Below are 60,948 nucleotides of genomic sequence, written 5' to 3'. Positions count from 1 at the left end.
GATTAAGACTAAGCAACAACATGTGTGAAAAAGACTTGGGTATACCAATAGATCACAGAGAGCACAGGAGTCAACAGTGTGATGAAGCAGCAAAAAAGGCAAACACAATTCTGAGATATATTAACAGAAGCATACATTCTAGATCACGTGAAGTCATTATCCCCTTTTACTCCTCTTTGGTCACACCTCATCTGGAATATTGTGTCCAGTTCTGGGCACCACATTTTTAAACAGACATCAACAAACTGGAGAACTTGTAGAGCTGTAGGGGGAAAAAGCGCAATAGGGTCTTACCCGGTATGAGGGTAGAGAGACAGAAAGAGGTACACTCACCTGGTAGGGGTTGTGCAAGACACAACTCCTTATGATCGCATGTGAGTGCCTTTTTGTGGTTTAGCAGCGGCCCCGGAATGCAGTATATAATATATAGGTCAGGTAAAGAGAAAACCGGTTACCATGGATTTGTACTTGGGGAAAGTGAACATAAATAATATGTGTCCCTTTCACTTGTAAATATGCCGTTTTTATATATTCAAAAGACACATAAGAGAGATTTATTTTTAGCAAATATGCACTTTCTATGTATTTTAATCCCATCACCTTGTGCCTGTTCCACATATTATTTATGTTCACTTTCCCCAAGTACAAATCCATGGTAACCATATTCCTGTTTAGTGTAGAGGTTTGACCCCCGTGCTATCATCTACACTTTCTGGGTTCGCACACCATCTGCTTTTCATTTTCCCTTGTCCCCACTTTTTTCTTTTTTCATATACTCTATTATTAAATAACATGCAATAATTATTATTTTTATGCTTTTTATTGATCCTTCACTGATCCACTAATTTTCTCCTTGAGATGTTCATGTTATTTCACGGTAATTCCTTCAGTTCATTTGTGATGATTCACTATATGCTTTCTTTTTTTTTTTTTTTTTTCCCTCACTTCTTCATGCGGCGCTGAGTCATCGGCTCTGAGTCATATGGGCTGTTCACTTTTCAAATGCATATGTGGCTACTGGTCTTCCTTTATATAGGTTCTGTTGCCCCTTTTTTGTAATATGATTTCTTTTCCTGAGGAAGGAGACGGAGATGTCTCTGAAACGCGTAGAATTATGAAATAAAGGAAATCTTTTTCATCTACAGCATCAGTGGTTTTTAGCGCGGCATTTAAACCGGTTTTCTCTTTACATGACCTATATATTATCAACAAACTGGAGCAAGTTCAAAAAAGTGCAACCAGAATCGTGACTGGTCTGCAAACCATGTCCTATGAGGAACGGTTACACAATTTCGTAATGTTTAGCTCTCAAAAAAGAAGGCTGAGATGCAACTTAATTAGAGATGAGCGAACCCGAGGTTCGGTTTTCAAACCAAACACCAAATTTAAAAATCAAGGTTTGGGTTCGGATGCATTACGCGCGAACAAAACTATCACGAGGGGGTCAGATGTACTCGGTGCTCAGCCGTGTGCGAGCCACTTGCAGTGTTTGTATGGCGCACACTGGGGGTAACAACAGCATGATCACATGTAGTGTGTAACAAAAAAAGATTGAAAATCCCTAAATACCCTTCCCTGGAAGTGATCTGTATGTGGATGAAGACTCAAACTACCTATCAGTGACTTGATCCCAGGGTTCGGGTGAAGCTCGAACCTGTGGAACTAGGCATGTTTGCTGCCAGCGAACTGAACCACCAAAGATTTGCTGATCTCTAGACTTAATACCTGTTTACAAATATCTGAAGATCTGTCACACTGGAGGAACTTCCACATATCATGGAAGGACCTACACAAGTGTGAGGGAGGAAAATGGTGTCATGACACACACCGTGAGAAACTGAAAGGGGGATCTGCAGACACAACAAGGACCGGATGGGTGGTGGTGTAGAGAAGGGACTGAAGAGGTCAGGACTGAAGAGGTCAGCAATGTGGTGAGTATAATGACTGTTTTTCTTTTTTAACATTTTGATGGCCAATTATGGTTCAGGAAAATTGTGGAAATTGGCCTGTTCCTCTATAAAATAATACTCCCTCTGTAGGGATTACAGCTGTTTTCTGTTATAAATCTCTGTCTAATAACAGTAAATGTGATAATATATTATTTTATCATTAAATACAACAAGAACATAAACATTTCTATTGCACTTTTCTCATAATGGACTCAAGAACAGATACTTTCATAAGTCAAGAAAAAGCATTAAAATGATAGGTATAAAATATGTATAAACCAAAACATCCGGATGTTTCAACAACAACTAAGTAAGAAATATAAAAAAATATTTATTCTGCACTTTGCTATTTTTTCCACTTATTGGAAGTGTCTCATGGATTGGGGGAGGAAGAAGTGAATATATCCAGGAGCAATGCTGGTTACAGAAAAAGATCAGATGCTCTCACTGACCAAAGAGAAGGGATCCTGGAGGAGAAGGAAGGAAGGTAATTAAATCTATCTATCTATCTATGTCTATCCATCATCTATCTATCTATCAATCTATCTATCTATCCCTCTATCTATCTATCAATCTATCTATCTATCATCTATCTATCTATCTATCTATCTATCTATCCCTCTATCTCTCTATATATCTATCCCTCTATCTATCTATCTATCTATCTATCCCTCTATCTAGCTAACTAGCTATTTATCTATCTATCTATCCCTCTATGTATCTATCTATTATTATTATTATTATTTATATTTATTACTAGAAGGTGGCCCGATTCTACGCATCGGGTATTCTAGAATTTACGTATTGTGTAGTTCATGTATGATTTTTGTTATATATATAGATGTTGTTGTGTGTAGTTACCAAGTGTTTGTGTAGGGCGCTGTACATGTTCTGAGTGTCGCGGGGGGTGAGAGCGGTGTTGTATGTGTGTTGCGTGTGTTGCGTTGTTTGTGGAGCGCTGTGTGTCTGTAGCGTTGTGTGTGTGTGTGTTGTGCGGTTTGTGTGGGTGTGGTGTGTTTTGGGGGGAGGTATGTTTTGAGCAATGTGTGTGTTGTGCAGTATGTGCGTATATTTGTGTGTGCAGCGTTGTCTGTGTGTGTGGGTGTCTGTGTAGGGCGTTGTTTGTGATTCCTAGTGTGTGTGTGTTGTGCAGTGCGCGTGTGTGTGTGTGTTGGGGGGAGGTGTGCACCTCCCATCGTGCTCCATCCCCCATGCTGCGCACCCCCCATCGTGCTGCATCCCCCATGCTGCGCACTCCCAAACGTGCTCCATCCGCCATGCTGCGCACTCCCAAACGTGGTCCATCCGCCATGCTGCGCACTCCCAAACGTGCTCCATCCGCCATACTGCGCACTCCCCATCGTGCTGCATCCCCCATGCTGCGCACTCCCAAACGTGCTCCATCCGCCATGCTCCGCACTCCTCATCGTGCTCTATCTGCCATGCTGCACACTCCCAAACGTGCTCCATCCGCCATGCTGCGCACTCCCAAACGTGCTCCATCCGCCATGCTGCGCACCCCCTATCATGCTCCATCCGCCATGCTGCGCACTCCCAAACGTGCTCCACCCGCCATGCTGCGCACTCCCAAACGTGCTCCATCCGCCATGCTGCGCACTCCCAAACGTGCTCCATCCGCCATGCTGCGCACTCCCAAACGTGGTCATCCGCCATGCTGCGCACTCCCAAACGTGCTCCATCCGCCATGCTGCGCACTCCCAAACGTGCTCCATCCGCCATACTGCGCACTCCCCATCGTGCACCATCCGGCATGCTGCGCACTCCCAAACGTGCTCCATCCGCCATGCTGCGCACTCCCAAACGTGCTCCATCCGCCATGCTGCGCACTTCCAAACGTGCTCCATCCGCCATGCTGCGCACTCCCAAACGTGCTCCATCCGCCATGCTGCGCGCTCCCAAACGTGGTCCATCCGCCATGCTGCGCACTCCCAAACGTGCTCCATCCGCCATGCTGCGCACTCCGAAACGTGCTCCATCCGCCATACTGCGCACTCCCAAACGTGCTCCATCCACCATACTGTGCACTCCCCATCGTGCTCTATCCGCCATGCTGCACACTCCCAAACGTGCTCCATCCGCCATGCTGCGCACTCCCAAACGTGCTCCATCCGCCATGCTGCGCACCCCCTATCATGCTCCATCCGCCATGCTGCGCACTTCCAAACGTGCTCCATCCGCCATGCTGCGCACTCCCAAACGTGCTCCATCCGCCATGCTGCGCGCTGCCAAACGTGGTCCATCCGCCATGCTGCGCACTCCCGAACGTGCTCCATCCGCCATGCTGCGCACTCCGAAACGTGCTCCAACCGCCATACTGCGCACTCCGAAACGTGCTCCAACCGCCATACTGCGCACTCCCAAACGTGCTCCATCCGCCATACTGCGCACTCCCCATCGTGCACCATCCGGCATGCTGCGCACTCCCAAACATGCTCCATCCGTCATGCTGCGCACTCCCAAACGTGCTCCATCCGTCATGCTGCGCACTCCCAAACGTGCTCCATCCACGTTTGGGAGTGCGCAGCATGGCGGATGGACCACGTTTGGGAGTGCGCAGCATGGCGGATGGACCACGTTTGGGAGTGCGCAGCATGGCGGATGGACCACGTTTGGGAGTGCGCAGCATGGGGGATGCAGCACGATGGGGAGTGCGCAGTATGGCGGATGGAGCACGTTTGCTCAGCCTCTCTCCTTCCAGCCTCCCTCAGCATCAGCCCCCCCCTCCCAGCCTTCCCCAAGATCAGCCTCTCTGCTCCCAGCCTCCTCCAGCACGCCGTGCTCCTCTGCCGACACTCACCCACACCCGATCGCATCCACTCACCCACACAACCGATCGCATCCACTCACCCACACAACCGATCGCATCCACTCACACACACAACCGATCGCATCCACTCACACACACAACCGATCGCATCCACTCACACACACAACCGATCGCATCCACTCACACACACCCGATCGCATACACTCACACACACACCCGATCGCATACACTCACACACACCCGATCGCATACACTCACACACACCCGATCGCATCCACTCACACACACAGACACTGACGATATTGCACATACGCGCTGATACTCACAACATCCGGGGATATCACATGCTTCTGGCCATGTGATCCTCCGTCAGGTCCTGGAAGCTCACAGCACAATATCGCCGCCGAGAAGCAAGCGATATCCCAGGATGTTGTGAGTATGTGGATGCGATGTGATGTGTGTATGTGAGTGAGTGTGATCTGATTTGTGTGTGTGTGTGTGCTGTTATGTTATGTATGTTCTGCAGCTGCAGGACCTTGATGTGTGGATGCGATGTGATGTGTGTGTGAGAGTGAGTGGGAGCCGGTGTACACTGGTAACTATGATACACATCGGGTAACTAAGGGACCTTAGTTACCCGATGTGTATAATGGTTACCAGCTTTCACGGCCTCCGTTAAGATCCCAGCATCGCAAGGTTATGTGTGGCGCTGCTGGGATCCTGACGGAGCCGGTGTAGAAGCAAGCGATATCCCAGCATGTTGTGAGTGTGTGGATGTGATGTGTGAGGTGTGTGTGATCTGATGTGTGTGTACTCACCTGGGAATCGGAGCCCCGTGTCAGTTGGGCCACAGCGAGCGTGCATTGCGTGAGGGGGCGGGGCCTGCAGAGAGCCGGGGCGAGAGGCCAATCCGTGTGGGGGGGCGGGGCCATGGCGAGCCCAGCGGCCAATCAGCTTTGTGTCACCGTAAGGACACAATTTCGGAGCATGACAGACAGACAGACAGATAGACAGACAGACAGACAGACAGACAGACAGACAGACAGAATAAGGCAATTATATATATAGATTATAGCGCCATCAAATCCATGGCGCTTTACATTTGAAAGGGGTATACAGTACATAATAGGGACAATAATCATAAACAATATAAGGCACAGACTGGTACAGGAGGATAGAGGTCCCTGCCCACGAGGGCTCTCAGTCTACAAGGGATAGGTGAGGATACAGTAGGTGAGGGTAGAACTGGTTTTGCGGTGCTATATCAGACTGAGGATTAAAGCAGGTTGTAGGCTTTTCAGAAGAGGTGGGTCTTCAGGTTCCTTTTGAAGCTTGTCAAGGTAGACGAGAGTCTGATGTGTTGTGGCAGAGCATTCCAGAGTATGGGGGAGGAAATCTTGGATGCGGGGGTGGGAAGAGGAGATGATAGGGGAGTAGAGAGTAGAGAAGGAGATCTTGTGAGGATCGAAAGTTACGTGCAGCTAAGTACCGGGAGACTAGCTCACAGATGTAGGGAGGAGACAGGTTGTGGATGGCTTTGTATGTCATGGTTAGTGTTTTGAACTAGAGTCGTTGGGCAATAGGAAACCAGTGAAGGGATTGGCAGAGAAGAGAGGTTGGGGAGTAGCGGGGGGAGAGGTGGATTAGCCGGGCAGTCTAGTTTAGAATAGATTGTAGGGGAGCGAGACTGTTAGAAGGGAGGCCACAGAGCAGGAGGTAGCAATAATCCAGGCGGGAGATAATAAGGGCATGTACTAGGGTTTTTGCAGCTTCTTGGGAAAGGAATGTTCGGATCTGGGAAATATTTTTGAGTTGCAGATGGCAGGAGGTGAAGAGGGCTTAAATGTTTGGCTTGAAAGAGAGATCAGAGTCTAGGATTACTCCCAGGCAGTGAGCGCGTGGCACTGGTGAAAGTGAGCATCCATTGACATTGATGGATATGACAGGTGGGGGTTTGAGTGAGTTGGAGGAAAAACAATGAAATCTGTTTTATCCATGTTCAGTTTTAGGAATCGAGCAGAGAAAAAGGATGAAATAGCAGACAGACAGTGTGGGTTTCTGGTTAGTAGAGAGGTGATGTCAGGTCCAGAGAGGTAGATCTGCGTATCATCAGTGTAGAGATGATACTGAAAGCCGTGGGACTCTATGAGCTGTCCCAGGCTGAAGGTGTAAATGGAGAACAGCAGGGGCCCAAGAACTGAACCTTAGGGGACCCCAACAGATAGGGAGCGAGATGAGGAAGTGGTGTGAGAGTGGGAGACTCTGAAAGTTCGGTTGGTTAAGTATGAAGAGATCCAAGATAGGGCCAAGTCTGTGATGCCCAGAGACGAGAGAATTTGAAGTAGAAAGGAGTGCTCTACTGTGTCAAAGGCAGAGGACAGGTCCAGGAGGAGGAGGACAGAGTAGTGTCGCTTGGCTTTTGCAGTGAGTAGGTCGTTAGTGACTTTGGTCAGGGCAGTTTCAGTGGAGTGATGTGGTCAGAAGCCAGATTGTAACCGGTCAAAGAGAGAGCAGGAAGAGAGGTGTAATGACAGTTCAAGATGGACATGCTGTTCCAGTAGTTTTGAGGCATAGGGGAGAAGTGATATGTGGCGATAGTTTGACACAGAGGAAGGGTCAAGGGAGGGCTTTTTGAGGATGGGTGTGATGGAGGCATGTTTAAAGCATGAAGGGAATACACCAGTTGTTAGTGATAGGTAGAAGAGATGGGTTAGGGTAGGGAGGAAGACTGTGGTGAGATTGGGGATGAGGTGGGATGAGAGTGGACAAACAGGCAGGTTGTAAGATGTGATCTTGAGAGTAGAGTGCAAAAATGATCTTCTGTCATGGTGGAGAAGCTGGATTTGGAGGAAGAAGGCTGAGTAGTTATGAAGAGAAGCTGTGGTGATTGTGGGCCAAAGCTTGCTCTGATGTTGTCAATGTTCTGCTTGAAGAAAGAGGCAAAGTCTTCAGCTTAGATGAGAGGAGAGGGAGGTGGTGCCGGGGGACGGAGGAAAGAGTTGACAGTGTTGAATAGCTGCTTAGGGTTGTTGGATAGAGAGGATATGAGGGATGAGAAGTAGGTTTGTTTTGCAGCAGTGAGTGCAGACTTGAAAGTGGTGAGAGCTTGTTTGTATGTAACGAAGTGCTCAGTGAAATGAGACCTCTTCTATCTGCGCTCAGCAATTTTGGAAGCCCGTCTCAATTCTTTAATCTGACTCGTGTGCCAGGGTTTTGGTGTGTGTGGGGGGGGCACCTGATTCGAGAGAGTTGCAGAGATGGTGGTGTTGTTTTAAGTGGCAGCAGTATCTGCATCGTGTGAAGAAGCAATGTCTGCAAGAGGGAAAAGAGACTGAGAAAGTGAGTGTAAGTCAAGGTGACTGAGATTTCTGCAGGGGTGTGAAAGTTTGTGGAAGAGGGGTGGTGTACTTGGAGAAGAGAGGGAAGAGAATGTGAGTAGGTTGTGGTCAGACAGGGGGAGAGTTTAGATAAGGAACTGAGGCGAGTGAAGATGAGGTCCAGCGTGTTGCCATCTTTGTGAATAGCTGCAGAAGACCATTGGGTGAGGCCAAAGAAGGAAGCGAGTGTTAGAAGTTTAGAGACAGATGAGTGAGAAGTGTCAATAGAGATGTTAAAGTCATCCATGATGATGGTGAGGATGTTGGTGGAAAGGAAATGTAGTAGCCAGGTCTATCTATCCATCCATCCATCCATCCATCTCTCTATTGATCTATCTATCTATCTATCTATCTATCTATCATATATCTATCCCTCTATATATCATCCGGTATCTATCTATCTAGGAAATAAATCGGTCACACTCCAAACATAGCAAAAATATAAAAAATATATTCCATGTCAAAGGTAGATAATGTTTTGGCTCAAGGTGTGAACTTTTCATGAGAGCAACACCTTTAGCCAAAAGGTTTTGTACTTGTGGTACACAATACATCAATATATTTTTCATGTTTTTTTGTGATGTTTGGAGTGCGACTTTGTTTTCTCCAATATACTGTATTATAATAATATGATAATTGTTATCCTGGTGCCAGTGAACTTGAAGGACCACGCCTAAATTTTAGAAGACTAATGTAATATCACTTCTTTCTTTTTCTTTCTTTCTTTCTTTCTTTCTTTCTTTCTTTCTTTCTTTCTTTCTTTCTTTCTTTCTTTCTTTCTTTCTTTCTTTCTTTCTTTCTTTCTTTCTTTCTATTTATATTTCTGTTTCTATGATGTTTCTATTTTTTTTACAGAGCAGCAATATATTTTAACCCTAGAGCGCATACCTGGGGCCTCGCAGGCCTGCTAGGTCACTTGTTTTCTATGGTAGATTTCTATGGTTGTGCGTTCTAGGGTTAAATGGAACCTGTCAGGTTCCTTATGCGTTCTTATTTACAAGCAGGGTCAAGTCTAGCCCAGAAACCCCTTCCTACCCATCCCTGTGTTGTAATATGGTGTAATATGAATTTATAAAAAAAATGTTTATTACTTACATGTAACCTATGTAAACAGGAGAGGGTCTAGTCCCTTGGGCGTTGCTTATCCCGTGGGTGTTTGCATGCTTTACGTGGTATCATGCCCCTGTGGATGATACCATAGATTTACATGAGCGACGTCACCGTCAGCACCTGGAGATGCCGCGAGTGCGTACTTGCTATTCGCGCAGCCTTTATATCCGGGTGTTTGCTTGCCAGCTTCACAAGCACACTTTGCATGATGAGAAGACTCCTGTGGTACCGACCATGCAGAGTGCGTCTAAAGCCGGCAAGTAAACACCCGGATAAGGAGACTGCAAGAATGGCAATCACGCATGCGCGGTATTTCCGTGAGCTGACGGTGACATTGCTCATGTAAACCATGGTATCACACCATGGTATCATTGGGGTGGGATACCACGGAAAGCATGCAAACGCCCATGGGGCAATGCAATGCCCAGGGGACTAGACCCTATCCAATTTACATAGGAAACATGTAAGTTATAAAACTTTTTTTATGAAATCATATTAGACAATATTACAACACAGGAATGGGTAGGAAGGGGTTTCTAGGCCACACATCACCCTGCTTGTAGGTCAGAACGCATATGGGACCTGACAGGTTCCATTTAACAGTAATATGCTAATAATTTGATTTCTTTTCTTATTCTTTTCTTATTGTCTTCATCCTTCCTTCCAGCCCTGCTCCAGTCTACTCCACCATCATGTAGAATAAATTTCACGGCACTTCTAATTACGTATGGGTGCTCAGGTAGGATCCAAAACTGTCATACAATCATTTAGATTCAGGCTCTCCCAAAAAAATTTTTGACGAAAAAATCTTTATTTACAGCATCAATTAAGTTAGTTTAACATTTCATTCACGTCTGGACCTTTGTCGAGAACTGTTAACATAGGGTTTGAGATGATCCTGGTTCTTCTCCGACACTGGCCTTCCCGTCGGGTCTTCCTTTGGCTTTTCTGAATTGTTTCCTGTTGCCTTGGCTTAAAATAGGGACTGATGTTGTGTTGCGTTCTCAAGGGTCGTTATCAAGACTGGAGGATGAATGTTCAGAGGATGAACGTCTAATTTTGCATTTGTCAGTAACCACATGAAAATAGAATTCCTGCTTATCCCTTCTTGTGTATGATCACCAAATTTAGATCAGGGCACGGATTGAATGAAAGGAGTAAAAAAAAAGTAGAAAAGAGGTGGAATTTCACCATCCCTCTCAGGGAGTTGGAAGCAGTTGTGAAACGCGCGTTGGAGTGTGTGGCGGGGAGCAGTGTCATACTCAGTACACCATAGCATCAGGTTTGTTTGCATGATGATACAATGGGGAGGTTTTCACTGATGATGCTATATACAAATTGTTAATTATTATCTGTAAAGTGCCATCATCTGTCAAGTGCCTTAATACTAATATGGATTGAATTTAATATTCATTATCACAAATATAGAAGTGAAAATCTCCTCATTTATGGTTAATTGTTAATTCTATGGTTGCAGAGTATGACCTGCTTTCCATGCCTACAGTGTTTTTAATATTTTAATCTTTGTCTATTGTGGGGGGTTTTTTATCTGTCATCAATAAAAACTCAATTATTTTGATAAGGTTTGTTGTATTTATTGGGATAGCATGTTTGGTTGATTACACAGCACAACAATGTTTTTGCTACTGAGGGTAAAACATGTGTTCTTTACTAATTTGAAGATGCTGATTCCAAATATGAACTCAGAATTTGCACAGCACGTCCAGATTTTGAGTTATACTTAGAAAAGGCCATACGCCTATTCAGGCAAAATGGTGTCTGCTTCTGTACTGATGTGAATGGGCTTATGCTAGAGTTGGGTTGTAGACATTTTCCAGATCAATGGAGACTGTTCATAGACTCTAGTAAAGCAAGCTTGAAAGCTGTTCTGTTGCACAATGGCAATGAAAAGCCATCTGTCCCCATTGCACATGCGGTTGGAATGAAAGAGACCTATGCTTCTATGCAGATCATTCTGAAATTGATTAAATATTCAGAACATCAATGGAACATTTGTGCTGACCTCAAAGTTGTTGCACTAGTCCTTGGTTTGCAGTTAGGTTACACTAAGCATATGTGCTTTCTGTGCCTATGGAACAGTCGAGATGACAACAACCATTATAAAATTAAACGGTGGCCCAATAGAGATGAACATAAGATTGGTAACCACAATGTTCAACACGAATCACTTGTCGATCCACTTAAAGTTTATCTTCCACCTCTTCACATTAAACTAGGACTAATGAAAAATTTTGTAGTAGCAATGGATCGTCAAGGGAATGGATTTAAGTATCTGAAGGAAAAGTTTAGTGCATTGAAAACTGAGGCCAAATTCAAAGCAGGAATCTTTATTGGTCCTGAAATCCACCAACTAATCCATGATGAAATCTTCAAGAAAGAACTCACCCCACTTGAACTAACTGCATGGGATGCATTTATAGTAGTAGTTCAAAACTTCCTTGGAAACGAAAGAGCAGAAAACTATGCTGAACTAATAGACAATATGCTTCAAGCATATGAAATGCATGGTGCCCGAATGTCATTGAAAATGCATTTCCTACATTCACATCTTGACTTCTTTCCTCCAAATATGGGTAATGTCAGTGACGAACATGGTGAGACATTCCACCAGGACATTTCTACTATGGAAAAAAGATACCCAGGTCGCTTTAACCCCAATATGATGGGCGATTACTGCTGGTTTTTGCAACGGGCCACTAGGACCACTCACAAGTGCAAAAGCAAGTGCCTGAAGCACTTTTAAAAGTACTCTGCTGAGTTCAAGGCGATTTCTTAAGCTACTATAAGTGATTTTTAAGTTTTTTGGTTTATTTACCTATACTTCTTTTTCAATAAAAATGATAATACATGTTGTGAAACTGTGGGACATAACGATTCTGTATCTTTATTAATTGCTTATTTTAATTTTCACAAAAATTGGAATAACTTAATATCCTGACGTGCTACAAAAAAACTAACTTCAGATTTGGATTCAGCGCATTCGATTTAGTATGGCGCACATGGTTTTTGCCAAGTAGCAGACAAAAAGTGTTTATTTGTTGTGCTGTGTTATTGAGGTATATCCTCATAGTTTTTTGATTATAAGTGAATTTTGGTATTTTCTTCTAATTTTTGGGTTAATATTATTATTATTTGTAGGTAAGAACTTAAAATGGACCTTGCTGATGTTAATCAGACCACACCTGAAATAACTTGGAGCATCAACTGGTAAGTTTATTTTCCTAATTCTTCATTTCTCTGAGATATCAGTGCAGACTCCATTCACATCTATATCCGAGCCTCCGCCCTGATTACTCAATCAATATTCATAGGGATAAATCAGCTCCACCTGCAGCGCCATTATTCCTACCACAATGGTGGAAACTCTGGGTAACCCATCAACCCCCTCTACACGTCAGTGTCGTCCATCAGGCGTCAGTGGTGTCTGTGATGAAGAGGATTCGGCTCTGCATTGTGGCTCCTGTATAATAACACAGATGTGACCGGAGCCGGACATAGACTTTCTCACTGGGTTCATTTCTTGGAAAGACAGAGAAGAAATATTTTTTTTTAAGCAAAAGCTCCTATAGAAAGCTCAGATTTGCCCAAGTCTGCTAAATCCACAGCAAAACATGTCTGTGAAATCTGACTATGTCCTTACTAAGGTGTCTTAGATTCAGCACCAGATTAGTCTTGAGTCTGTCTATGATCCCTATAGGCACCACCAGTTGTTTACACCTTTATACCAACCATCATTTTCGTCCGATTTTTATGATTAGTTGCTTTCCAACCTAAGAAGACCACCAAAGTGAAATAGGATGTCCTTAACTAGTAGACCAAATTATATACATCCATAAAAATTAACTTTTATTACTGAAGTGATTAAAAAGATGTCCCAATCAGACACTCACAAACAAACAAATACACACAATATGCGTGTTATGTGTGATCAATATGTGTAGGTTTATGGGGTACTCGGTGCCAGGCAGCGTATAACTGGGGAATGTCACTTGGTGGCCATTGCCCGGTTCTATGCCCTGGGTTCTTTTTAAAATGGGGATATTTACAGGGGAGATTGGAATAAAGTTTATACGTGACGCCACCTGTGGTGTACGGCCAGGTAAGGGGCCGCCGTTGCAGGTTTCTTCTCACCGGGGGTGGATGTTGATTGCAGCCAAGATGGAGTCACTCCCCCCACAGGCAGAGTGGGTGCCCCGCGAGGATGGCCTGCTGGCTGGTAGTGGGCCGTGGGCACGGGTCGGCGTCGCCGGTAAATAATGGAGATGAGGCAAGAGCTCTGGTTCAGGTGTTTACTCACTGGTAGGAGATTGCCTGAGAGTGTCCTGGTTCACTGCTGATAAGTCTCTGGTTATCTGGTGCAAGTTCCAGGCGGTTACCGGTGCCAGTGTAAATGTCCTGTTTGCCCTCGCTATGAAGCGACTGGCAGAAGGAACCTGGGCCGAGCTCCAGGTTACAAGCCCCAGGCTCCACAGCAGAAAGATGAGCTGTGTTTCGTCCCTCCAGCACTGGTGCTCTCCGGCACCCAGTCTGGTCTCAGGGGACGTCCCTCAAGAAAGCTCTTTATGTGTAATGGCTACCTCCTCTTATACCCCATGTGGCACCCGCCCCCCAGTGGTTATCCTGGTGACCGGGAAGTCCCATGCTACTGGATGGCTGACTCTCCCTGCCCACCCCAGTTCACTCCCCCCCATGGGGAAAGCACCTAACTGCATGTGAAAAATGTGTGTCTGATGTGAGCACCGGCAAACCACCTGTCACTTACCCCAGATAGATACTGCTCCTTAATTTAGTTGCAGTACACTGTAGCGATCAGAGGTTCAGGGGAGCTACAAATACACACTAGATAGGAAACAGAAAAGAGGGGAGCCAGCACGATCTGAGAATAGCATGCAAACAATTTAAAGTTAAAATTTACATATTATTCCAACTGTACTATAATTCAAAACGAAATTTTTTGCAAATAATTGATAATTTTTTTTAGCCACCCCTGCCACGTCATGGCAAATCTCGATAGTGGGGTCCTACTCTATATTTAATATTTATATTGTGCCATGTGGCCTCCTAAATTCATTAAAAGCAGAACCATATTTAAGCAACACATATACCTGTAACATTTCAGAAACCGCTTCCATGTTCTCAAGGAAAGGCAACTGCGAATGAAGGCAGCCCAGGTCCAGCATGTGCAGCGAATGCCACACACACCAGAACAATGTCAGAAATGACCCTCACAGTGCCAGACAAGGGTCCATGAATGAAGGCGGAGTAGGCCCAAATTTAAGGTGCTTAATTAACAAAGTCTGTGAACAAGGGGGAGGTGTTTGAGTGTGAACAGTCACCAATGTATAATTTTGATAGAAGTAGAAGGAATTTTCAAACCAAATCAGGCGTGCACACAGGGCCGGATTATAGGCGGGGCAGGCGGGGCTCCAGCCCTGGGGCCCCCACCAAAAGAGCTTCTAAGGGGGCCCCCACCACCAGGGCCATACTGCCACTAGGCACCTGTCAGCATTTTTTCTTTTCTTCACACCCTCTCCCCCTCCGTAAAGACAGTCTAATAAATCAGCTGTGTTTTCGGTGGGGAAGGGGGGGGGGTTGGTGCACGGCTATTTATTTGTATCTGCGTCTTTAAGACGTAAAAACAAACTGCAGGCACAGGACGCTAATTGACCCCGGAAGTACCAGCGCTTGCACTTCCGGAGTCAGAGGTGTGCCAATGAGCTTCCTGCTATGTGCTGCGGCCGTACCCAGCGAGGAGCAGTAAGGGGCAGCTGCCCCCCCCCCAGAAGCAGGGACACGGTGTAGTGCGCCGCTGTATCTGCTGTCCCCGCTGCAGTCCTCAGCAGTGTGTACATGCCGGGCACACTAGCAAGCAGGAGCAGGAGGCAGCGCGCTGTGCTGTGCCGGCTCTGCTGTGTGCTGTGTGCCCGGCATGTACACACTGCGCAGCGGAGCCGGTGACCGCACCTTCCTCCTTCTGTTCCTATTCAAATGTATATGCATCTCTCAGACGTAAATACATTTGAACAGCGCGCTGGGACTGGGCCCCGCCCCCAACGTGCAGCAACATGATGAGATCAGCACCTTGCTGATGTCATCACAGTGCTGCAGGCGCCACACAGGGGACATCAGGAAGCGAGAATTCCATGAAGGAGCTGAAGAGACAGGTTTAATTAATGGGGATGAGTGGGGAGGGGCTGAGGACACATAACGGGAAACATTTGTGAAGGAACACAGCTTTGTGAAAGGCAGAGGAGGAGTACTGTATTCCGAGTAAGGGGGGGAGGCAGGAGTGTGTCGGGATGGGGCAGTGTTAATAAATAAATTTGTGTGTGTAGGGGGTGAAGAGGGTTGCATTGTATTGTGTGTGGGGGGAGGGGTAATGTGGGGTGCATTATATTGTGTGTAGGGGGAGGGGTAATGGAGGGTGCATTGTATTGTGTGGGGGGGAGAGGTAATGGGGGGTGCATTGTATTGTGTGGGGGGAGAGGTAATGGTGGGTGCATTGTATTGTGTGTGGGGGGAGGGGTAATGGAAGGTGCATTGTATTGTGTGTGGGGGTGGGGTAATGGGAGGTGCATTGTATTGTGTGTGGGGAAAGGGGTAATAGAGGGGGCATTGTATTGTGTGGGGGGGTAATGGGGGTGCATTGTATTGTGTGTGTGTGGGGGGAGGGGTAATGGGAGGTGCATTATAATGAGTGTGGGGGTAATGGGAGGGGTGCATTGTGTGTGTGTAGGGGGTGATGTGGGGTGCATTGTATGTGTGTGTAGGGGGTTGATGGGGGGTGCATTGTGTGTGTGTGTGTGTGTGTAGAGGGTGATGGGGGGTGCATTGTATTTGTGTGTGTGTGTGTGTGTGTGTAGGGGGTGATGTGGAGTGTGTGTGTGTGTAGGGGTGATGGGTGGGTGCAGTGTGCGTGTGTGTGTAGGGGGTGATGTTGGATGTGTGTAGGGGGTAATGTGGGGTGTGTGTGTGTGTAGGGGGTGATGGGTGGGTGCAGTGTGTGTGTGTGTATAGGGGGTGATGGTTGGGTGCAGTGTGTGTGTGTGTGTGTGTGTGTGTGTGTGTGTGTAGAGGGTGATGGAGGTGCATTGTATTGTGTGTGTGTGAGAAAGCCATGGAACCCATAGGGTGGAGGGGCGACATGACTAGAGGGAAGGAGTGATGGGGTTAATAGGAACAGGAATGGTCATGTATAGGGCAGAGAAAGGGATTGGTGGGTAGGTGGAGTTCTCTGGAGGAAGAGGTGGGACAGATGAGGGGTGTAAGTATAGGAAATCTGGCTTATCCCCTCTCTTGATTTCCGGACATTGAGCGATCCGGACGTCCGACGGGATGGCTGTGATGCAGGACCAGCGGCGAACATCACATGGCAGTGCACGGGCCCCTGGCAGCGCGGTCCCACGTCAGGGCTGCCGGGGGTTAACCCGTCGGCACTTTCCCCTCGCTCCCCGGTCTGCAGCGGGTGGCGGTATCCCCCCCTCCCCTCTCCTTCAGGTACTTGCAGTGTGCTGGGGGAGCGAGGAGGAGATGTGAGAGCCCCTTCGGGGACCCTCCACATCAGCGACGTGGGCAGCGGTGGTACCCAGCAGCCGCTCCGGCCGTGGGAGGAATCTCCGTCCGGGCCGCGGCAGCCGGGAGGGGGGCGTGGCTAGTCTGCGGCCTACTTACGGTTTCGAGCCGAGGCCTGGATTGCTGGATGCGGCAGCTCCTGGACAGTAGAGCGCTCGGCGGTGGACGGAGGCCAGCGCAACCCCCGCCGGACGGTGGGGGGGCCGTGGGGCTGCTGCCAGTGGGGTATCCGGCATCAGGGCAGGCGAGCCTGGTGCGACGGGTGCCCAGGTGGGGGTGACGGCAGGGCCCTGCGGTTTCTGCCCGGTCACCCAGAGCAGGCGTGCAGCTCCCGGCAGCGGCGGTCTCCCCCAGGAGGGGGAGGGCCCAGCGGACAGAGGCTTGCGTGGGCCCAGGAGGGCTGGATGCGGCGGCTCCTGACTGGGAGAGCGCCCGGCGGAGGACGGAGGCCAGCAGTACCCCCCGCAAGCGGTGGGGGGGGGCCGAGGGGCTGCAGCCAGCAGGGGGTACGGCGCCAGGACAGGCGAGCCTGGTGCGACGGGTGCCTGGGAGGCGTTAGTAAGTGGGGGGTGACGGCGGGGGCCCTGCGGTTCCTGCCCGGTCACCCCGATCTGGCGAGCAGCTCCCGGCAGCAGCGGTCTCCCCCAGGAGGGGGAGGGCCCGGCAGTCGGATGCTTTCTGGGCCCAGGAGGGCAGGATGTGACGGCGGCTCTAGATGGGAGTCTGCTGGCAGCGGGTCGGGCCGCAGGTACCCCCCTTCCCTTGCAGGCGGCGGGGGGGGGGGGTCGGGCCAGAAGATGATGAGGCCCGCGGTGGCAGCCCATGGGACGGTGTGGTGTCCAGGGTTGTTGCCGCAGGGCAGAAGACGGAGCCTGGAGGACAGTGCCCACGCGGCGTACCAGGAGGACAGCCGTGGTGGTTGCGGCGCTTCGGCAGCGCCTGCATTACCTGAGCCAGAGGCAGTCGGCTCCAGCGAGGAGGATTGAGCAGTGTCGTTGGAAGATTCAGATGTCCAGATGGCTTGACTTCTACTCCAGTATCCGCCGGGTCGCGGTCGGGTGAGACAGCCGTGAATTCGGCGGGATTTTGGGGAGCACCTGGGGGTGCAAAAAAAGGTAGTGTGGGGGGGCGGCTGCGGATATGGCAGCGCCAAGGGGGTCAGTGATATTGCACCAGGAAGGGGGTCTTCCTGCAAGGGTTTGTTGTATGACACGGTTGCCGGGAGTGCGCGTGCGCCGGCGGCGGCATGGACAGGAGCGGCGGTGGTAGGCGCAGGTACGGCAGGCAGAGTGAGGGCGCATGAGGCGGCGGGGGAGATTGTTCTGGCAGAGTCGATGGGGGCTGTGACAGAGGAAGAGATGTGGAAAGAAAAGGGGGATGAGTTGGTGCGTCTGGATGGCAGAGGCAATTGTGAGAGGTATATATGTGCGTTGAAAGCCCGCTGGGGGCTTACCTATTGGCGGATGTGAGGGATAAGATTTGCAAGGGGTGATGGTTGAAATATTCTCCCTGCTGCCCCTGGAACAGTTTCACTTGGATGAGGCAAGCTAGGTGACTCCAGGAAGGAGGGGGAGGGGATGCACCGTTATAGGTCATCTCTCGGATATTTGCAATTTGGCGGCGGGCATTTTGCGTTCTTTTGGTGAGTGTATTGGGGAGCAGGAATTGGGAAATTGTTTGGTGTTGTTTGGTTATATGGTTGCATTTGGGGGTGCTTGTAGGTCAGTTGGCGGTGTAGCATGGCTTCTGTACGCCAAGCGATTTTGGCAGGGGACGGTGTTGGGTACAAGTATGCGGTAAGATCATAAGGGCATATCATTCTGGATGCGGTGATGGCGGCTCCTGGTCAACCCCCCCACCCCCTTTCCCAGGGTGCAGCCGGGTGCTTGAGACTTGGAACCCCGGCGAACCGGATGACGGGGGGGGGGGTGTGTGGGCAGGATAGTGATGGGCAGTGCAAATTTGGCACCGCCTGTCGTCTGATGCACAAGTGTTCGGGCTGTGGAAGGGGACATAGCACTTCCCACGTTTTTGTATTCTGTCGGTGTTGGGGATCTTTGCTCCTTATTGGAATTGGCGCTTTGCTAAGGGAGGCCCGGATGTGGTCAGTGGGCAGTTGGGTAAGGAAGTGGCTTTGGGCAGGTTTGGGGGGGCTATTCGAGGCCCTCCTTGTCATGATTGGGTTTCTCCGTTGGGGGTGGTGCAAAAAGGTGCCAAAGCTTATTTCGGCTTATTCAATTTTATCTTATACGGAGGGGTCATCTGTGTGTGTCTGCATTGCTCCAGATTTGTCGACGGTTTATTATTGTGTCGTGGGACAGAGTGTGGGATTTGGTAAAGGCGGTGAGCCGTGGAGCATTGATGGCGAAGGCGGCTGTGGAGGCGGCATTTAGGTTGTCATTGGTCCACTCCTGCTAGCCAACATTTCTGGTGTTGCTGTGGGGATGGGAATTATTACGTTGTTCGCTGTTGGGTGGTAACATTTCGTGTTGCTATTTGAGGCGGTTATTTCTTTGTTGAGTGGGTTGTGCATGGTGTGTCCAGGATTACATCGCTCATTCATTATTGGATGATTTGCTTTTGCGTCAGGTCGGCGGGCCCGATGTTTCGTGTGGGGTTTGTTGTCTCATTGCCGAAGGTGGCGGTTACTCTTTTGGCGTCCCGTGGGCGCAGGATAAGACTGAAGGTCCAGCATCGGTGATGCGGTTTATGGGGGATAAAGATTGATGTTCTGGCTATGGAGCGTAGGCTCCGTGGGTAAGAGTGTGGTCCTACGGGCTGTGCTAGAGGCAGTAGATCAGCTAGGGCAGTGCGGTTTAAGGTGGTGCGGTCTTCGCTGGGGCACTGGAACTGCGGGTGCAGAGATACGGCATTGTGGAGTGCGTTTGCTGGATGGCTGTCGTCGGCTACGCCAAGGGTGCAGCCATTGGCTCATTTTGTGGGGGGTCACGAGGGAAATCATGGACAATCTAATGGTAGGATGTTTTCTTGCGGCGATTTCAATAGCTGCGCGTGATGGCTGGGTAAGGTGGTACCTGATGGAATGTTGCAGCGGTCCTCGGATGCGGCAGGACCGGCTGTTTTGGTTTAGCATGGTGGGGTATTGCTTCCAATTTTTGGTTGTGGTCGAATTGTGGGGGGTTAGCAGTTTTTTGCGTGAGGAAGGTGTGCTGTCACGGTGTTTATTAGTCGCTGGAGGATTTGATTATTGGTTTGTTGGCTAATTCTGTGCCAAGGGTGGTCTACTTGCAGCATTTCGTTCTCAAATGTATGTGGTATAATAAAAAAAAAAAAAAATTTTAGGTGTGGCACAACCCGTGCCGGGGTCAAAAAAGGGGTAGCTGCTGCTTTGTTTCGTTTCAGTTCCGCAGGTTTCGGGAGTTGAAGCCGGGGGCGGAAGAGGTTGGAACGGTGTTTCCGGGGGGCTTGTGGAGTCAGGAGAGGCTGTGTTTGGGAGCTGGTCAGGAACTTGGTGACTGTGGTTACTTGTTGCTGATATATAGAACTGTAGGCGGCATGGATAACGTTGTTTGGGGCCAGGTTTAGGGGGGGCCCGGTGGTGTATTTGGTGGTCTTGTTGACAGTGGTGACTAACAGATTTTTCGGGTTGGTAGGTCGGCATCGGCAGTGGTCCATGGGATGGCGGCTGTGGTTTTGAGTTGAAGTTTAGGGGTGAGAGGGATGTTTTCGGAGGATTTTCGGGTGCGGTAAGGCCTTGAAGGGTTTTTCGCAAGGGTGTGAAGGAGCCGGACGCAAGGGTCCGATCTCCTTTGTGGTGTTAAAGCGTTTTGGGAGTGATTTGTGGTTGATATGTTCATTTGATTGTGAGCGGGTCTGTGTTTCCTTTGGCCCAAAACAGTTGGTGTTAGCCTTGTATGGGGCGCTGCAAATCAGGGGTTGGCAGGCCCATCTACGGTTAGGGGCGGTGGTTTGATGTTGGCAGTTTGGCCTGCGGTGGGGCAGGGGGTTGAGCGCTGACTTCGTCGCGCACAAACAATGGATCAGGCAGGTTGTGAAGGTTGGGGGTGTTATACGCGGCCCTGGGTGTGGAATCATGTCGGGAGGACGCCCAGGACTGTTGTTGTGTCATGTGGATGGTTTCCCCCCCCCTTGTTTTGTTAAGGTACCAGTTTTGGCAGTGCTGGAGACTTGCTTGCATGGGGCGGGGGTGGGCACCCGGAGTATTACGGGTCGCATTCCTTCTGGATTGGTGCTGCCACGGAGGCCCCTTGGTGTGGTCTCGGGAAAGTGTTTGTGAGCTGTAGTGGTAAGGAGGACCCCTCTTGTTTTCGTCATTACGTTCGGCCTCCGTTGTTATCATGTTAAGGCCAACGGGGGGGTTTTTTGAGTCTTTTTGGAAGTGGAACATGTTTGGTTAGCATAACCGGTTGGTGTTTTATCTGTGGGGTTTAACCTGTGGGTTTGTGGTGCGTGTGTGCCTCATTTGGTTATTCGGGCACGAGTTTGTAGGGGGGTTCGGCGGGCTGAGGCTCGCCCAAATTTTCGCCAGCTGGGTCTGGACGGCCCTAATGGTGCTAGTTCTATATGTGGGAGGCAGTGATTTGGTGGCCCAGGCATCTCGGGAGTTAATTATAAAAAAAAAAAAAAAAAAAGTTAATTATACTTATATTGGTTTGTTGCATCTGTGGAAGATATACACCGAGGGTGGTTGATAGTGTGGCCGGGTGTAGTGGAGAGGGCTCGTTCGGTAGCTAGTATCACTTGAGCCTATTGGGTTGCGGCACTGAGAGTTGGTGTCGCTGATCTGGTAGTTTCGGAGATGCAATGGGGGTGTATTTTAATGATATTGGTGCTGTTTGTGGCACTGGAATTGTGTGGAGGTGTGGCACAAGCTTTTGGTGTGTGGCGGGTCCAGGCCACGTAAGGAGTCACGTGCCCTGTCCTGTGGGGATAGGTCTGGTCCAGAGATGATTGAAGGCAATAGTAACTGGACTGAGGGACACCATCTTGGCATGGTGGCTCCGGGTTCCGGGATGTTGCAGACACGGGGTTCTGCAAAGTTGGGGGTATTAATCCGTTGGTGATTAATACCTCATCTCTGGGTCGGTGTGTTGCGGCCAGGGATATTGGTGTGAGAAGTTGTTCCTGGACTGGGCCTACTCAGGGTTATATATTTAATGTATTGATTACTGTGTTACCTATTATTTGTTGGGGTCGCCCGTTGGACGGCGCCCCTTTGTGTTTAGAATGTAAATAATAGGTAATAAAGGCTGCTGTGGCCAGTTTGAACCAAGTCACATGCAGTCCGTGTATTATTTACAGATGGTATTGGTGGGTAACACATACACACAGCACGACTGGAGAATCCTTCCTCAATGGTCATGTGTAGTAGGTAATGGAGGGTGCATTGTATTTGTATGTGTGTGTGTGTGTGTGTCAGAGCTGTGTGTGTGTGTGTCAGAGCTGTGTTTGTAAGAAGCAGTACTGTGTGTGTGTGTGTGTGTGTATATGAATTAGAGCAGTCTGTGCGGCCCCCCAGATCTATATGGGTCCCCCAGAGCACTATCTCACCCATCCCAGTAATGAGTACACCACCAGAGCTGCTTGCCACTCCAGTAACGTCTATGCCCCCTGCCCCTCCTATAATGTATATATTGTAGCCCCCAGCCCCTCCTGTGATGTATATATTGTAGCCCCCAGCCCCTCCTGTAATGTATATATTGTAGCCCCCAGCCCCTCCTATAATGTATATATTGTAGCCCCCAGCCCCTCCTGTGATGTATATATTGTAGCCCCCAGCCCCTCCTGTAATGTATATATTGTAGCCCCCAGCCCCTCCTATAATGTATATATTGTAGCCCCCAGCCCCTCCTATAATGTATATATTGTAACCCCCAGCCCTTCCTGTGATGTATATATTGTAGCCCCCAGCCCCTCCTATAATGTATATATTGTAGCCCCCAGCCCCTCCTGTGATGTATATATTGTAGCCCTCAGCCCCTCCTGTAATGTATATATTGTAGCCCCCAGGCCCTCCTGTGAAGTATATATGACTCGCCCACCCCAGGGCTATGGGACACCCGGTGCCGGGCCGGACTAGTCCGGTGGTAGTCAGTGGTCGCTGGGCCCAGCTCCGTGGCCCTGGTGGGTGTCAGTTAATATGTGGCTTGAATTAAAGTTTGTGTTCGTGACGCCACCTGTGGTATGCGGCTAATAGGCCGCCGCTGCTGTATGAGGCCTCTGGGGAATGATATGGCAGCAATGGTGGTACTACTCCCCACAGGTGGAGCAATGCCCCGGGGCACAGTTGGTGCTTGTGAGTGTCTATGCAGATGAAATAACAGAGGCAACTTCAAGGGTACAGTTTCAAGTTCTTTACTCACAATTCTTGTCACAGTCCTGCAGGAACCCTTGGCCTGCTGGGACCACTGTCAGGGACCTCCGCCGTTTCTGGGTGATTCTGAGAGTAAAAGCCGGTACCCTTCCCTTAAGTGTCTCTATCTTCTGCTGTCTTCCTTAGCCTTGCCTTGGTAGGTTGAACCTGGCTTGGCCTCCACAACAGCCTCCAGGCTGGGGAGTCACCTGTCAGCTGATTATCCCTTTTCTAGAGTTACTGCTGTGGGCTGTGGCCCGGGGAGTTTACAACATTCCCTGGGCCTCGGTTTTTACTGTTTGGAGATGATCTTTGCACTCCTCCGGTTTCTAGGGACCGTCCCCTGTTGCAGCTTGATCCCTCCACCGATGTTCTTGTGGAACAGGCCACCGCAGCTCTACAACTACCCGTGGTACCTCTAGGACTACCCGTGGCCCTGGGACCCTTTCTGTTCTCTGCGTGGTGTCACCTGGACCCTATGAGTCCCAGGATCTTCACCAGGAAGTGTCTCTTTCCTTCTTTTCAGCTCCTGACTGACTTGGAGCTTTCTCTCCGTTACTTCTTCTCCTCCTTGCCTGCCTCCAGCAGGCCTCCTTCTCCTTCCCCTCCCTCTCTTCGACTCCCTAAACTTGACCTTCCTCTCTCTGTCTGCACTCTTGTGGCTCCTCCCACCTCCCCAGTTGCTCTGATCTACCCTATAGGAGCAGGGATGGGTCTTATGACCCCTCCCAGTATGCAGCATGGGAGGGTTGTCTGCCACTTTCCCTGGTCCCAGTGTGTTCCTAGCAATGGGTGTAGTGTGGATTTACCAGGGGACCGGAGTTCATTCCCTTCCTCTCCCAGAATGGGGCATCACACCGCTGGATGGGGTGCAATGACCTGTGGCGACGGAAGCCTCAGGGGCGCCACATATACAGCAGTGCTGTCAGTGTGCAGTCATGTCTGTCAGTGGCAGCCATCGTGAAACACAGCCACATGTCCTGAAGGAGCTGGACGGAAACAAGCGGGAGAGGTGAGTAAGGCTGCTGGCGATTTCCCCATATTAATACCTGTAAGGGCTCATGCGCATGTAACTGCTGAATATTCTGCAGCGATTTGACAGCACATGTGCGCGTCAAATCGCTGCAGAAACACTGCATAATGGATGCAGTTTTTCTGTACAAAAAAAGCCGATTTCCTGCGCTCTGGCTGCTTCCCCCACCATAGACAGAGGGGAGCTACATCCATAGCGCACGGAATAATTGACATGCTCATTTTATGAACGCATTTGGGTCAACATTTTAGCACCCAAATCGCTGCGTTCATAAAAGCAACATGTGCACGTATCATGCACAATCTACATAGACTGTGCAGGGGACGCACGACGCATGCATTTACACTGCAGTGCTATACGCAGCGTAAATGCATGGAATTACGCAACGTGCGCACGAGTCCTAATGCGTCTGTGTCTGCATGTATGTCAGTGTATATGACTGTGCATATATTTGTCTGTTTATAAGTATTTTTCTGAATTTGTCTTCAAATATGTATATGTGTGTATGCCTGTATGTGTATGTGCGTGTCTGTGTGTGGATGGGGTCCACTGAGACTCTTTCACCCGGAGGCCACAAAAACCTGGAGCCGGCCCTGCCTGCCTTAACATTGGGATCAATAAAAAATATGTGAGTAAAGTGCGCTTTAAATGCTACAATATATGTAACGATGTGTCGGCGGGGCCACGTCGTAAGTGACGCACATCCGGCATCGTTATTGATATTGTAGAGTGTGACAGCTACGAGCGACCCTAATTGTACGTTAAAACGTTGATCGCATACACGTCATTCATTTTCTAAAAATTGAACGTCCGGTTGTTCAATGTTCCCGAGGCAGCACACGTCGCTCCGTCTGACACCCCGGGAACGATGAACACAGCTTACCTGCGTCCCGCCAGCAATGAGGAAGGAAGGAGGTTGGCGGGATGTTTACGTTCCCGCTCATCTCCGCCTCTCCGCTTCTATTGGCCGGCCGCTGTGTGACGTAGCTGTGACACCGAACGTCCCTCCCACTTCAGGATGTTCGCCGCCCACGGTGAGGTCGTTTGGAAGGTAAGTACGTGTGACGGGGGATAATCGTTTGTGCGACACGGGCAACAAATTGCCCGTTCCGCACATACGATGGGGGCGTGTGCGATCGCATACGAGATCGCATATGTAATTGAAACATGTAAAGCAGCCTTAACTCTACTTTCTGTGTATAAGTGACGGCTGTGAGTGATCCTGGACTGTATCTGTATTGTAGTGCTGTAACTCTGAATGTGGCAGAACAGGAGAAGATAACTGTTCATTGGATTTATATCTAAATGCTACAGTTCGTGCTCTACTGTTATGGCTAAAAATGTTAACATTATGGGGCCCCCACCAGATTTTCTGCCCAGGGCCCCCCACTAACCTTAATCTGGCCCTGCTAACTACTATTTGTTAAAGTATGCCCTAGTGATGGTGAACCCCTGCGTCAACCATGATTCAGGCCATAGGGCTAATTTTTTATAAACACTAGGCACATTGTGCAGTAGACAAACCAGGACAGTAATCCTACCAAATTAGTTTTTGTATTTGTTAAAGTATGCCCTAGTGATGGTGAACCCCTGCGTCAACCATGATTCAGGCCATAGGGCTAATTTTTTATAAACACTAGGCACATTGGGCAGTAGACAAACCAGGACAGTAATCCTACCAAATTAGTTTTTGTCATTGGAGACCCCTGTCATAGATTGTCCCACATTGTGACTGAGATAGGGGATACATATTCAAAAGCAATTTACAATTGCTGTTGATGAACAACTGATGGCCCTCTGAAAACTTAAATTGAGAGCTGAAGAATGACATGGACGAGGAGGAGGAGGAGGGTAAAGCCCAACGCTACATTGGGCGCCTTGTATATTGCTATGGAATATGTATTCCACTATCTGAGTCTCAATGAGGAAAGGACCACCCAAATGTATGTTATTAAGTCCCCTCTTGCATAAATAAATAAATAAGGAGACAAGCGCAATATGAGAAGCATCCGTGGATGAATTTAGGTATTTAAATATTTATAATTGCTCACCTTTGCAGGTTGTGCACCCCCGCACAACTCCAGTGAAAGCTTATCAGTCTTGAGAAACCCTCCGTTCTGATTCCAGTGTCCAGGCTTATTGCATCCAGACTTGTGGTATCGTTGTCGGCTCCTGAGCTCCACCGGCACCTTGGAATTCAGGTTTTCCTCCACGATCCTCCAGTTCCCAGCTGGATTCTATAATGGGTTAGCAGGTCCTTTGCAGCTACTACCGAATCCCATTTGAGGAGTGGGTATATGGAAAAGAGTTCTTTCGGTCTAATGTAGCGCAACAAGGACACTTGCTGGTATTATTTGTTGTACTTTAATGAGTATATGCTCCTATTAATACAACGCGTTTCAGCAGATATACTTTCATCAGGTATCTTTTTTCTTTTTTTTTTAACGCGTTTTAGCAGATATGCTTTCATCAGGTATAATAGGAGCAGTGTTTAAAACTTCTTATATAGATTAAAAACCAAAAGGGTGGACCTTTTGGGTGTGCCGCTCATGGATCATTGTAATTTTAACCCTTAAAGATCCCTGATGGCTGGAAATCACATCAGAGTAATATATTAAGAATTTCAGGGAAAAAAAAAATTCTCTCTCTTCCCCTTCTCTTTCTTTTTTCTTTTTTTTTTTTCCTTTCTTTTTTTCTTTTTCTTTTCTCTTTTTTTCTCTTTTCCTTTTTTCCTCTTCCTTTTCTGTCTCCTTTTTATATATGTATCTATCATTGGTGAATTAATTAAAAAATTAATTAGTATTAAGATAATATACTATTAAAACCATACTATTTTCCAGGTGTATTATAAAAAAATAAAATAATTTCCAAATGTATTATAAATTAAAATAATTTATGATGGAGTTGAATAAAACTGCATAACTACTCTTATTAGGGCTAGTTTTTGTGTATATTGATGTTATGCATATATCTCTATATCTTTATATATAGGTTTTAAATATATTAAATATCAATAAAATATAAAAAATATAAAATCGTATATAGATATTTATAAAATTTATTAAAATTCTTGATTATAAATTACCTTTAATAAATTTCAAATCTAGAGTAGTTTATGCCGTGATTCATCTCCCTCATATTTTTCTCCATTCATATGTATGTTTCTTTTGGTATCTGAACCTGTATAACATCAATTGTATAGATATATGCGTGAAAGGAGGGATTTATTCATTATTCATCTATTCATTTTTTTCATATATGTATATATTATTATATTTATATATTATTCATTTATTTCACATTTTTTACATATGTTAAAGGGGAACATCTAAGTTGTGGTTTATTATCTACTGTTTAGCAACATTGTCTAGTGTTAAATTGTGCCCTTCTGGGGCCAATGTACCTAGTTTAAAGATCCAGTAGCTTTCTTTCTTGATCAATCTTGCTAATGAATCCTTTTCATTGCTGTTGATTTGGTCTATAATAGTTAATGACATTTTGCTGGGGTCTTTATTGTGTGTACTATCATAATGTTTGGAAATACTATGTAATTGATATCCCAATCTTATATTATGGCGGTGTTTATTCAATCTTTGGTGCATTTCTTGTACAGTCCGTCCAACATATTGTATACCGCATGGACATTCTAGCAGGTAAACTACATATTTTGATTGACAGTTCAATCTAAATTTTATTGGGAAGGTTTCACCTGTAGTTTTAGAAGTGAATGTCTTTGCCCCTTTAGCTATCACTTTACAACACATGCATTTAGATGTTAGGCATGGGTAGCACCCATTTTTATTAGTATTTTCAATTGTGGGTATTCTTGATTTTATTGTTGTGTTACTGGGTGCGACCATGTTCCCCAAACATTTGTTTTTTTTATATATAATAATAGGTTTTTTTGGGATATGTTCAGATAGAACAGGATCCCCCTTTAATATGAACCAGTATTTTTTCACTAGGTTTTCAATGATTGTTCGTGGTTGGCAGCATGTGGTCACCAGACTCCATTTTATAAATTTTGTCATGTAATTTTTTTCGCTGTTTTCCATACGGGTATTAGTTTTAGGTTTTATGCAGATCTCTTGTGGGAGGAAGTTAGTTTTCTTATAGGCATCATATATCAGTTTTTTTGGATACCCCTTTTCTAGGAATCGTTTTTTTTAGAATTTTTGATTCTGTTTTGAAATTGTCATCTTCCGTGCAATTTTTTCTCACTCTTCTATATTGTCCGTATGGGATATTTTGAATCCATCTGGGTAGATGACCACTGTTAAATCTCAAGTAACTGTTGACATCCACTGGTTTGAAAAAGGTTGACGTTGTAACCTTCCCCATCTCATCCACCATAATTTGTATATCCAGGTACTTTATTACCTTATCTGAGTGTGTGGCTGTAAAGGATAATCCCCAATTATTCTTATTTAGATCCCTTACAAATTCATCCACCATTACTTCAGGACCTTTCCAGATCAGGAACAGGTCATCTATGAAACGGTGGTACATTATTATATGTTTTGCATATTTGGACTGTGCGATGGAGAATGACTCAAACGCACCCATAAATATATTTGCGTAACTGGGTGCGAATCTGGTCCCCATTGCACAGCCTTTAGTTTGTCTGTAGTATGAGCCTTCAAAGGTGAAAATGTTATTTTTTAATATAAATTCTATTGCTGTTAATAGGAAGTTTTTTTGAGAGTCAGATATTTCTGTATCTCTAGACAGTACCAATTCAACTGCTTGTAAGCCCTTATCATGTGCTATATTGTTGTATAGAGCACAGACATCTAATGTGAGAAGGATGCTGTTCTCTATTAGAGGTAGTTCCATCAACTCTCTAATCAGTTGAGTGGAATCTTTCAGATAAGAATCTAATTTTAATACATAACTCTGAAGAAACAAATCTATGTAATGAGATAATTGACTGGTTATGGAGTTTATACCCGATATAATTGGCCGACCTGGGGGATTTTTTGGGTTTTTATGCACTTTAGGTAGAAAATAAAAATATGGTATTGAATAGTGAATGATATCTTGAAATCTTTTCTCTTTTTTATTCAATAGCCCTTTTTGATGGGCATCTTGAATGATTCTATTGTATTCATGAAGGATTGAGGCTGAGGGGTCTTTCTCTAAAAGTTCATAATATGCTGGATCTTGGAGTATCCTATTCCCTTCATTAATGTACCACGATCGATCCATTATCACTATGCCCCCTCCTTTATCCGCTCTTTTAATGATTATATTGTTATTTTCACGTAATGTTGTGATAGCCTTTCTTTCTTCATACGTTAGGTTGTTTCTTTTCTTAGGGGGGACAAGGGTTCTGATGTCTTTTAGTACTAGCTGTTGAAAGATCTCCATGTGGGAACTTTTATGATGTAACGGATAAAATGTACTTTTAGCATTTTTAGGATTTACATGTTTCACCTGACTGGGTGATCCTTCAATATCAGTTTGTCCCTGTGTGGGACAGATTCCCTGTTTTCCCTTTTCCTCTATTAAAAAGTGACGTTGCACTATTAATTTTTTGAAAAAATCATTTAAATCAAGGTGTGACGACATGGACTCTCATGGGCTAAAGTTTCTTAAAATCCAGCCAGACAGCATGATAGATTATCTGTAGACGGGGGAGAAGTTCCCTCATTGTTTTTACAAGACTGTTGTTGACTCAATGTAATTGTGTTGGCCACTGAAAGCTAGACGTATTGTTCTCCAGACTTTTCCAGTAACCATTGTATTGTAGTTGTGTATTGATAATGTAATTACCTTAGTAGCCATTGTCTAGTCGGTAACTTGCCGACTCCATGTAGATATACTGAGTCTTTCTATGCACATCATTTAAATGAACATTATCCATGCAGCTTGAAATTCATCCAAAGGGAGAAGCAATCTTGTCCAACCAATGGATGAGGACGCAGTGTATCCTAAGGGAAGGTTATGGCTATAAAAGGGACTTCTTTAAGCCACCAGGGTTGATGAAGGTTGATGGATGCTGATGGATCCAGTCTAAGCTCTCAGGAGCTGACTAGAGGATCAGGATATCTTATGGCTTCAATCTAGGGGCTCCGGTTCTGGTTGGAGACCATATCCAAAGCCTAGGGATTTCGACTCCGGCTGCCAGGATTTTAACATCAAACCAGGACTACCTAAGGAGAACACTCAGGTTGGGACAGTTCAGTCATCTGTTACAGACTTTGCAGACCTCAGACAGCTTGGAACCTGTGAGGCATGGACATTCTAAATCCCTGGTGAGCCAGCGGAAGGGTGAGACTCTGTTGCCTGTTACATTTGTGTGTTTTGCTGGTTATGTGTTATGTGCCGTTAATTGTTTGGGGATCCAATAAAGTCTAATTATTGTGGTTCCCTCACCCTGTGTTGTCTGAGTAGTGTTACGCCCATGGTTAAGGAGGCCGGCGTTCAGTTGGGATGAGCCCTGAGCCACGCTGTCTTTCTAAAGGCGGCGGGTTTTAGTGGACGAGAGCACCCACTGAGCCTCGTGTCTCTACACAAGGTATAATGAAAAAGGGTCAAGGCCTGAGGTTGGACTGAAGGAAAGACCATGTTCAAGTAGGGATTCTTCATTATCTGATAGTTTATAGTTGGAGATGTTGAAAAACCCTGTTTTTTCTTTATCCGAATTTGTTTGTCCTAATAATTCGTTCATTTGAGCTATGTTGTCTTTGTTTTCTTCGGGGTCAGCTCTTGTTTGTCTTTTTCTCCCTCGGTTTTGTTTGATTCCTCCTCTGCATCCCCTCCTCCTCTTTTTCTCTTGGGGTGGCGGCCTGGAGCCAATTGAAAAAACTGCGTGATCTTCATATTGTTTTCATTTTTTCTTGGGTTATTATTCTTTTGTGATTCTATTGAAATAATTGGTGTATTCAAATTTATTTGTATAGAGTCTTGTATGTTTGCATCTTTGTGTAGTGTTAATAGGGATAAATCAGGGTAGTGGGTAGTCTCTAAATTTACTATATTTCCGTTATTGTGTTGCGCTTCATTTTTTTGTGTTGATGTATTATTATTAATCTGTATAGGGGTCAATCCTGTATTGAAAATTCTTTCTGTTTCTACTTCTGTTATTAGTCTATTTTCGATCTCGTTGGATGTCTCTATATTAATCCTCTGAGGGAATTCGTTCTGTGGAGATCCGAATGTTATGGGTGATTCTGTTATATTTTGTGAAGGAAATTTTTCTTTGTTCTTTGTCCCAATTGCAGTCTTTTTTGTCTGGTTAATCTTTAGTTTGGATTTATGTTGTTCATAATATGCTATTTGTTTTTCAGATATCAGGTAATTTAATGGATAATCCTTCCTTTTGTGTGTGTGTTTCATTGAATCATTGTTTTTTTCTTTGGTCTGTTTTAGTTCTTGTTTTTTCATTCTTATTTTACTGTTATTCTTTAATTCAGTATCATTATAGTCCTCAACCTCCATATTATCTGATTCCCTAAATATTTCACTTTTTTCTTTCAGATATTTAATGGCTTTTTTCTTTATTATCTCTTCTTCATATTTGCTGAGTGTGATTCTCAAAATTAGGTCTACTTCTTTATAGTCATTTGAAGGGGAATATATCTCTAATTGTTGTTTTAATTTATTAATATCTTGTAGGGCCTCTTCTACTATTTTATTATTTTTACTTATGATTAATTTTAATAATACCTGATGAAAGCATATCTGCTGAAACGCGTTGTATTAATAGGAGCATATACTCATTAAAGTACAACAAATAATACCAGTAAGTGTCCTTTTTGCGCTACATTAGACCAAAAGAACTCTTTTCCATTGGGTCCCCTCTGGCCTAGATGAAAACACGCCCTGACATCACACTAGCAGCCGGGCAAGCCAGTGCCTCCAAGGTGTATAAGGAGAGTGCATTTAATGTATCATGTGTGGCACCCCTGACCCGGTCAGGCACCACTGAGTACTGCACCCATGCTGGGACAGTACTTCCAGGTACTCCTAAGGGCCAGAATGAGGTATGTACAAATGTACACACAGACACATAGCAACCAGGTCTCCCACACCAATAGATGGGACCCTTGGGTAGTCTCCAAAGGGGGCTAGCTTTCAAATCTCATCAAGGGGTGGAGCGGAGAGGCTGAGAGCTAGTAAGTGCAGAGGCTGTCAGGGAAACGAAGAAAGTTAGTCTGGTGGTGGTGAGTGCGGTAGTCACAAGGCAGTTGCGCGCGCTCACACTAGTCAGACCCTGCACAGTTTAGTGACAGTTGGCGGAGGAGAACGGATACCAGTCAGGAAGTCAGAAAGACAGAGAGTCAGTCAGTCGAGTACGGGGACTGCCGGCGACTAGGCACGTACGGGGAACAGGTCCCTAGAGTAGACTTCAATTTAATGATCTGCTAAACCTGCCGGTGAGGGGACTACGGGTACCTCACAAACCCCACAGAGTCCAAGCCTCAGCAGCAACACAGGGACCCATAAGGGGACAGAGCCAGGAGCCATCTCACTTTAATCCACGCTGCAGGCAAACGGGCCGAACACAGGAGAGAAAAGGCAGTAGCGACTCCCTGGATAGACTCCACGGTACTTCAGGTCAGGGGTTATCTGAACACAGAAGTGCTAGGAAGGCGAGCTAACCAGTTACCCTCAGACTGGCCTGAAGGAACCCTGGTCCTACCTGGTTCATCACAGCAACGCCCGGGTCAGCTCACCATCAACATCTAAGGGTTTAAAAACCAGTTAAATGACTTTTGGACTCTGCCTGAATTATTCTAGACCCGCTTTCCTAGACACCCGAGCCCCTTGGGCATGCCTCACTCACGGGAGGCTACTAGAGTTGAGTGCGGTTCGCGGTTCGAGGTTCTCCAGTTTGCGGCTCGAGTGATTTTGGGGGCTGTTCTAGATCGAACTAGAACTCGAGCTTTTTGCTAAAGCTCGATAATTCTAGATACGTTCGAGAACGGTTCTAGCAGCAAAAAGACAAGCTAATTACTAGCTGGCTTTCTGCTGTAATAGTGTAAGTCACTCTATGACTCACACTATTATGAAATTTCAGTGTATAGTGTGCGGGAACAGTGCATTCAGATCACTGCTGTTTGGATAATGGCGATCGCCATTTTTTTTTTTTTTCCTTGTCTTCCTTCCCTAAGCGCGCGCGTGTAGTGGGGCGGGCCAGCATGTCAGCCAATCCCAGACACACACACAGCTAAGTGGACTTTTAGCCAGAGAAGCAACGGCATGTGTGATAGGATGTCCATGTCACATGTCCCTGCATTATAAAAACGAATATCTGCCCGTCCAGATGCCATTATCTCTTCTGCGTCCTTGGTGTCAGACACCGCTGGCGTAGCTCCTGTCTTCGATACTGCTGTGTACGCTCTATACACAGCGCTATACAGAATAGGGATAGAAGTTTCTATTAGTCCTTTTAAGGGCTAATACCGGCAGGGTCAGAGCCATAGGTGACAGTCAGGTCCGTGAAAACAGATTTTAACAGCTACACAAGATGACAGCGTCTGTGTAGCTAAGGTCAGGGATTTCCTCGCTGCATTTCCCCATTAGGAGGGAATAGAAAGGCAGGCTTCCATTCCTCTACCCAGACCCACAACCCTGCCACTGTACCCTCCAGCCCTCTGCACACTCAAGCTCATTGTTACTAAGCCATTAGAGTAGCAAACACTGAGGAAACTTAGTGGCATCCTAAACGTGGCTGTTGGACTTCTGTATTGTCCCACTAGTGCAAAGATATTTGCAAAACGTCTGCCTGCATTGCACACTCCAACTCATTATAACTAAGCCATTATACTAGCAAACACTGAGTGAACTTAGTGGCATCCTAAACGTGGCTGTTGGACTTCTGTATAGTCCCAGTAGTGCAAAGATATTTGCAGCACGTCTGCCTGCATTGCACACTCAAACTCATTGTTACTAAGCTATTATACTAGCAATTTATGCTGCCAGTTTAAGGGCCGTAGTTGCATTGTCAGGGATATTTATTCTTTATGATTCTGCTGTTAATAAAGCTAGACCACCGCTGCAATCTACACCACCTCTCAATTTTTACTACCACATTTTAAGTGCACAATCTTGTCGCAATCAAAATGAGTGGCAAAATGACAGATGCTGGTGGAAAGGGGAAGAGGCGTGTTGGAAAAGGAAAAAAAGGGTTTGTCCGTGGTGAAGGTGGCAAAGCTCCATTAACATCTGCTAAAGATAGACCATCTTCCAGCAAAAGTAAGATGTCTACTACTTACCGTGGACAATCCGATGTGCTCCCTTTTTTACGGACACGGACAACTGGAACAAAGGTAGATGATGGCCAAAAAAGGAAAATGCTTGAATGGATCTAAAGTGGTCCAACAAGTGCCCTCTCCGCCAGCTCAACTACCGCACCCAAAAAACACCAGTCCTCTGAGTTGTCAGCACAATCACACTTGCATTCTCCCAGCTCTGAAGTCTCCATCCGCCCTGCACAGTATGGTGGAACAGAGATGGCTGAGTCTGTAGAGCTGTTCAGTCACACTATAGCCTGGGAATCAGAGGTCTGCTCCCAAGCTACAGTGAGTACAGACCAGGAAATGGTCTGCAGTGATGCCCAGAACCTTTGTGACTCTGATTCAGGCCGTGAGGACCAAGTTTCTGAGCATAATGTTGACCCTTTTAAACAAACTGTAACACCTGTTGTTATAGACAATGAGGAACATACTGATGACGATGAGACGCAGATACCAGATTGGGATGACAACTTAAATATTCAGTCAGGGCAAGAAGAGGCTCGGTCTGAGGGTAAGGGGAGTGCAAACACAACAATTGATGATGAAGTTCTAGATCCCACCTACTGTCAACCCACAGTCAGGCACTCGAGGAGGTCAACAGAGGCGGTGGAGGAGGATGCAACCGACGACGAAGTTACCTTGCGCCTTCCTGGACAGAGTCGGAGCACTGGTAGCACGTCTACAACTGCATCCTCAGCCACCACTCTGCCTCGGAGCACTAGTCGGGGGAGCTCAGCAGGTCGCATGCCCTCTAAGCCTTGCCTAGCCTGGTCCTTTTTTGATATAGCAAAAGATCGCCCAAATTATGTGATCTGTAAAATTTTTCGTGATTCTGTTAGTAGAGGGCAAAACCTCAGCAGTTTGACAACTTCTTCCATGAATCGTCACATGAATAAATATCATAGATCCTGGTGGGAAGCTCACCGTGCTGCAATGCGGCCTAGCGGAGCGAACCATCCACCGCCTGCCCCTTCCAGTGCATCCGCGCGCTCTTCATCTTCTAGGACTGTGGGGACAGCTGTCACACCTGGTTTTCCACGCACAACTTCCACCACTGTAACCGCAACAGGCAGTTTGCTTGGTAGGTTGTCAGTTGGTTTGGAAGGGGAAACAAGTGCGTGTGTACAGCTCTCTCAGACATCGATAGCACCAACGTTGGATGAAGGCAAGATCATGTCTCCGCCTGCACTTTCCTCACAAACCTGCATTTTTCCAGGGACACCCTACTCAACACCGTCTACACACAGCAGCCAGATCTCTGTCCCTCAGATGTGGACAAATGAAAGGCCATTTCCTGCGACCCATGACAAAGCTAAGAGGTTGACTTTATCCCTCTGTAAGCTCTTGGCTACCGAAATGCTGCCTTTCCGCCTAGTGGACACACAGGATTTTAGAGACCTTATGTCTGTCGCTGTGCCCCAGTACCAGATGCCCAGTCGCCACTACTTCTCTAAGAAAGGTGTGCCCTTGCTAAACCAGCATGTCGCACACAACATCACCGCTTCCTTGAGAAACTCTGTGTGTGAACGGGTGCATTTCACCACCGATACTTGGATCAGTAAGCATGGACAGGGACGTTACATGTCGCTGACTGGGCACTGGGTAACTATGGTGATAGATGGTGAAGGGTCTGCTGCACAAGTCTTGCCGTCCCCACGACTTTTGTGTCAATCCTCTGTCTGTCCAAGTTCCGCCACTGCTTCTGCCTCCTCCACCTCATCTGTGTCCTCCACCTCCGCCCCAAGGCTGCCTGGTCAGGCCACCAGCGTTCTCACTGCGCAGAAGGAATCCCGCACACACGTCCTTACTATGCTGGCAGCAGAGCGCAACGGCATCAGGCGGTCTTTAGATTGACATGTCTTGGAAATAGGAGTCACACAGCGACTGAGTTGTGGGCAGCTCTGGAGACTGAGTTTAATAAATGGTTGTCTCCACTCAACCTGCAGCCAGGTAAGGCCGTGTGCGACAATGCTGCAAACCTGGGTGCGGCCCTTCGCCTGGGCAAAGTGACACACGTGCCTTGTATGGCTCACGTGTTGAACCTTGTTGTCCAGCAATTCTTAACACACTATCCCGGCCTAGATGGCCTTCTGACCAGGGCACGAAAACTGTCTGCTCACTTTCGCCGTTCAACCGCCGCAGCTGAGCGACTTGCATCGCTCCAGAAGTCTTTTGGCCTGCCGGTTCATCGCCTGAAATGTGATGTGGCGACACGCTGGAATTCGATTCTCCACATGTTACAGCAACTGTGGCAGCACCGCCAAGCCCTGGTGCAATACGTCATGACGTATAGCCTGGGCCAACGAGATGCAGAGGTGGGGCAGATCACCCTGATGGAGTGGTCTAAGATCAAGGACCTATGCACCCTTCTGCACAGTTTCGACATGGCGACGAATATGTTTAGCGCTGACAATGCCATTATCAGCATGACAATTCCAGTCATTTACATGCTGGAGCACACGCTAAACACTATTCGGAGTCAGGGGGTGGGACAACAGGAAGGGGAGGAACTACAGGAGGATTCATATGCGCAAGACACAACAACATCACCAAGGTCCAGACGTTTATCATCACCAACACGGCAGGCATGGGACCATTGGGGACAGGGATCAACAAGGGCGCATGGTAGCAGGCGAAATGTTGAGGAAGGTGCAGGAGAACATGAAGAAATGGAGGACGAACTGTCCTTGTCATAGAAGACTCAGTGGATGAGGGAGACCTTGGTCAAATTTCTGTTGAAAGAGGTTGGGGGGAGATGTCAGAGGAAGAAAGAACGGTTAGCACCTCTATGCCACAAACACAGCGTAGACTTGGTCCACATGGCTGCGCAAGACACATGAGTGCCTTCTTGTTGCACTACCTCCAACATGACCCTCGTATTGTCAAAATTAGAAGTGATGATGACTACTGGCTTGCCACACTATTAGATCCCCGGTACAAGTCCAAATTTTGTGACATAATTCCAGCCATAGAAAGGGACGCACGTATGCAGGAGTATCAGCAGAAGCTGTTACTCGATCTTAGCTCGGCTTTTCCACCAAACAACCCTGGTGCAGGGAGGGAATCTCCCAGTTGTAACTTGACAAACATGGGACGGTCTCGTCATCTCCAACAGTCTACCCGTACCAGTAGCAGCGTATCTGGTGCTGGTAACAGCAATTTTATTAAATCTTTTCATAATCTTTTTAGACCCTCCTTTGCAAGGCCAACAGAGACAACAAGTCTAAAGCCTGCTTTACACCTTACAATTAGGTATGCGATCTCGTATGCGATGTGACACGCCCAGGTCGCATATGTGATTTAATGAGATCGCACGTAGGTCGTTCATTTGCTGTCACATGTGCGTTAGTAGTCTATGTTAAATTGATCAATTTTGTGTGCGATCCTTTAGATCATGTGTTCTGTGACGTATGCATCGGGCACCTTTTTTTTTTTTTATTTATTGACTTGCCAAGCGTGTGTAATGTGTAGGGATGCGTTTTTACTATGTCATCGGCCATTAAGCTCTGCTACATGGCCGCTGACAGCAGACACAGACAGCCATGTAGCAGAGCTGAATAGCCACTGACAGCAGACACAGACAGAGCCGCACTGTCAGAATGAACTCGGGTGAACCTCACCCGACTTTATTGTCATGCTGCGGCTCTGTCTGTGTCGCGCCCCGATTAGCGGTCACCAGTGAAGGACTCACCGGTGACCGCTAAACTCCAGAGTAAGTGAATTGAGCAGCCCTCTCTCATATACTCACCGATCCCCGATTCCCGACGCTGCACGGCATTCACACTGCTCCGGCGGCTTTTACTGTTTTGAAAAAGCCGGCCGCCCATTAAACAATCTCGTATTCCCTGCTTTCCCCGCCCACCGGCGCCTATGATTGGTTACAGTGAGACACGCCCCCACTCTGAGTGACAGGTGTCACACTGCACCCAATCACAGCAGCCGGTGGGCGTGTCTATACTGTGTAGTGAAATAAATAATTAAATAATTAAAAAAAACGGCGTGCGGTTTTACAAACAAGATTGTTTAATGGGCGGCCGGCTTTTTCAAAACAGTAAAAGCCGCCGGAGCAGTGTGAACGCCGTGCAGAGCCGGCCCGGAGATAGGGGATCGGTGAGTATGAGAGAGGGGGTAAGAGGGATAGACTGACATGGACAGAGAGTGAGGGACAAAGATAGTGACGGACTGACAGAGATTAGTGAATGACAGACATCGTGAGGCGCTTCAGAACGCAGCTTTTCAGCTGCGCTCTGAAGCAGACCTTTTTTAAGCTGCGGTGCAGAGCGCACACCTGCGCACATAGCCTCAGACATCCAAATCGTATGAGGGATGTCACACGTTTCAATTGACTAAGTTCATACAACAAAACGTCCAATGTATGAGGAATAAACGACGTGTATGCGATCACCATATTTTCGTTCAATCTTGATTGCACGTAGGTTTCACACGCAAATACGTCACGAACGATGCAGGATGTGCGTCACTTACAACCTGACCCCGACGACGGATTGAAAGATCTATTGAAGCGTGTAAACCAGGCTTAACACATAGTCAACGGCTGGAGAGGATGATACAGGAGTATCTGCAAATGAACATCGATGCCATGACTTTGCAAATGGAGCCTTGCTCATTTTGGGCTTCAAATCTTGAAAAATGGCCAGAGCTCTCCAGTTACGCCTTGGAGATCTTGTTGTGTCCAGCTGTCAGCGTTGTCTCTGAACGTGTCTTCAGTGCTGCTGGGTGTGTGCTGACAGATAAGCGCACGCGTCTGTCCAGTGACAATGTGGACAGACTGACGTTCATCAAAATGAACAAGTCATGGATCCACAAGGAATTTACTACCCCTGTGTCATCCCGGGGAGAGTAAATGCTGGTGGATTTGGAATGTGCTTGATGCAAATCAAAACATCCTGTTTGCAACTAGGGCACAAGTGCTGCCACTGATGGGGTGTCTGTGTGGCCCAATTTTTGGAAAAAAGGGAGACTCCTTGGAGTAACCCTTGCTTACATTGTTTTTAAAAATGATCCAAGATGAACAAAGCTGGGATCAGGAAAGACTTTGCTACCTACCCCGGTGTCATCCTGGGGACGGTTATTTTTGAATGTGCTTGATGCAAATCTAGCTGTGAAGTGTACAACTAGGGCACAAGTGCTGCCACTGAGTGGGTGGGTGTGTGTGGGGCCCAATTTTTGGAAAAAAAAGGGAGACTCCGCTTGGAGTAACCCTTGCTTGATGTGTTTTTTAAAAGGAGCCAAGATGAACAAGTCATGGTTCAGCAAAGACTTTGCTACCTACCCCGGTGTCATCCTGGGGACGGATAAGAATGGCGTATTTTTGAATGAGCTTGATGCAAATCTAGCTGTGAAGTGTACAACTAGGGCACAAGTGCTGCTACTGAAGGGGTTAGTGTCTGTGTGGCCCAATTTTTGGAAAAAAAGGGAGACTCCGCTTGGAGTCACCTTGCGGTGTTTTACATGATTTTAGAAGGGCGTGCCATGCCTATATCTGTGTCTCCTCCTCTTTTTCCTTGTCCAGCTCTTTTGTTTTCGCATGAGTATATGTCCTTGTCACTTTTCCATGTGTTTGTGTTGTGTTGTGAGTTGTTTGTCACCTTTTGGACACCTTTGAGGGTGTTTTCTAGGTGTTTTTATGTGTTTGTGATTGCCTGCCATTGTTTCCTATGCGGTTCGAGTTCGGTTTGTCGAACGTTCGATGAACCGAACTCGAACGAGACCTCCGTTCGGCGACCCGAACCGCAACCGGTTCGCTCATCTCTAGAGGCTACATCACCTGGCTGCAGACTTTATCAGCCCTAGACACTCGTAAAACCTGCAGCGGCGGTTACCTAAATCCCTAACTGCAAGTCGTGAGTGACGTCACGAGCAATAAATAAAACTGACTTACCTGTTTTCCATATACAGAAGAAGACTCTGTGGCGTCCCTGAAGCTGGATCGGTATCTCTTGGGCGACACACATTCAGCACAAAATGCTAGCAGTACTGCTTTGCATTTGGCAAGCCCACTTGCAATGTAGTAATGTGGCTGATGTGGATGGTACAAGCCAGGCTGTGACCCCCCTAAATATTATGGAAATAGGACCGGTGCATTTAGTGTATGAGGCAGCACAAAATGAGAGAGTCCTGATTTGTATTTGCAAAAGCCACTAGCAACGTATTAATGTGGCTGATGTGGATGGATGGCACAAGGCAGGCTGTGAACCCCTAAATCTTGTGGAAACAGGAACAGTGCATTTACTATATCAGGCAGCAGTAAATGCTAGAGTTATGCTTTGCATTTGTAAAGGCCACTAGCAATATATTAATATGGCTGATGTGGACGCCACAAGCCAGGTTGTGAACCCCTAAATATTGTGGAAACTGGACCAGTGCGTTTAGTGTATAAGGCAGCAGTAAATGCTAGAGTACTGCTTTGTAACTATTTGCAAAGGTCCCTAGCAATGTATTAATGTGGCTTATGTGGATGCCATAAGCCAGGCTCTGAACCCCTAAATATTGTGGAAACAGGTCCCGATTCCCTACCTAATCCACAATCTCTCCCACACTGCTTTGACCTTGTTCAGTGGTTTCAGCTCTTAAAAGAGCTATTGTACTCTGGATGGTACTATGGCGGTAGTGACACGCAGCGCTCCTTTAAACTCTGTCCCTGCTCCAAAATCTGTCCCTCCGTACACTAAACTGACCTATACTGCAGGTAGCCCTGAAAAAAGCTTTTTGTGTTACTAATAGGCCTACACTCTCGCTGCTTGCGCTATCCCTATACTCATACAATGATGGGTTTGGATGCAATGTGCGCAAAAAGGCATCGGAAGGGCTTTTATAGACCCTATGATGCTGTGTGGCCAGCCAATTACAGTAACGCCACAACCAACATGGATGCAGCGTTACTGTGATTGGTAAAGAAGCCCAGCATGTTTAGAAGCTGCAAATGAGGCACCAAACATCCGAATCTAGTGAGTCGAATACACAAAAACTCGCAATATAACGTATACCCTGAAGACTATTTGTGCGAGTGGTGAATAGTAACGATTACACTTGCTCATGACTACAAGTAACCCTAAATTTAAGAATTGCTTATTGAAGGAGGGATCATTTATTGAAAAAGCGATCTACATATATTTTTTGCATTGTATCAATTTTTATAGATTGTTTTTCTCTGGTTTTTGTATTTTTCCGCCTTATATTTGCATACTTTCCATAGTTCTGTCAGATGATTGGTGCATACTTGGTGCCATGTTATACTCTATGATTAATGGTGAGACAAATGCCAAAAACTAGTCACAATGGTTCCCAACCATCAACATGTGGATTTTAACTTTATAACTAATAATGACAAAAAAATAGAGCAATGAAAGAGAGCGGAACAACCTGAAAAGTCCTGGCAGTTCTCATCTGGGAGATGTCTGTGCTGTGTCTTCGCATGTGCACACCCAGTGGTTGTGATGGGTATTGCTGCCGGTCAGGGATTGGCTGGCCTGGTGCAAAATTCTACTACATTTAAATTATGGAATGTTTAAGTTTGTGGAAAATATAGAATGGAGACATCTGTGTTAATGAGCTCTTAATTATCACTCTGGACTCATTTATACACGGTCATATGAATTGCAGATGAGACATAACTTCCTACATTTTCTCACAAAACAAAACTAAGCAAAGAGAGTGCAAATAGGGTCTTACCAGATTAAATATAGTGGTGAATAGAAGATTTCACTAACCTAAGGGGTACTTTGCACGCTGCGACATCGCAGGCCGATGCTGCGATGCCGAGCGCGATAGTCCCCGCCCCCGTCGCAGCAGCGATATCCTTGTGATAGCTGCCGTAGCGAACATTATCGCTACGGCAGCTTCACATGGACTCACCTGCCCTGCGACCGTCGCTCTGGCCGGCAACCCGCCTCCTTGTTAAGGGGGCGGGTCATGCGGCGTCACTGCGACGTCACACAGCAGGCGGCCAATCGGAGCGGAGGGGCGGAGATGAGTGGGATGTAAACATCTCGCTCACCTCCTTCCTTCCGCATATCCTACGGAAGCCGCAGTGACGCCAATAGGAGATGTTCCTCGCTCTTGCGGCTTCACACACAGCCATGTGTGCTGCCGCAGGAGCGAGGAACAACATCGGACCGTCGCGTCAGCATAATTATGGATTACGCCGACGCTGCACCGATGATACGATTACGACGCTTTTGCGCTCGTTAATCGTATCATCGAGCCTTTACAATCGATGCCGGAAGTGCGTCATTTTCAATTTGACCCCACCGACATCGCACCTGCGATATCGTAGTGTGCAAAGCCCGCCTAACAGTGTCGTGAGAGTCACAACCCCTATGAAGGCTTAAAAGATAATGGCGGCTGCCGCAGCCCCACATGGATTACTATTTGGTGCTGGAAAGCTCTACGACCGCATGAGGAAAATTGATGATTATTAATCATTTGTTTTATTTAATAGGTTAATTTATATCATTTGTAAGGATGCAACCTGCAATGTGTCACAGAGGCGGAAATCAACTGCAATTTGAACCTGGAATGTTTGTCTGGGACTTGCAGTTCCATGAGGCTTGTTGTACACATTCAGGGCTGGGTTCATGGGATGGTCAGAAGTGATGGGTAGGACTGACCATCCACCTACCTCCCATAGATAGGTGTGTCTCATGGGATTTAATGGAGCTGTCGTTTGTCATATGATTGCTGTGAGTGGGTGGGAGCCATCTTCCTGAAAGCCCATGGTCAGGAGATCAGGTGCATGCTGAGACAGCAAAGGGCTCTGAGAGTCCAGGGAGCTGCAGAGTCTACTAGGGCTCTGGACTGACAACAGGTGCCATCGAACGGAGCTGGTCCGAGGACCTGGTTAGTGAGCCCACGAGAGAGTCTCCCTGGAGGTAAAGCCTGGATGAAGGCAGACGTAGAAACCTACAAAGCGACTGACAGGTAACACTCCGAGAAAAGGGGATGTGGACTGGCTAATGCCAGAGAATAAACTGTATGGACAATCAGCGGTTTAAACCGACAGTGAGACATTGTTGTCCTGCGGGAGAGTGGCTGTGGCCCATTACACTGCGTGGTTTATGAGAATGGGAATAAATCACCCGGATTGGTTAAGTGACAAAGCGCTCGTGTGTGTCTCGATCCCGCTTCCAGACGTGTGTCTCAATATGTTCGGGGCTCAGGTCATTACAAATTCCTATATAGGTTTGACCTATGACATAAAAGAATTTATTAATAATCAACAATTTTCCTCATTCGGTGGTATCGTGGTGTTAACCCTTCTCCAGCACCGTACAGTTTCTCACAGGTATTACAAGAGGTTCATAGGGTTTGGGGGGTAAATAAAGTCAGAAAGAACAATGAGTCATGTAACCTTTTTTTCTACAATTGGGACATATGAAGGTGTGACCTCTAGCTCCATTGTGTGACCACACGTTGAATTCAACACCCATCCTCAATGTTCTCCCTTAAATACAAAATAGTAATTTAGGAAAATGTAAATTCTTCATTTCACTAATGTCTACCCTATCTTGTCTTCTCAGGTCACCTGGCAAATACCCCTTGTATTGGTATAGTTTTGAATATATGTACGTAATAAGGAAGATGTCAATTACATTATTCAGCATTGTTTTTGCTCTCGGGATTATTGGTAATGGATTAGTCATCTGGATTGCCGGATTCAGGATGAAGAAGACAGTCAGCGCCGTGTGGTTCCTCCACCTGGCCATCGCGGACTTCCTGTGCTGTGCGTCTATACCACTGAGACTTGCTGAATGGTCTACATATTTCAAAGCTAGCCTAAATTTTGCATATTGCATATTGAACTTTTTTGTGTTCAATATAAACATGACCTCCAGTGTTCTCCTCCTGACGGCCATGAGCATTGACCGCTGGGTGTCCGTCATGTGGCCATTCTGGGCTAAAGTTCATAGAACCTGTAATGTGGTGAGAATCTGTGCAGCGATCATCTGGGGGCTGAGCTTCAGTGTAACTGGTGTATTGTATTACTTACATAGCTATCATGTAGGTAGTCTAGCTGAATGGTGTGTTTATAAATATTACAACTTTCCTAATACCCAAAAGTTACATCACACCATGCATCTCATCAGATTAGTTACAATGTTTGTGATCCCTTTTCTCATCATCTTCATCACTTATGTCACCATTTTCTACAAGATTAGAAAAAGTAAGAGATCCCAGAGATCTCAGAGATCCTCCAGGATCATCACCGCTGTTATAGCGTGTTTCTTCATCTGCTGGTTTCCATATTACATCTGGCCATTGATACCCTGGTATTATATACATGGCTTTTTACTCCCAATTCTTCACACTATTGTTATCTTCTTGGCTTTTCTTAACAGCTGCATGAATCCAATCATTTATGTATTTATGGGACCGGGTTTCCAACAAGGTTTCTTCAGATCCATCCCCGACATATTAGAAAGAGCCTTAAGTGAACATCCTAATGACCTGTGCCGAGAAGCAGAAGATGCAGGAAATATTTGCTCTACTGATGTGTAATAAATATTCCTGTCATCTACTTAATGTTAAACTTCTTAACTCTTGGGAAAACTTGGACATTTTTCAGTTTTCACTTTGTTTCATTCTTCTTATTTCAAGGACCATAACTTTTTTTTTCTCATCAACAAAGTAGTGAGAGGTTGCAGTTTTCAGAATGAGATTCCGTTTTGAAAGACACCCTTCATTTTAGCATATATTGTGCAGAAAAATGGGGGGAAACAACATCAGTACATGGACCATCACAGAATAGTGTTTAAAGGTGATACGTCAACACCGGAGTCCGCTCCAACTAATTCTATTCCGATCGCCAGGCAACGCCGTGTTCCTGCTGCTGATGATCGGAGAGGAATAGATGCCAGCGGCACTGGTGGGCGCAGGCTCCGCTCATCCACTGGGCTGGGTTTCCTGGGGATCTGCAGTGCAACTGGCTGACTGTAGGTGGCGGGTGTCTCCCAGCTGAAGTAACATCATTCAGCTACAGCTTATGGGAAGACACCACACCCTTTTTAATGCCCCTCCTGTCTGCTGACCTCTGCCAGAGATAGTTCTGAAAATTCTGATTCCTGTTCCGTCCTGTGATTTTGTGTGCTGATTACCACTTGTTTCCTGACTACCCTCTTGCCTGCTGTTTTTGTACCTCCCTGCCGATCCGGTTTTGACTTCTGCTTGTTTCTGATTACATCCTTGCCTGCCGATTCTGTCCCTGTTCCGCAATTCCTGGTTTGACCCTGCCTGACGACTACTCTCTCAGACTGCGTCCTTCCACAGGTAGTGATCTCCAGGGCCCTGTGTAATTCCAAATCCCTGTATAGGGGTTAAAAGGTTTCAGGGTTCTAGGGGTCCTGCTTGATGAGTGGCTTCCCTCTAGCCTGTCCATTACAGCCCGTCTGAGTCTGTAGATCCAGGCAGGCATTACAAAAGGATCATGTCACCAGGTTTTCCCAAAGTAAGTTCAATTCCCAACTTTGAATGGTCTATTTCTAGAATCCATCAACCTGTATATATACCCCCAACTTCCCTTGCATATCCCAAAAAATGTTGAGAAGAAAGGAGAAGGAGGGACTCAGCACCGATGCCAGGGTAGAAAAATATATCCAACGAAATATAAAATGTAGAAACTTTATTCGATGATTAAAAAATCCAAAATTTCAAAAATTCCATAAAAACATCATGGCTTGACGCGTTTCGGACAGTAAAAGTATGAGGACTAAGGACTTTACTCATACTTTTACTGTCCGAAACGCGTCAAACCATGACGTTTTTATGGAATCGTTGAAATTTTGGATTTTGTAATCATCGAATAAAGTTTCTACTTTTTATATTTCGTTGGATATATTTTTCTATCCTAGCATCGGTGCTGAGTCCCTCCTCCTTTCTCTTCAACGTTCTTATGGACCTGCCTGTCTGGTGGACTACGTGCATCCCATCTAAACTGAGAGAGCACATATATGGGCGAGCTGATATTCTTTTCTCACATATCCCAAAAAATACCTTTTATAATTTTCCAGCATAGTAGGCTGATAATTAAAACCTTAAGAAAATTGGCGTAGACAACATCCACTAAAATATAAATATGTATTAAATCTTCAGTAAATATCATATATCAAATTACAGTACCTCAGTCAAAATATAAAGGGGAAATTAAATATAAATCTCACTAGTAGGGGAGAAGCCCTGAAAGAAATCCTAATTCATTCAACAGGTAAGTCTCTGATTACATAATCTAAGTGGGATGAGATAGCGGGTATGTATTTCAATTCACAGCTAAGTTAGCCATAGTATATTTTCCCCTATCAACAACCCACACAAAGGGTATATCAGTATTAGATTATCAACTCACCCATATCAAATGAAAAGGATCTCCTAGAGAGCCCTGGCAGCCCCAACGCGCGTTTCATCAATTGTGGCTTTCTCAAGGGCACATTCCCTTGAGAAAGCAACAACAAGTGAAATGCGCACTGTTGGGGCTCTCTAGGCTGTCATGACTCCCTTTCTGTGAATGCCTGCAGAGTCCCGCCATTCATAGCAGATCAGCATTTTTCCTGTTCAGACTGTGTAATCATAAAGTCCTCTAGGGGGACTACTAAAATCAATTAAAAAAATGTATAAAAAAGTTTTAAAAAATATGAACAAATAAAAAAATACTAAATGTTCAGATCAACTCCCTTTTGTTCTATTGAAAATAGAACAATAAAAAAAGTAAAAAAATACACATATTTGGTATTAACCTATTTATCAAAATATAAAATCAATGAATCTGATTGGTAGATTGTATAGCAAGAAAAAATTCCAAACGCAACAATTAAGTTTTTTGGTCTCAGCAACATTGTATTAAAATGCAATAACAGGAGAGCAAAATATCGTACCTACCCAAAAATGGTATAACTAAAAATTCCATCTCAAAACGCAAAAAAATAAGCCATCACTGATCCCAAAAAATTAAAATGCTATGGGTTTCATAAAATTGCAACAAAAGCGCTATTCTTTTTTTGGATAAACGTCTGAATTTTTTTTCATCATTTAGATAAAAGTAAAAGTATACATGTGTGGCACCTACAAGCTCGTACTGACCTGAGGCATCATATGGACAAGTCAGTTTTACTATATATTAAACATGGTACAATTAAAAAGACCTCAAAAACCATTGTCATATTTCACTTTTTTCACTATTTCTTCCCATTTGGAATTTTTGTCCCCATTTGCCGAAACACTATATGGTAAAATTGAATGGTATCATTCAAAAATACAAAGTAAGACCTCACATGACAATATTGACAGAACAATAAGGGAAGGAAAACAAAAAAGGAAAATCATCTGGGGTGAAGGGGTTAAATATCTGTCTTTTGTTCATTCCACTTTTCACCTCAGGGACCTCATCACACTAGTGTTTAGTGCTTGTTGAAGAAATGACAAGGCTCCTTAAAGGTTGAATATTGACTTTTTAGGATTGCACTAGAATTCAAGTTTTCCTCTCTGTAGAGGACATTTCCCTCTTCACATTCCCAGAGGAGCATTGCGTGGCCTATAAGTCTCCTGATACTGGCTTGTCGCCCTCCATAAGGAGAAACGTCATTCTCCCTTAAGGCCCCGTTACACGCAACGACATCGCTAATGAGATGTCGTTGGGGTCACAGAATTTGTGACGCACATCCGTTCTCATTAGCGACGTTGTTGCGTGTGACACGTACGACCGCTCACCTTATCGTTGATCATTGACACGTCATTCATTTCCCAAATGTCATTGCTGGTTTAGGATGCAGGTTGGTCATCATTCCTGAGGCAGCACATATCGCTATGTGTGACACCCCGGTAACGACGAACAACAACGTACCTGCGTCCTGCCGGCAATGAGGTGTGCGTGTCGGTAATGCGGCTGGTCTACGCCCCTCCGCTTCTATTGGTGAGCCGCTGTGTGATGTTGCTGTGTCGGCGCATGAACTTCCCCCTTAAAAAGAGGTTGTTCGCCGCCCACAGCGACGTCGCAAGGAAAGTGAGTATGTATGATGGGTACGAGCGATATTGTGCGCCACGGGCAGTGATTTGCCGTGACGCACAAACGACGGGGGCAGGTGCTTTCACGAGCGACATCGCTAGCGATGTCGCTGCGTGTAAAGCCCCCTTTAGTCATGGAGAAGTAGTAGGACAGCAGAATTTCTCTGACTTTGCTCCAAGATATGATATTTTTTCTTTTTATGTATCGATGTGTGTTTTATCAATGTGGTTTATTGCTATTTATCATGTTTACATGTGTTGTCATTATCACTGATTGTTTACATGGGATGTAACTTCCAACAGGATGAGCATTAATTATGACTTTTTATGGAATATTTCTATAGAGCCTGATGAAGACCTTAAGGTCAGGTAGAAACGTGTCGCTCCTGTGTCAATACAGTCCATGCGGTAATTTATATTGCTCGTCTGATGAATTGAGGTTCCTTTGCCATTCAGTTCTGTTTTTAAGTGTTGGATCGCCCGATATTTCCTGTGAGTTCCTTCTCAAGCTGTTCCTCCTATTGTCCAAAAAAATGCAACAAAAGTAATCAAAACGTCATATCTAATTCAAAATGGCATCAATAAAAATGTCAGCTCACCGCACAAAAAACAAACTTCACATATCATATTTGGTACCGCCGTATTGGTACTGACCTGGAGGATGATGTCAAGTCATTTTTGACGTACATCGATTAATGTAAAATTAAATCCCAAAAAACAGTGCCTGAAATTAATTTCTTTTATCCCTTTTGGATTTTTTTTCCCATGATTTCCAACACATTAAATGCTATAATTAATGGGGTTATTCCATAACTAATTCTACCAAAAAATAAAAAAATCTCTAAGACTAGGTGGGTACTAGAAAGCGACTTTTTCTTAAGAAAAATATGGACCCTTTTAAAGAATCCCACACCCGAGGTAAAAAAACACACCAAAACCGCAACGAAATTCGCATGCGGTTTTGCCGCGGTTTGTTGCGGGTTTTTTTGCGGATTTGCCACGGATTTACTGCGGATTTTCCGCAAGTTGATCCCTGCAGACTTTTACCATTATCTATAACAAAAAATGCAGGTACCTGCGGAAAAGAAGTGACATGCTCATTAATTCCACAGCGGAAAATCCGCCTGTAAATCCGCGTGTATAAAACAATGCAGTGTGTGCACAGCATTTTTTAAAACCCATAGGATTTGCTGGGGAATGACTGCAGCAATGTTAGACACAGTTTATGCAGCAAATCCACGGCAAAATCTGCAGTAAATTTGCAGCGTGCGCTTAGGGCCGTATTCTACAATAAATAAGTTATTTTAATGGTAAAATAAAAAGGGATGACTCTTTAATGAAGAGGCGAAAAAATGAAAGTTCAAAAACAGGAGTGCAGGTAACAGTTGTGGCAATGTCGAATATGATTATGTTTTAATTTTACAATATTTAAGAAAGAAAAAGGTGGGAATTAAAATTTTGTTGTTTTTTTTTTTACTTTATCATTTTATTTCTTAGATAACTTGATCCTGTGATTACTTGTTCTATGCAATGAAGTAGCCCAGTATTAGAGTATTTTGGACAAATCTCGGCCTCTTTTGAAGCTCATCCTGTGGCTGAGCTTCTCAGGAGAACCAATAGGTAGGATGTGTCCTGTGCCCGGAGAATATTACTCCAGTGTATTTGTTGTATATTTCTATCACTGATGTCACTAGTAACTAATAATCTTATATCTATAACCTGAGAAGTATTTGGTGTTTTGAAGTTGCATGAGTAAAAGTGTGATGTACATTCCTTTCCCAAGAAGCTACAAAAACCCTAGTACATGCTCTTATTATCTCCCACCAGGATTATTGCAATCTCCTGCTCTGTGGCTTCCCTTCTAACAGTCTCACACCCCTACAATCTATTCTAAACTATGCTGCCTGACTAATCCACCTGTCCTCTTTCTACTCCCCGACCTCTCCTCTCTGCCAATCCCTTCACTGGCTTCCCATTGCCCAACGACTCCAGTTCAAAACCCTAACCATGACCTACAAAGCCACCCACAACCTGTCTCCTCCATACATCTGTGACCTAGTCTCCCAATATTTACCTGCACGTAACCTTCGATCCTTACAAGATCTCCTTCTCTACTCCCCTCTCATCTCCTCTTCCCACCATCGCATCCAAGATTCTCTCGTACCTTCCCCATACTCTGGAATGCTCTGCCACAACATATCGGACTCTTGCCTACCTTGACAAGCTTCAAAAGGAACCTGAAAACCCATCTCTTCCGACAAGCCTACAGCCTGCCGTAACCCTCAGTCCGATATAATGCCGAACAACCAGCTCTACCCTAACCTATTGTATCCTCACCTATCCCTTGTAGACTATGAACCCTTGCGGGCAGGAACCTCCATCCTCCTGTACCTGTCTGTGCCTTGTATTCTTTATGATTATTATACTTGACCCTATTATGTATACCGCTTTCACATGTAAAGCGCCATGGAATTGATGGCGCTATAATAATAATAATAATAATAATAATATATTTCAGTCTGTTCCAAAAATACCAATATTAGAAACACACAAATACAAAATTCCGCTCTTGCATTGTATTAATAACGGCATTCAAACGTATCTATGGATATTAAATTCTTCAAAGTTATGTTTCTTCTAGAGGTAATATCATCTCAGACATTTATACATTATTCACAGGACGGGGGACCCCAAATTCCAGTGCAGATGTTGGTCCCAAGGTTGGACGTATCCGGCACCATGAGAATATGACATTATCTATATATGCTACATTATTTCTTACATGTATATTAATATATTCTATCATATATAATCATATATGCCTTTAACCATAAATATATTTGATGAATGTAATAAAAAAAATTGTATCAACAAATGAATTCAATGTATTAATAAGTTGCAATTATTAAAACATTACAATACAAAAATAATAAAAAGACGAAAAAATGACTTCAAATGATTTTAAATCCTACCTTTCAGTAGATAGAATAACTTTGGCACACTAGGGTTTACAACAATGAAAAGTGTTCACTTTAATTTTTAATTCAATTTACAAATAGTAAAGTAACATCATATCGATGTTTCGGCTTGCAGTCAGCCTTTATCAAGAGTTTTTGTTAGCACTACATGCAAATTTTACGTGTCATAGCACAAGACTGAAGGCATTTATGTTGCATTTGGGCATTTGTATTTGTGAAACCCTACCTGTTATATGGACAATTGGATTGTTTTTTTCATTAGGGCTTAACCCCTTTTTTGTGTGCATATATATATATATATACAGTACAGACCAGAAGTTTGGATACACCTCCTCATCTCTAGAACAACTGTTAAGAGGAGACTTTGTGTAGCAGGCCTTCATGGTAAAATAGCTGCTAGGAAACCACTGCTAAGGACAGGCAACAAGCAGAAGAGACTTGTTTGGGCTAAAGAACACAAGGAATGGACATTAAACCAGTGGAAATCTGTGCTTTGGTCTGATGAGTCCAAATTTGAGATCTTTGGATCCAACCACCGTGTCTTTGTAGAAAAGGTGAATGGATGGACTCTACATGGCTGGTTTTGCTGGTGACACTGTTGGGGATTTATTAAAAATTGAGGGCATACAGAACCAGCATGGCTACCACGGCATCTTGCAGCGGCGTGCTATTCCATCCGGTTTGCGTTTAGTTGGACCATCATTTATTTTTCAACAAGACAATGACCCCAAACACACCTCCAGGCTGTGTAAGGGCTATTTCACTAAGAAGGAGATTGATGGGGTGCTACGCCAGGTGACCTGGCCTGCACAGTCTTCAGACCTGAACCCAATCAAGATGGTTTGGGGTGAGCTGGACCGCAGAGTGAAGGCAAAAGGGCCAACAAGTGCTAAGCATCTCTGGGAACTCCTTCAAGACTGTTGGAAGCCCATTCTGGTGACTACCTCTTGAAGCTCATCAAGAAAATGCCAAGAGTGTGCAAAGTAGTAATCAAAGCAAAAGGTGGCTACTTTGAAGAACCTAGAATATAAGACATATTTTCAGTTGTTTCACACTTTTTTAAGTATTTCATTCCACATGTTTTAATTCATAGTTTTGATGTCTTCAATGTGAATCAACAATCTTCAGAGTCATGAAAATAAAGAAAACTCTTTGAATGAGAAGGTGTGTCCAAATGTTTGGTCTGTACTATATATATATATATATATATATATATATCTTACTCTAACTTCTTCTCCCATGTGTCATATGATTACATACTTCCTTTTCATCCACATGTTATTTGTAAATATCTAAAAATTTTATGTTTTACTTTCTGTGATTAGTATTGTATATTACACTTGAAGTGCATCTTTATTTATTTATCTATTTAATTTGTTTTAACACATCCAAATAACAATAATCTCGATAAACTCTCTAAACCGAAACATCAATGTGATGTTACTTTTCTTTGCGTAAAATGAATTCACAATTAAAGTGGACTTTTTTCGTTCTGCGAATGTCCTATCTACTATCAGATTTTTTACTTCTGAGCACCCAACAGACAGTTCAGCAGTCTAATGCTTACAGTTCAAAAGTTTAGATTATGTTACCATGTAGAGAGCTGAGTGGATCAGGCAAAATTAATATTTACCCATTCTGAGGGATATTCCCACAGTATTTGAATTATAGAGAATCTATTCTCCATAAATGTACTGTCCCTTCTTATGCTCCGCTCTACTTACACACTACAGTGACACCTCTCCGCCTCCTCTTCACCTCACGTCTCATCTCTCCCGGTCTTCTGCACCTCATCACTCATCTTTCCGACTCCTCCACACCTCACTACTCACCTCTCTGGATCCTCCGTAAATCAGCGTCTCCTCTCTGTACCTTCCGCACCTCACTGCTCATTTTTCCAGCTCCTCCGCACCTCAGTATCACCTCTCCGGCTCCTCCTCATCTCAGTGCTCACCTCTTTGTCTCCTCCACCCCTTTCCGCTCACCTCACAGGCTCATACGCACCTTAGCATCACCTCGCTGGCTCCTCCTCACCTGAGTGCTCACCTCTTCAGCTCTTCCACATCTTACTGCTCACCTCTCAGGCTCTGCCACACCTCAGGGTCACCTCTCTGGATCCTTTGCTTCTCACTGCTCACCTTTCTAGCTCCTCCGCACCTCACGGTTTACCTCTCTGGATCCACTGCACCTCACTACTTACCTCTCTGGATCCTCCACACCTCCCCACTAACCTTTCCGGCTCCTCTACACCTCAACACTCACCGCTCTGGATATTCCGCACCTCACTGCTCACCTATCTAGCTCCTCCACACTTCACCGTTACCGGTCTGGACCTATTCAAATCTCCAGATCAAGCTGCCTGTGCTAACATGCTTAAAAGGTAATTATGTCATGACATCTTTGCATGCGTTGTAACCTTGTTTGTGCATGCTCAGACCCTCCCAATCCTAGTCAATGCCAGAAATCCCAGCAAAGATTGAGAGGCCTGGAGAATTTAGCACAAACGGTGGTAATCAGATGCCACCAGAGCTGGATGGGTAGAGATGAGGAGTAGAGATGACCAAATCTTTCAAAATTCAGTTTGGGTTCACTGACTTTACCGTTGTTTGCCGAACAGTTTGACGAACATATCCAATCACCATTGAATTAAATGGGAGGCAAAACATATGTGTTAGTAAGGGCTAGGAGGGCTGGTGTTAGTAAGGGCTAGAGAAGCTGGTGTTAGTAAGGGCAAGGTGGGGCTGCAAAAGAAAGAAAGTAAGGAATAAAGCATGACAGTTATACATACCGACCTTCTTTATGGCTGACACACTGCTTCTAGGTCCGCTCATAAATCAGCATACATATACACTGCTTCCCATGCTCACTGGCAGTCCTGGTGTCTCTGGTTGCAGTCAGCCGTGTACCCACCTTGTGTGAGAGCATCGGTATGTGGATTGAATCACACATGCTGTCTGCATCTCTATAGTGGTATAAAATAAATAATAAATAAATAAATTGGCGTAGTGTTCCCCCATATTGTGATACCCAGAGCAGATAATGCTGCAGTCCCCAGCCGAGTGCTTATCTTGGCTGTGTATCAAAATACAAGGGAACTTATGCAGCTTTTTTTGTTTATTTAAATAAATAATCTAACAAAGTGGCATGCAGTCCCCCCTCAATTTTGATATTCAGCCAGGATAAACCTGACAGCTGCGGGCTGGTACTCTCAGGCTGGGAAAGCCCATGGTTATTTGCCCCCCCAGGCAAAAAAATAGCAGCCTGCGGCTGCTCTAAGTTGTTGCATCCTTAAAGGCCCCCTTACACGCTACGATATATCGGGTGATATGTCATCGGGGTCACGGATTCCGTGACAAACATCCGCATCGTTAGACATATCATAGCTTGTAACAGCTATGAGCAACTGCTAACGAGCAAAAATACTGACCTTATCGTTGCTCGTTGACTTGTCGTTCATTTTCACAATATCGGTCACATTCCTGGATGCAGGTTGTTCGTCGTTCCTGAGACAGCACACATCGCTCTGTGTGACACCTCGGGAACGACGAACACAGCTTACCTGCGTCCCGCCGGCAATGAGGAAGGAAGGAGGTGGGCGGGGTGTTACGTCCCACTCATCTCCGCCCCTCCGCTTCTATTGGTTGGCCACTGTGTGACGTCGCTGTGACGTCGAACGTCCCTCCCCCTTCAGGAAGAGGATGTTCGCCGCCCACAGCGAGGTCGTTCGGGCGGTAAGTACGTGTGACAGGGGTGACCGACTTTGTGCAACACGGGCAACAAATTGCCCGTGACTCACAAAGCACAGGGGCGGGTGCGATCGCACATGCGATCGCACGATAAATCGACGCATGTAACGGGGCCTTTAGGTTTGACGATTCCAGGCTTTACCCAGCTCATCCTGATTTTCCTGGCAATCAGGGTAATATAAGGAGTTAATGACAGCTCACAGCTGCCACTAAGCCACAGATTAATAATGGGAGGCATATATGAGACCCCTCATTACTAATCTGTAAGTGAAAAGAAATAAACACAAGTAACAAAAAATCCTTTATTTGAACTAAAATGTAAAAATACACCCTTTTTCTTCAGTTTATTAACCCGAAACATCTAGTTCCAACATAATCCACACAAGGTCCCATGACAATTCTGGCTCTTCTGCATACTGAAGTCGCAGCACATGGGCACATTAGAAAACATGACCGCACACTGTGGCTTCAGGCACAGACTGACTGAGTCGCAGCTGTCAGGGGTGATGTCACTCAGTGTATCTGCACTCACATCTGGAGGATCCCACGATACCCCACCTGTGACTGCAGGTAAACTGACCTCAGGTGATCTTATTGTTTCACTTTGTGTCCATTACTTTTACATCTTGCAGCTATGTCACCACAATAAGGGCTTCAACCATTTTAGTATCTCAATATCTAATCACATATTAAGTTACGCTAAGTCAGATACCGATGTACCGCCATACCATACACTCCCATCACAGACTGATCACCCAGCAAACAATATTATTTTGCAGTATTCTCAGTAACACTGTGACAGCTTCAGCTGTGGAGGAGACGGAGGACTTTCTACAAAACCATCTCTGCAAAAGGAGCCGGTAAAAGATCATCGCACTTCTACCTTGGACAATTAAAGGGGTTCCTTCCATATACAGCTCATCTGTCCATGGGTTGTTGCAGCACAGAATTATCACTGTTAAAAGGGCAGAGGTGCAATACGACAAACAACCTGAGTATACATTTGGCACTGTTTTACGAACAGAGTACATTTTTATAACAGTGACCAGCGCCTTTAAATAGTTGCATTTCTAGTTATAAGTGGAGCTCCTGACAATTGATCTCATCGAAATGCCAAGTTGATCAAGAGGAAGTGAGACAAATCTGGAGCAACCTTTTTGATAGGTTTCTAAGGCGGGCTTTGCACGTTGCGACATCGCAAGCCGATGCTGCGATGTTGCACTCGACAGTCCCCGCCCCAGTTGCAGGTACGATATCTTGTGATATTTGGCATAGCAAAAATTATCGCTATGCCAGCTTCACATGCACTCACCTGCCCTGCGACCGTCGCTCTGGCCGGTGACCCGCCTCCTTCCTAAGGGAGCGGGTCGTGCGGCGTCATAGCGACGTCACACGGCAGGCGGCCAATAGCGGCGGAGGGGCGGAGATGAGTAGGATGTAAACATCCCTCCCACCTCCTTCCTTCCATAGCCGCCGGAGGCAGGTAAGGTGATTTTCCTTGCTCCTGCAGCTTTACACACAACGATGTGTGCTGCCACAGGAGCGAGGAACTACATCGTACCTGTCGCGGCATCGGCATTATGGAAATGTCGGAGCCTGCAACGATGATACAATAACAACGCTTTTGCGCTCGTTCATCATAACATCTAGGATTTACACACTACGACATCGCAAGTGACGCCGGTTGTGCGTCACTTTCGATTTGACCCCACCGACATCGCACCTGCGATGTCGTAGTGTGCAAAGCCGCCCTAAGTATCAGGAACTTTGTGTTTCTACTTTATTATAGAAGTCCTTACATGCAATGTCATCGGTTTGGTCAAGCCTTGGTGAGACAAAAGTCATGGTTGGGTGGTTGAAAGTGGCCAGAACCCTGGCTTTGTGCAGAGGGGTTGGTATGTAAGGGGACAGCTGGACAAGTCCTAGATGGAGTATATGTGTCATCAACGTGCCTAGCCTCGGTGAAGTAAAACATGGAGACAAGGCTACAGCATTTACAGTATAGTGCTGAGAGGCTTATTGAATGGACCAGATATTAAGACCGGGTTTAGGAACGAATGCAAAAGCTGGGTGGCACTGGTCACTCCCTTATGTCCAATCAGGGCTTTACAACTCGTTTAAAAGGCAGCTAAGCTGACTCAGAAAGTGTCTTGTGAACTTGAGTTTGTGAGTGAAGGTGAGAAGACTTGTGATCCTGTGCATACCTGAGAGGACCTTTGTAACGAACTGCTCGGACCTGGGGTTGCTATGGCTTGAGGGTCTCTGGACCCGGGGGGTTGCAACCACTCAAATGTAAGGGGGTATTTACAGGGGATAAATGTTAGTGATGCCACCTGCGTATTGCAGTAAGGGGAGTACCGCCGCTGCCGAAGGGAGTGTCGCGGGCGGGGAGGATGACGCTGCGCTCCACCACGCTCGGGTCCGGCTACTGCTGCTGCTGCTCGGTGGTGGCTCGAGCGGTGGGCCGGATCCGGGGACTCGAGCGGCGCTCCTCGCCCGTGAGTGAAAGGGGGATTGAATTTGGGGATTTATTGTCCGTGACGCCACCCACGGTTGTGGTGAGGTTGTGACATCACCGCTGCTCTGGATGGGGATCCCGGGAGCGATGACAGGGAGCAGCGTAGTTGTTGTTTCTCCCCTCCGTGGGTAGGGGGTTGGTTGTCCCGGGGCCCAGTGAGGTAGGGATGTGTGTGGCCGGTGGGTTATGGGACCTGGCGGGGTGCAGGGTCGCGGGGGCAGCGCGGTGCCGCACGGCACAGTGGTACTCACTCAGCCAATGATGAATACAAAGTCCTTGATAAAACACATGGCTGGATGGACGGGTCCCACAGACGGCTGCGTTTGTTTCTGCTCCCGGTAGGTTGGTGGTAACTGTCTTTCCCTGCACCTTGGATGTGTTATTGGTATTGATGGCTTCCCACCGATAACCCGATCCCCAGCTTGGTGGATGCCGAAGGAGCCCTGTATGTGTCCGGGCCGCTCACCCGGACACGGTCAGTCAGCTCCACTGCTACTTCACTTTACGACTCCCTAACTGATCTACCTGTACTTTTCCCGCCTCCAGGACTGTGAACTCCTTGGTGGGTGGGGCCAACTGCCTGGCTCCACCCCCTGGTGTGGACATCAGCCCTTGGAGGGAGGCAACAAGGGTTTTTGTCTGACTTCGGTGTGCCTAGCCGGGGTGTTGGGTGTGATGTTGCAATGTCTGTGATGACCTGGCTTGTCCAGGGCGCACATTCCCCCTTAGTAAAATGCAGACCGTCCGCGGGCTGCCCGTCCATCACCGGTTTTATTTTTGTTAACTGCAAAAGATAAAAAACAGTAAAAACATGTAAACAAGCATTCTTTTTTTCAATCTTCCCACATCGGGAGGTGCATTACTTAAACGTTGCAAAATGGTACATTTTTATTTAAAACGGTACGGCTTCCGCTCTTCACCCACCCAAACAACCTGGCCCTGATGCTGCCCCTAAGAAGTGGGCAGCACCCCTTGACCCCAGTCCTGAACCAAGCTGCCCGAGCAGGTACTGTCTCTGTCAGGAGACCCACGTCCATGGGGAACCCCTGACCCCCGGAGGATCGCCACCGGTTACGGTAGTGGCGGGCCTGGGCCATCCATTTCCTCCAGGCCCATCCTCCCAAATCTGCCTCTCCGGAGGCGGTATGGTTTAAGCCAACCAACTATTTACACGCCACAAGTTTGTGGTTTCCCTGAAAGTTCTCGGGCTTGTACGTAGCAGTTCCTACGCAATGGTTTGCAAAAAGTCCCCTCGGGGACAACAGTTGCCGGCAATGGCCGGCTCAATCACGGCCCAATCAGGTAACATCTCTGTTGATTCACTTATCATTCAAAAACTTTTAAAGTGTACACTCAACACACAAAGTTCTCCCCCTTAAAGGGTAGTTTCCCTGTACCTAAGTGGGGGTCTACCTAGGTTGGGACGTGTGGACCTTCGGGGCCCAGTGTCAGTGATGATAGGTAGTGGGGCAGAGGGAACAACCAGTTCCTCCTCCCTGCTATCGTGTGGGGCAGGCGGAGGCGTAGGGGAGCTGGGTACAGGTATATCCCTGGGCACTGGCTCATGGTCGATCACTTCCATCACTCTCTCATCCACGGGTTGTGGGAACAGTATTACTGGAAGAATCACCGCGCCATTCTGCGTAGGCCAGTCTGCCGGGAAATCACCCATCACGGAATGGATTACTTCTTTTCCTTTCTCCTCCACCGGTCCGGGAACTGGAGCTTCAGCTGCTACCCTTAATGGTGGTGGGCATCTTTTTAGATGGTCTCGGGAAACCGTGGCCAAAGTCTTCCCCTGGTCACGGCTGATCTGATAGGCTTTCCCACTCTCCCATCTGGTGGGTTGTATTACATACGGGGTCTTTTCCCATTGATCATCCAGCTTATGGGTCTTCCTCTTTCGTTTCAACACTACATCTCCGGGCTGGAAGGGACCAGCAGGCGCCTTCTTGTTGAAGCACTGCTCCTGCTGTCCCCGACTCTGGCACAAGTTCTTCTCCACATATTCCTGGACCTGTCGGTACTGGACTCTCCGTCGAGTGTCCCATTCAGCCGTTGAAGGGAGTGCCTCTGGGGCTTCCAACCGCATTTCCAAATCCACTGGTAACCGGGCTGGACGAGCCCTCATCAGGTACGCTGGTGTGCATTTTGTAGAGCTGGAAGGGATGTTGTTGTACATATCGACCAGGTCGGGTAGCTTCTCCGGCCCCAGGTTCCGCTCTTCCAGCGGTAACGTCTTGAGGAGGCCCAGGACCAGGTGGTTCATCGTTTCGCACATGCCGTTGGTTTGAGCATGGTATGGCGTAGTTCGGATTTTCTTACAGCCGTACAACTGGCAGAATTCTTGAAATACTTCCGCTTCAAAGGCTGGACCCTGATCGGTAAGCACTCTCTCGGGGTATCCATGTGGTCGACAGAAATAAGCCTGGAAAGCTCTAGCGGCGGTACGGCCGGTTAGGTCCTTAACTGGGACAACCACCATGAATCTTGAATAGTGGTCTACAATGGTCAAAGCGTATGTGTACCCACTTCGGCTGGGCGTGAGTTTCACATGGTCGAGGGCAACCAGCTCCAGTGGTTGATGAGTAATGATTGGGTGTAGGGGCGCCTTCTGGCTAGCCTCGTCCTTCCTTCTCAAGGCGCAGGGACCGCATTCTCGGCACCAGGCCTCCACAGATTCCCGCATTCCACTCCAATAGAACCGCTCCCTCAACAACATCTCCAGCTTCTTCCACCCGAAGTGTCCGGCACCATCATGGTATGCTTCCAGGATGGTGGGCACGTTAGCCTGGGGAATCACTAGCTGGCGCACCCTCTCGTGGGTATTTGGGTTAATCAGCTCGTGGTACAACTTCCCTTGATGTAGGCATTGCCGGTTCCGTTCCCGTCACAGACGTTGGGCTTCAGCAGGGGCTGCAGGGTCTATTCCATCAGAACCCTGTTCTACAAGGGCCTTGACCAAGCGGACAGCCGGCGCCTGGTCCAGAGCTTCTTGCCACTCCTGACTGGGCAGCGTGTCTAGGTTCACCCGTTGTTGCTGAACATGCGCCTTCTCAGTTAGCGGGCGGGGAAACGCGGGCAACTCGATTTCTTCGAGGTCGTCATCCTCCGGCCCCTCTTCCGATAGGTGGGGCATCCGGGAGAGTGCGTCGGCATTAACGTTGGTACGGCCGGCCCGGTACTTGATGGTGAAATCGTAGTTGGCTAACCTGGCCACCCACCGCTGCTCCAGCGCGCCTAGTTTGGCGGCATCTTGATGGGTTAG

General features: G+C 46.3%; 1 protein-coding gene across 2 annotated transcripts; it reads left to right on the top strand.

Moving 5' to 3' along the window:
• Positions 1–2,332: 2,332 nt before the first annotated feature.
• On the top strand, positions 2,333–46,023 carry LOC142256141 (N-formyl peptide receptor 2-like). Of its 2 annotated transcripts, XM_075327679.1 has the most exons (4): positions 2,333–2,436; positions 9,892–9,963; positions 12,384–12,452; positions 43,968–46,023. In XM_075327679.1, the coding sequence occupies exons 3-4, from the start codon at positions 12,397–12,399 to the stop codon at positions 44,944–44,946; spliced, it is 1,035 nt and encodes a 344-aa protein (XP_075183794.1). In that variant the 5' UTR covers positions 2,333–2,436; positions 9,892–9,963; positions 12,384–12,396; the 3' UTR covers positions 44,947–46,023. The 2 variants fall into 2 exon arrangements, with proteins under 2 accessions (XP_075183794.1, XP_075183795.1); XM_075327680.1 differs by lacking the exon at positions 9,892–9,963.
• Positions 46,024–60,948: the final 14,925 nt, after the last annotated feature.

Source organism: Anomaloglossus baeobatrachus, chromosome 11 (genome assembly GCF_048569485.1).
Source record: "Anomaloglossus baeobatrachus isolate aAnoBae1 chromosome 11, aAnoBae1.hap1, whole genome shotgun sequence".
NCBI classification, from domain to species: Eukaryota; Metazoa; Chordata; class Amphibia; order Anura; family Aromobatidae; genus Anomaloglossus; species Anomaloglossus baeobatrachus.
The sequence above is the reverse complement of the archived record's forward strand: the minus strand, read 5'-3'. Positions and strand labels throughout refer to the sequence as shown.

What these genes read in the sequence shown, in the direction of transcription:
- LOC142256141 (XM_075327680.1), top strand. Translation starts at nt 12,397, where the DNA reads ATGGACCTTGCTGATGTTAATCAGACCACACCTGAAATAACTTGGAGC. An exon ending in ATAACTTGGAGCATCAACTG is followed by an intron (nt 12,453 to 43,967) that starts GTAAGTTTATTT and finishes TTGTCTTCTCAG; the next exon opens with GTCACCTGGCAAATACCCCT.